The 72,089-nt window shown below is 38.9% G+C and overlaps 1 protein-coding gene and 1 long non-coding RNA gene across 2 annotated transcripts; both read left to right on the plus strand.

Moving 5' to 3' along the window:
* The first annotated feature begins 32,975 nt into the window (after positions 1-32,975).
* On the plus strand, positions 32,976-43,137 carry Hspa13 (heat shock protein family A (Hsp70) member 13). The gene is made up of 5 exons (XM_027412406.2): positions 32,976-33,102; positions 34,560-34,900; positions 37,000-37,213; positions 38,450-38,617; positions 39,904-43,137. Exons 1-5 carry the CDS (start codon positions 33,078-33,080, stop codon positions 40,569-40,571), a joined length of 1,416 nt encoding a protein of 471 aa, XP_027268207.1. The 5' UTR covers positions 32,976-33,077; the 3' UTR covers positions 40,572-43,137.
* A 6,147-nt stretch (positions 43,138-49,284) lies between these two features.
* LOC107978541 lies at positions 49,285-51,731 on the plus strand. Its single transcript, XR_003484787.2, has 2 exons — positions 49,285-51,254; positions 51,382-51,731. It is a non-coding gene; the product is annotated as an uncharacterized LOC107978541 (long non-coding RNA).
* The last annotated feature ends 20,358 nt before the right edge of the window (positions 51,732-72,089 follow it).

A 72,089-nucleotide genomic window follows, 5' to 3' on the forward strand; every position in this document is an offset into this window, starting at 1 on the left:
AAATGCAAAACATTCTACATATGTTATTATTTTCAGATGTCCTTGGAAATTCAATAAGCAATGGGTTTACTCCTCCCACATAGAGAAAGTAATTTAAATTCATGAGGTAAGCAGAGACTTAAACCATCCAAAGTATTCAATGACTTCAGTCCTGATGATGATGATTCTTATCCATTAATTCTCAAATGTTTTCATGGCATAATTCGAATACCTTAAATCAGCCTGAATTTCCATTCATAATACAGCAATATATACAAACAAAACCAGTGATGAAAGAAAAGGAAACAGAATGATAGAAGGCCTCTGTCTAGCACATGTGCACAAAAATCACTCTACTCTCCTCCAAAGAATATGCATAAGTGATTTTTTTGGGAAACCTTGGATAATGATGATAGAGAAGGAGAATATCATTAAAATGGGAAAACTGGAGGACAATTGCAGGCATGTATTTGATGCTACTATGAACTAGAGTGTGGCCCTCTCCTTTACATGGTCTGCAAAATGAAGACTAAATTTGAAAAGGATTGAATATAGTGATACTAGACATTTTCTCTCTCTCTTTCTCTCTCTCTCTCTCTCTCTATATATATATATATATGTATATATACATATACACACATATATGTATACACACATATACACACACACATATATATATGGGTATATATACATATATATGTATATATAAATATAATATTTTGTATACTACAAAAGCATCATTGCCAAGCATGGTAACACAAGTCTGTGATATTAGAATATGGGATATTGAAGCAGAAAGATGCTGAGTTCAAGGACAGCCTGGGCTATACAGTGAGATACTGTCATAAAACAACAGAAAGAAAGTGAGGAAGAGGGAATACTGTAGTTACTTTGCTCTTAGTTAAAGCTTTTAGGAACTCAACTGTTTAAGTTAAAGGGAAAAAACAACTGCCAAGCTTCCTTACTGTTTCTTTACAGTGTGCTAAAATTTTTATTTAATTGCACATGTGTGATCTTGCAATCCTTTTAGTGCTTGGGGCTTCTATATAAAGATCCTGATCTAGTTTCCATTCTAAAAGTTGATATGAGAAAAACAAAGACATTATATATTAAGAAACAATTTTGGGTGCAGCATTTAAAAGAAACAGAGTTTCGATATAAAGTACTTTAGAGTGACAAGGATTCTTTATGAAAGATACAACAAATAGCTGAAAATTGAAAAGGGATTTTATGTGTGAAATAGGGTCAAGTTGGAAAGCCATCTTTGCTGTGTCACAGAGACACCTGCTGGTCACTAAACTGTTCAAGGCGCAAAGCCCCAAATACATTTGATCCTTTGCTCTTACTACCACACTCCCACACAGAGTCTTCAATCTCCTGGAAACCCAAGGCAGAAAAATGAGGAAGAAGCTGCATAAAAAGATAATAATTAAATGAATCTCATGGATTTTTTATTACATCTTGAACAAGATGTGAACTCTGCCAGCTAAATAACTACGGTAACTCCATTTTACTGAAGCTGCTTTTTACAATACAACTTAGAAGACACATGAAAGTGTAGCATACTTCTGTCTGCCATATAGGAAGATAATGGTACATTTCTGACAGTACACTGTAACACTATGGTTGACAAAAATTGCAAAATTATACATCGAACATTTCCAAGTCACTTGTTTAAGATATTTATGCTTGAAAGCAATGCAAACTATGACTATATAGAAGTACTGAAAGTTTATCTTATACTATTTTAAGGGGATTAAACAAACAATCTTGCTTTTCCCAATATAAAACAACACATAGAACTAGTGTGTTATACAACATACCTGACTAGATTCATAGTGTGGACATATTTTAATCAAGGAACTCATCTATTAAAAAGTATTTTTAATACTGCACTTAGACACAGATGCAGAACTATAAGAAAGTCTCTTTTCAAAGAGTACAGGTTTAATTGGATACGTCACTTATTTCACATTAATAATAGTGTGCAATAAAAGTCAGTATCTAATTATCAACTAAAATTAAGTAATGATTAACCAAAGCCATGTAGCGGCTCCTACATGAGAACTGAGCTACTCAGGACAATGGTCCCAGTAGAAATGAGCGCTGAAGGGACATGAGCATTCCAAGCTAGATTTGTGCAGAAGAGCATCTAAGGAACTTTATTTCATGTGCTTTCTAGATTCTCATCTTCACTGGGGAACTGAAGAGGTGTTATGGATAAACACCAGGAGTTACAATAAAAGGGGCAGCTGATAAAACAAAAGCCATGGACAAGGAGTACATACCTTTAAGCAGAGATTGGTTTAAGGGTCAAGAAAAAATGTTTGGCTTGAAAGAGTTGGCCAATAAAAAGAATTCTTGAAAGCCTGACAGGAAAATTTAGATTTGATGCCTTAAAGTATAAGATGAGTTTTGATAAATTCAATGAGAGAAATTTAATAAATTCAGTTCTTAAAGAAGATTAGTTTGGCAGCAACATTCACCATAAGTGGTCTAATATGGATTGGTTCCACTTGAGTTACTTTGCTAATAGTATTTGGATTCAAAATTCATCTACAAAGAAATCATTCATATATCATTATATATTTTACAGGATGGTTATTTACTTGGTATCTCTACTAATAATAAATGAGACAACTAAACCAGAAGTTTAACCAAAGGAAAAAAAAAAAACACCAAACTCTTCTGGCCCACTTTTTTTCACCCTATGATAAAAGAAAACAGAAGAATAATTGCCATTCTGCTTTTATTCATCTATCTATTTAGGAAAAATAGGGATATTGTTATTAACTACATGTTACCATTGTATTTCTCAAGTATAGCACATACACCATTTCACTTCATTCTTACAATACCCTTGGCAGAGAGGCATTATGGTCTTCCGTTCAGTAGATAAGTTCTCTGAGGCTCCCAAGGAGTGAAAGATCCCTCATATTATATACTGGGATGTGAAGCCAAGTCTTTCTGGTACCAAAGGTTATGGTGTCCTGCATGATCCTACTTAGACAATGATTCTTGTTCCTGCTATGTTATCATAGCGTCACACATCAAACTCAAAAGTTACTTTGAGCTACATTGATATTATGCCAACCTGTGGGTGAATTTCTCCAGCACTGATCATGGAAAGCATGAGTACGGATAGCCAAGTCTGGCTAAGGAGTCAAATGGCAGAGTTCCAATTCACAATTACAAAATTCATTCTATGCATTCTAGAGATACGATGGAGCCTGGCATTGAATACTAGATAAGAACATCAGCAACATCTGATACATTTCTAGGTTCACTTCAGTTACTTCCCCATTGTAGAGGTATCACTCACATAACTCTACATTCTGCTTAGTTTTACAGTTCTTCCTATAAACTACTGACTAATTTTTCAAGGCTGTCTTTCATTTTGCATAATTATTACCATTACTGATGAGGATACTTCCACCTGGATATCAAATAATCTCTAATGTATAGCTTCTAAATAAGTTGGAAAAGGTATGAGGTCCTCACTATCCAGGTGCACAACCCTTTATGTTGTCTACAATAATAAGCAATACAGAGAAGACAATCTGCTGACTTTAATAGCAGAACATGAAAACTCTCACTCCTCTTACAGACCCTAACCCATAAATAAGAACTGAAATTTTATATATCATCAATTAGTCTAAATTATAGCATATCTGATTGAGTTTTAAGGCTGTGACATAATACATCTGGAGAACTTATACTTCTAATAAAGCATGTCTTAGATAAAACAAAAAGACTCTTATTGAGAAAATAATCCGAGACATTGAATTCTAAGCTCCTAGGAAGTTAAAGAAAATCTCCAAGGAACTAAAGAAATGGATGTTCTGAAACTCAAGAGGAAAGTAAAAAAGAAGTCACAAAAGCAGGGATGCCCTGGAGGCCAATGTTGAGTTCAACACATCAGATCATGGATCAGGGGCAAGGAAGAGACTCCCAGATCAGGTGGAAACCTTGGGATTTGGGCCTCAAGCTTGTTGCCCTGATCAAGTTGGATCATCTCACACATTCTTTTTTAATTAAAACAAAGAAGAATAAATCCAGACAACACACTTCTTAGGAAGAATAAAGTAAATATATTTGCCCAGAGAAACAGCACACTTTAGTACAAAGCTGAAATAAAAATATTAGATCAGTTGGGTAGTAAAAGAGACTAGAACTAGAAACAAATCTATGTACCCTGCAACTTGGTAGATAATAAAGGCTATTTAAACACTATAGGAATTATATTCAGTAAACAGTCCTAGACTAATATCTGTACAGGAAAAAAAAGAGTAGCATACTAACATACTATCTGTCCAAAGATAATTAAAGACCTAATCTGAAAGTTGAAAGAGGATAACATGGAAGAATATGACTGTGACATTGGTATAGGTTAGTAGTTAATGACATACAAAAGGCAAAACTTAACAAAATCAACTATGTTGCATAATTAATAATTTAGATAATCTTATAAGACATGAAAATATTTGAGATATTTATAACACACATGGTCTATTATAAAATCCTGATAGTTAAGATACAAAGAACCACCACAATTTGGAAAGGAAAATGATTAGAAAATGTGCAAATGCATATGAGCAGACAAGAGAAGAGGAAAATAAACACAAAATACTCATTTTCCCTGAAAGTCAGGAAAAATTCAAATACATATCACAGAGACAAATCATTTTCTTTTCATCAGACAAGACAATCCAGGCAAGCACAATGATGTTGTGCTGAGCCTTCTCCTCTCAGGTGACTCTAGGCTGTGTCAAGTTGACAGTTAGAGCTGTCGATGTCAACTTGACACAAAAACATATCACTTTAAACCGTACACTTTCATTCCTTGTCCTGGAGTCTCATGTTAATATAATAGTGTGAGGTAATACGACTTTAAAAGTGCCGTAGTCTTCACAAGTTCCAATGATTAAAAAGTTCAGTGTCTTTTTAAAGGTCCAAAGTCTTTTAACCTTGGACTGCTATAAAATCAAAAACACGACAAATACTTTTTATTTCATAAGAGAACCAAGGTGTAGAAAAAAAAATCAAACCAACATAAACCCAAAACTCTGGTGCTCATTCACTGGGCACTCTTCTGGCCATCCACAGCAAACACAACTTATAGGCAGAGGCTTGTTTCTCTATACATCTAGAAACATCCCACATTCCTGGCATCTCCAATATCATGTAATCTCCACAGCAACTGTGACAACATCTTCACCATTGGCCTCTCCATGGGGATTTTGACTCTACTACATGGTGACAGGCCTCAACTATTCCCCGTGACCCTTTCATATTTTCAAAACCAGCACCATCTATGTGATCCGTGTATTATTTACCAAGTTCTGCTGTGAGCTTGAAATGCAGCCTAGCAAGTCATCAGCCACAACACACCCACACACACAAGCAAAACAAAACAAAACAAAACAAAACCCAGATAGGTGCTATGACTCTGAGAAAACACTTCACTATTTTCCCAATGACATACCAAAAGTTTCACTTCAGTGGTGCTAATCTCTTAGTAATCATAGCTTATTCTTTAGTCCCAGCTGATCAGCCAAAATACCACACAAAGGAACCCAACCCCTGTGCTGATAGAGTCCTTCCTTGCTTCTGAAACCTTACAAGTCAAGCTTCAATGGGACACATTTCCCTCGGCGTCCTTATCTTTCAAGTTTCTACACAATGCCTATTAAGCTTTGAGCCCTCCATGGCTTTTCTATCTCAAAGTTCCAAGACTCTCCACATCTTCCAAGATAACAGTTCAAATGTTCTGTGGCAGTTTGAAGGGAAAATGACACCATCACCCCAGCCTTTGAAAACACGATCCCTGCCTTGATGCCCTGTTTAGAGGTCATAAGGAGGTGTGTAGTCTTGATGGAGGAAGTACATTAACAGGAAAAGATTGGAGAACTTCCATGTCTTGGCCTCCTTTCAGTTTGTGCTCTCTGCATCTCTGCAAATGAAGATGTACAGTCTCAGTATCCTGGTCTGGAAATTTTCCTGTTGCCTTGCCTCCCCATGATGCTCTCTCCCTGGGAAACAATAAGCCCAAATCTACTTTTCCTTCTCTCAGCCGCCTTTGTTGTGGAGTTTTCTCAGGGCAACAGAAAGTAATTAACACAAGTACAAAAAAGATATGCAGTCAGATCCACCACGGCAATACCCCATTCTTGGTACCAATTTCTGTTCTAGCTGAATACAGCTAGATAAATAACCATTCGATAAATAACCACGACTAAACACAATTTAGAGAGGGGCAGGATTTATCAGGTTAATGCTTCAAAGTCATAGCCCACTACTGAAGGCAGGAACTTGGGCATGAACTTAGAAGCAGGAACCATAGACGAATCCTTCTTGCTGACTCCCTCACAGGCTCATGCTAGTTCTCTTACACGGCTCAGGACCACCATGGAATGGTGCCAGCATGGCTTGGTGCCAGAATGGGCTAGGACCTCCTGAATTAATTAAAATTGAGACACTTCCCATGAACCTGCTCAAGGCTAATATTATGTAGGCAATTCCTCAATGGAAGCTTATTCTTTTAAATGACTCTATGCTATGTCATGGTGGCAGTCAAAGCTATCAGCACTATATATATATATATATATATATATATATATATATATATAATGTTGTATGTATAAAGATTATGTAAGATTAGCATAAAACAAAATGCTAATTCGAGTGGTGGCTCACACCTGTAATTCCATCTTGGGACACAGAGCCAGGACATTTACAGCAAATTTTCAGCCAGTCTGATAGTAAATACAATGCTTTTCAGAGCAGCTGGGACTATAGAGTCAAGACACTGTCTCAACAAAAAACAAAATAAACACAACACATAGCAAAACAAATGTAAGCAATGAGCGAAGGGGAAACAAAACTGAGTCTATGAAAAAAAACAAACAGTATCCAGTGAGTAGAGCAGAAGGCATAGCCATCTTCTGAAGCATCTCTAAAGAAAATCAGCATCTGAAACTGCAAAGGGCAGAAACATGAGCAGACACAGACGGAAGCCGCAGAGTCATCACTATAATTTAGGAGTGGAACACACCCTTACACTCTTGAGTTTGTAATGGAACAGCTTGTCTGTCATATGTGCTGAAGCTACAACTAGGGAAGATGCTGTTTTTGATAACAGTGGTCCTCACAGCCAGCGATGCAATGCATTGGTGTGCTCACCTCCCCCCATTCTATCATAGTACAAAGAAAGGGAAAAATGTATGGAAACATTCACAGCCGCTTCTACTCTTTATTATTTTCTCATGCCAGAAAAGAAACAATTCATACCATTTAGGGGTGACAGGTATTTTGATCAAATTAAGAAAACTAAGTGTATGTATCAGAATTTAATAGTTTAAATATTTCAATTGGCAAAGTAATTAGAACAAACACCATATCACACCATCCCAAATGCTAGAGTGCCTTGGAATCAAAGTAACAAAATGTGCAGTATCTATTTAAAAAGCTCTTTAGAAGTCCTCATTAAAGCAAAAACATACCTGTAGGATTAAGGTCTCTTTATTCCAGAAGACACCAAGGTAAAACACAGGCCAGAGCTAGGTTATAGAACCCAGCCAGCGCGGCCAGAACAAAAGGGGGCAGGGTCCTCACGTGCAGCCCCTTAAGAAGCTCTCTTACGTCACCCAGGCTTTCCTTCACCACGCCCTTATGGGCGAGTCCCGGGTCCACCTGGTACCTGTCCCAGGACTATTGGGCAGGGCTAGGGTGTCTCCCTACAATTCCCCTTTTAGTCTAAAAGAGGATTAAAACTTAATAGTGTAAAATATCTAAAACTAACAATCATAAGGGTGAAATACAAGAAGATACAATAATCTGCTATGGTACATCCTATGTCTATTCTAGCTAAGTCTTAAAGTTATGTGGAAAAAGTGTCTAACTTGAACACCTTCTTCCAATCCCAACTCTAAACAGTAAGAAGGTCATTCTTAACTAGACTTACACTACCCTAATACACAATAATGGGGAACGGGGGCGTAGCATCTTCTAGGTTACTTCCTGCTGAAATGGGACGATGGTAGTCATGTGGGGGCCCTGTGGGAAAAAAAATGCCAGTACAGGGAAAGTCTCTAATGAGTTATGTCTAGTCCATGTTAGATGAGATTTGTTTGATTGAAGATCTACGTTGAAATCCTCAACTTGCTTGAAGTCGTTACTCGAGGTTCTGGTTGGAGTGTCAGTCGAAACGGAGTGAGTTGAATCCAGTGTAGTCGGGGAGGTGTAGTCCAATTCCTTTTCCGGAGCATGTAGGGATTGCTGTCAGGCTGGGTCTTGTTGGCTGTGTGGGACTCAAACATAAGTGTCATCAGAGAAATGTTCGCTTGTTTATGTATGTGTACCGGGAAAGGTACCTTGACGAACCTTGACGAACAACGATTATGAGAGGGTGTGAAAGAAAAAGCCAAGAAAAAACAAAGATAGTCCTCTTATTCTTCATTTATTCTGTATTATAGCAATTGGCTTCTTGATATAACACAGAAACTTTTAAATGTTGTTAAATAACATGTTTGGATTTTAGAGTAGGAAAGCCAAATCCAACTCTAAATCCAGTCTCGATTTAGTTGAATAGGGACTAGGAAATGAATAGACATAGAGTTATTCGAGAGACAGCTGTAAATTTTACCGTATAGCACGTTCCTTTTGTTCGACGGTTATAGCTACGTTCTTTCCTTGAGTATCCATACATGTAGTGTCCTTTGACTTATAGAGGGGGCTTCCTCAGAAAATACCTGTCAGTCATCCTTGTCGAGAGGGTTGTCTCCCTCAACTCGAATCTTGATCAATTTTGATGGTATCTAAAGATTTTCTTCTCCTGTGGAGACAAATGCAAAACCCCTACCCCAATGTAATACATGTCTAGGTTTCCATACCGAGGTCAGTACATCTTTGTAATACACTGGTTGGTTTAGTTCAGTAGTTTTTTCCGTAGTCCAGTGTCTTTCCGCAGCTGTCTGCCCACTGTCATTGGCATTAAGAAAGTTTAGCGTTAATAAAGCATTATGTAATCTATGTTTGGGGGGTTTCGACTTACCAGCTTGCCTATGGAGCATCTCCTTAAGTGTCCTGTTAGACCTTTCGACGACTGCTTGTCCTGTAGGGTTGTGTGGTATACCTGTGACATGCTTAATGTTATAATATTTGAAAAACTGTTTTATTTTTGTGGAGACATATGCTGGAGCATTGTCAGTTTTTATCTGTGCCGGTATGCCCATAACTGCCATCACCTCCAGTAGGTGTGTAATAACGGAATCAGCCTTTTCAGAGTTGAGAGCAGTAGCCCATTGGAAACCTGAGAATGTGTCAATGGTATGATGCACATATTTCAAATTTCCAAATTCTGCAAAGTGAAAGACATCCATTTGCCAGATCTCATTCCTCCAAAGGCCTTTGGGATTGCATCCTGCTGGCAGTGGAGTTTGGTTATAAAAGCAACAAGTAGGACAGTTTCTCACTATCTCCTTGGCTTGTTGCCAAGTGATAGAGAAGCCCTTTTTTTAAACCCTTGCTATTTACATGATGCTTTTTATGAAATTCCGAGGCTTCTAGCACAGTGCCAATCAATAAACGATCGATCTTATCATTGCCTTGTGCCAGTGGGCCTGGCAGACCCGTATGGGATCTGATATTCGTAATGTACAGTGGGTTACTTCTGTTTCTGATTGTTTCCTGTAACTGTAAGAACAACGAGGTTAGTTTAGTATTATCAGGGACAAATTCTGCAGTCTCTATGTGCAAGACGACTCTTTCTGCATATTGGGAATCAGTAACTATATTAAGGGGTTCCGTAAAATCCATAAGCACCATAAGAATTGCATATAATTCTGCTTTCTGAACAGATGTATATGGACTTTGAACTACTTTACTTACCTCACCTGCTTTATAACCAGCCTTACCTGTTTTGTTAGCATCGGTGTAGAATGTAAGAACTCCAGAAATGGGAGTTTGTCTTACAATGCGTGGAAGAATCCAAACTGTCTTTTTTATGAATTTAATTCTGTCGGTTTTGTGATAGTTGTTACTAATTGTTCCCAAAAAGTCGGTGAGAGCTATTTGCCAATATTCATTATCCTTCCATAAGGAGGAAATCTCATCATTAGTATCGGTACTATAATCTCTGCTGGGTCTTTCCCAGTCAACTGACGAAGTCTTAATTTGCCCTTTAAAATCAAATCAGAAATATTTTCTATATACGTCTTTAACTTTTTGTTCTGCTTATGTGACAGGAATATCCATTCCAATATAGTGTCTTCCCTCTGCATCAGAATCCCAGAAGGGTGTTCTCTGGATGGCAAGATGACCAGAATGCAGTCTAGATCAAGGTTTATCCAATCTACATGCGCATCCAATATTCTGTTTTCTACCCATTGTAGCTCTTTTTCTGCCTCAGCCGATAATATTTGTGGACTGTTTAAGTCCTTATCACCTTTTAGTGCCATTTTTAAATGCTTTAAGTCATGTCCTTCCACACCAATAATCGTCTGTAATTGAGATATTTCTCCCAGTAGCTTCTGAAGACTGTTAAGAGTTTGATAACGGTCCCTTCTAATTTGTACCTTTTGAGGTCTGATTCTTTGTAAGTCTATCTTATATCCTAAATAGTTAATAGAATCTCCTCTTTGTATCTTTTCTGGGGCAATTTGTAAACCCCATCTAGGCAGAACCTCCTTCACCATTTTAAACATACGTTCTAAAGTTTCCTCACTAGAATCTGCTAAAAGAATATCATCCATATAATGATAAACAAGAGATTGTGGAAATTGTTTACGAATTATTTCCAAAGGTTGTTGTACAAATTGTTGACACAAGGTAGGGCTATTTAGCATCCCCTGAGGTAAAACCTTCCATTGGTATCTCCGAACTGGTTGTGAGTTATTAAGAGTTGGCACCGTAAATGCAAACTTTTCTCTATCACTTTCTTGTAATGGTATAGTGAAAAAGCAGTCTTTAAGGTCAATTACTATGATCGGCCATCCTTTAGGTATTAAGGAAGGCAATGGCATTCCAGGCTGCAGAGCGCCCATAGGCTGAATTACCTTATTTATGGCTCTCAGGTCTGTCAGCATTCTCCAGTTACCTGACTTCTTCTTGATGACAAATACAGGAGAATTCCAAGGGCTGGTAGATTACTCTATGTGGACAGCCTCTAGCTGTTCCTGTACTAACTTTTCTAGAGCCTCAAGCTTTTCAGAAGTCAAAGGCCATTGCCCTATCCAGACTGGTTCGTCTGTAAGCCATTTTAATGGCAGGGCCTTTGGTTCCTCTGAAGGCCTGTCATTTGTATTTAGTGTCTGTACAGCCCGGATAGTTGGTAACCATTTTCCATGGCATCTTACCCGATCTTTTCTACTATCCCGCGATTGTCTAGAATTCGTATCTGACACTGGAGGGATGTTAATTTGAGTATTCCACTGCTGTAATAAATCACGACCCCATAAATTTATAGCAATATCTGCTACATAAGGTTTTAATATTCCTTTTTGTCCTTCCGGTCCAATACAAACCATCGAGTTAACACTCTGTCGAACTCTAGATAGAGTTCCAATTCCTAAAAATTGTACATTGGCCTCTTTAAGTGGCCAATTCTTTGGCCAACATTTCTGAGTGATAATAGTCACATCAGCTCCAGTGTCCACTAAACCAGAAATAACTTTATTGTTAATTTTAATTTTTAACTGAGGCCTTTTATCATTAATAGAAGCTTGCCAAAATATGCGTTTGTCATTTTCACCAGTCACATGTGATTCTTCATCACTATGTAAACTACCCTCTAGAGCAGTATCATTTTCCGCCATAGGCAAGGAATTATCTATTCGTCCTGCGAGAGATTGTCTTCCACTGTTACTGGGAATGATCGAACTGTTCTCGGGGCAGGGGCCTGCTCGTGGCCCCTTTCCGAGTTTCCCGGCGCCAATAATTTCCCCTGAAAATCCCTAGTTGATCTGCATTCATTAGTCCAGTGTTTGCCCTTACCACATCTCCTACATAACCCAGAGGGCAACGACCTGTTGCGTGGGGAATTGTTAGAATTTCTCTGTCTACAATTTTTCCTTGTATGTCCTATTTTATCACAGCTGAAACATCTATTCTCCTGACGCCTCCATGGACTTCTGGAGCGTGCTCTTCGTATGCGAGGCTCTGGGTCAAGTTGGTGATGAGCACTGGCCTCACGGTACCTGTGTGAGCCCCTGTAAGGTGCTCTTCCTTCCCAAGTCCTTCTGTTACTATCTTTTCTAATCTCCTTTTGTTTGTTGAAACCTCTTGGGACAGCTTCTTCTGCCCAGATTCCAGTATCTTGTATGTTACAGTCAATATGGGCAGTATGCAAAACCCATTCTTCTAGTGGAGCTGATCTGATCTTTAGAGGCAAAAGTATTCTTTTGCACATTGGGTTTGCACTGTGATAAGCTAAACTATACACAATTGGATGTCTTATTGTTGGATCTGTTACCTGTTTGTCTACTGCTCTGGTCAATCTGTCTAAGAAGTCTTTAAATGGTTCTGTTTGTCCCTGTTCTATTTTTGTAAAAGCTTCTAGCTGTTCTCCTGATTCACGAACCTTGTCCCATGCATTTAGTGCTGCTGTTCTGCATAGGGACAGCGTATGGTCGTCATATTCAGCCTGAATCTGTGGGTCAGAATAAATACCTTCTCCTAGGATTTTTTGGAGGGGTGCATCAACCCCGTCCCTGGCGGCTTGCCGTTCTAGGATTCCTCCTTCCTCCCTGAACAATGCTCTCCATTCAATTAAGCAGGAATTATCGAGGACAGCTGAGGCTAATCCTATCCAATCTGCGGGCGTCACCCTGTTAAAGGTGGCCCATGAATGCAATAGCTGTTTTACATATGGGCTATGAAGACCATACAAAACAACCGATTCCTTAATATGCCTAAGATCCTTTAATTGGGTTGGTTGCCATGTATATGCTGCCTGCCCCTGGGAGTGTTTTTTAAATGGTTGCCTGTCCACCACCATGGCCGGGTATACTAAAGGTGTGTGTGTAACCGCTTTAGGGTGATTGAAATACCTTCTCGAATTGTGCATCTCGGATTGGAGTGAGTCAGTGTCTTCTTGTTCAAGATATGTCAGCCGGGTCAGAATTTCCTCATGAGAGGCTTTAATCTCATCCACCATAAGGGATTCAAGGCGTGATGCGGAATCCTCGATTTGCTTCGACAATTCTCCTGTAAGATTTTCTAGACGAGTAATACATTCATCCCTAGCTAGCATTTGGGTGGCCTGGAAATAGCCATCCAGAGATTGAAATTTAGAATCAAGGCCCTAAGCGCACACAGGTAGCTATCTAAAGTGAGTGCCCGGGAGAATTCTCCCAGGTAGCCGGAGGGCCAGACAAAGCCAGGCAGGGTCTCCTGCGGGCGGTCGGCTCTCACGCCGGCGGTGTGGAAATACCGCGGCGGGAGTCAGAAGTCCCAGTGGTGCGATTAGACGCGGGCGCTGCTGTTCGCAGCTGAGCCTCGGCCTGCAACGGCGCCCGCGGGAAGAGGAGGAATCCGGCCCGCAAGCCGGTGTGTGGGCGGGCGGACCCCGCGGGGCCCAGGGAGGAGAAGGCGGGGGAGGGGATGCGCCCCATACGCGTGGGTGAAACTCACTCGATTATCTGGGTGCCCGTTGGCTCTTCAGGGTCGTAAAGTTCTTGGGTGCCACGTGTAGGATTAAGGTCTCTTTATTCCAGAAGACACCAAGGTAAAACACAGGCCAGAGCTAGGTTATAGAACCCTGCCAGCACGGCTAGAACAAAAGGGGGCAGGGTCCCCACGTGCAGCCCCTTAAGAAGCTCTCTTACGTCACCCTGGCTTTCTTTCACCACGCCCTTATGGGCGAGTCCCGGGTCCATCTGGTACCTGTCCCAGGACTATTGGGCGGGGCTCGGGTGTCTCCCTACACATACCTTTTTCCTAGATGGACATTCCACTACAGAAAAGATGTGCTTTTTCCTTCAACCAACACATGAAGTTAAAATTGTAGTCTAAATTTTAAAGGAATTTTAACCATTTTTGGAAGGAAAGGAACTAAGTGATTTGTATGTTATGCAGAAAAATAAATTGATGAAAACAGGAAAATGTTAAAAGGTAAGTACATTTTTGTCCATCCAGATATAAGTACTTATGATAAAGTGCTACTGATTCAAACAGCATGTTACTGACCTACAATTAGTAAAGAAAACAAGTATCAAGAAAGGTCTGTATGCCTAAGGATGCGGTTTTGTGTGTTAGTTTGCTGTCTGCATTAAGAACTGAACTTAGAGGATCCTACATGTGAGGCAGGCAGCTTACCACCATGCTACATCGTTCTATCATTTTTATTTTGAGACAGAATCCTACTAAGTTATGTAGGATGGCTTTGAACTCACTTTGTGTAATTCAACTTTTTCTCAAATTCCTAATCTTACCCCTTAGACCTATAGGACAGGTCTAATCCTATAGACAGGATTACAGGTCTGTACCACCAGGGGGAAATTGTATATATATGTCCTATGTAGCATGAAAACATATGACAAGTAACATTGTGCAGGCTGAACATATTGTTATTTATATATTTAGGGGCACACACATACACACGTATATATACAACAACTATTAATGAAAATATGTCATAAAGTTGAAAGAGAACAAAGAGGAGTTTGTGAGGGAGGAAAAGGAAAAGGGAAATGATGTAATTATAATTTCAAAAATAATTTAAACACAATCAGGAAGGAGCTGGTTGTGGTTGTTCACACCTATGGTAGTTGCTATAGTAGAAGGGTCAATTGAGTAATTGGATGGGAAATACCATTTCAAAACAAAGACCAAAAAAAAATAAACAAAGCAAAAGGAAACACAAACAAAAAGTATTACAAGAAATAAAACTAAAGCTATTAAACTAATAAGGAAGACTAATCAATAAATACTAATATAACTAATTAAATATTGAAAAAGAAATTTGAAAATTTGAAAATAAATCTCACAATATAATATTCTTCTTCTATGTCTGTAATTTGGACATGACACATAACAAATATATAAAAAGTGTGACAAATTACAGGGAAATATGTGTCATATATAATATGAGCACATCTGTTGAAAAAACATGTTGTTATGGAATGATCTTTTTGTACACTGTGAATATGCGTTGCTCTCATTGGTTTAATAAAGAGCTAAATGGCCCATAGCTAGGAAGAAAGAGGTTAGGTGGGACTTCAGGAACAGCAGAGACAGGGGAGAAGTCAGGCAGAAAGTGAAACACACAAGTGGGATAGAGGAAACAAAGCTATGAGGCAGAAAGTAAATTAACAGAAATAGATTAATTAAAGTTATAGGAGCTAGTTAGAACAAGCCTAAGCTATCGTCGATGGTTAATAATTAGTAAGTCTCTTTGTAGTGATTTGGAAACTGGATGGTGGAACAGAAAAGTCCAGCTACAATTTATGTTACATACATTTGTGCCAGAGACAAATAAAGAAAATATAAGATACAGGGAAGCTGCTTAGTTTCAGTTATCTTTATTGTGGTGGCTAGACATCCTACAACAGGATAGAGAAATAAATGTTTTCAGCTGTCTTAATTTAGAAGAAAAAGTGCACATTAATAAAAGAATAAATCTAGGTCATCAGTCTAGTTTTCTAGGTCCTCTGAATTCATCATTTTTATGAATAAAGCAACTTATTGCTAATACTTGAAATTCTTCAATTAGACAGCACTGAAATAAGCTTATAATTTGGAATATTGGTGAGGGTAAGTTCTAGGAAAAGAACAATTAATTTTATTAACATCATATATAATACAGCATATTATATAAATATATTTTGCTTTTTTCCATTTTTTATTTGAATTAGAAACAAGATTGTTTTACATGTCAATCCAGTTCCCACATCCTCCCTTCCTCCAATACCACCCCTCTCCTAACTAAATCCCTACCTATCACATATCCTTTCTGCTCCCCAGGGAGGGTGAGGCCTTCCATAGGGTGTCATCAGCCATCATATCCTTTGGGATAGGGCCTAGGTCCACCCCTGTGTGTCTTGGCTCAGGGAGTATCCCTCTATGTGGAATGGGCTCCCAAAGTCCACACCTATGCTAGGGATAAGTACTGATCTACTACAGGAGGTCACCATAGATTTCCGAGGTCTCCTCACTGAAACCCACTTTCCTGGGGTCTGGATCAGTCCCAGGCTGGCATACCAGCTATTAGTCTGGGAAATAAGAGCTCCCTATTGTTCAGGTCAGCTGTTTCTGTGGGTTTCACCAGCCTGATCTGGACACCTTTGCTCATCACTCGTCCTTCTCTGCAACTGGATCCAGTTCAGTTCAGTAATTAATTGTGTGTGTCTGCTTCTACTTCCACCAGCTGCTGGATGAAGGCTATAAGATGGCATATAAGATGACAATAATCTCGTTGTCAGGGCAGTGCATTTAAGGTAGCCTCTCCTCTATTGCTTAGATTGTTAGTTGGTGTCATCTTTGTAGATCTCCAGACATTTCCCTAGACCTGATTTCTCTGTAAACCTAAAATGTCTCCCTCTATTATGGTATCTCCTTTCTTTTTTCTTCTATTCTTCTCCCAACTTAACCTTTTTGATCCCTCATGACCTTCTTCCCTTCTCATTCTCTTAGCTCCCTCTCCCCTCCTCCCTTGCTCCCAATTTGCTCAGATGTTAACCCTTTCCCCTTCCCAGGGGACCATGCATGTCTCTCTTAGGGTCTTCCTTGTTTACTAGCTTCTCTGGCAGTGTGAATTGTAGGCTGGTAATCCTTTACTCTATGTCTAAAATCCACATATGAGTGAGTACATACCACATTTGTCTTTTTGTGATTGGGTTACCTTGCTCAGAATGGTTTCTTCTAGTTCCATCCATTTTCCTGCAAATTTCAAGATTCCATTGTTTTTTTTTTCTTGTAAGTAGTACTCCATTGTGTAAAGGTACCACATTTTCTCTATCCATTCTTCAGTTGAGGGGCATCTAGGTTGCTTCCAGTTTCTGGCTATTACAAATAATGCTGCTATGAACATCGTTGAACACATGTCCTTGTTCTATGAATGTGCTTCTTTTGGGTATATGCCTAGGAGTGGAATTACTGGCTCTTGTGGTAGACGGATTCCCATTTTCCTCAGGAATCGCCATATTGATTTCCAAAGTGGCTGTACAAGTTGGCACTCCCACCAGCAGTGGAGGAGTGTTCCCCTTTCTCCACATCCTCTCCAGCATAAACTATCATTGTTGTTTTTTATTTTAGCCATTCTAACAGGAGTAAGATGGTATCTCAGAGTTGTTTTGATTTGCATTTCCCTGATGGCTAAGGATGTTGAACACTTTCTTATGTGCCCTACAGCCATTTTAGATTCTACTATTGAGAATTGTCTATTTAGTTCTGTACCCCACTTTTGTTTTTTTCAAGATAGGGTTTCTCTGTGTCACTTTGGAGCCTATCCTGGCACTGACTCTGGAAACCAGGCTGGCCTCAAACTCACAGAGATACGACTGCCTCTGCCTCCCGAGTGCTGGGATTAAAGGCATGAACCACTAATGCCCAGCTGTACCCCACTTTTTAATTGGATTGTTTGGTGTTTTGGAGACTCGCTTCTTGACTTCTTTGTATATTTTGGAGATCAGCCCACTGTCAGATGTAGGGTTGGTGAATATCATTTCCCAGTCTGTGGGCTGCCGTTTTGTCTTGCTGACTGTGTCCTTTGCCTTACAGAAGCTTCTCAGTTTCAGGAGGTCCCATTTATTAATTGTTGATCTCAGTGTCTGTGCTACTGGTGTAATTTTCAGGAAGCAGTCTCCTGTATCAATTAATTCAAGGGTATTTCCCACTTTGTCTTCTAATAGGTTCAGTGTGGCTGGATTTATGTTGAGATCTTTGATCCATTTTGACTTAAGTTTTGTGCAAGGCAATAGACATGGGTCTATCTGCAGTCTTCTACGTTCCAGCATCCAGTTATGCCAGCAACATTTGTTGAAGATGCTTTCTTTATTCCATCGCATAAATTTAGCTTCTTTTTCAAAAATCAAGTGTTCGTAGGTGTGTGGGTTAATATAGGGGTTTTCAACTCTATTCCATTGGTCTACCTGTCTATTTTTGTGCCAATACCAAGCAGTTTTCAGGACAATAGCTCTGTAATAGAGCTTGAAGTCAGGGATGGTGATGCCTCCAGAAGTTCCTTTATTGTATAGGGTTGTTTTGGCTATACTGGGTCTTTTGTTTTTCCATATAAAGTTGAGAATTGTTCTTTTAAGGTCTGGGAATAATTGTGTTGGGATTTGGATGGGGATTGCATTGAATGTGTAGATTGCTTTTGGCAAGATTGCCTTTTTTACTATGTTGATCCTACCTATCCAAGAACATGGGAGATCCTTCCATTTTCTAGTATCTTCTTTAATTTCTTTCGTTAGAGACTCAAAATTATTACAGTACAGGTCTTTCACTATTTTTGTTAACGTTACCTCAAGGTATTTTATGTTGTTTGTGGCAACTGTAAAGGGTGATGTTTCTCTGATTTCTTTCTCCACAATGTACCATCTGTATATAATAGGGCTACAAAATTTTTTGGAGTTAATCTTGTATCCTGTCACTTTGCTGAAGGTGTTTATCAGCTGTCAGGGTTCTCTGGTAGAGTTTTTTGGGTCACTTATGTAGACTATCATATCATCTGCAAATAGTGAAAGTTTGACTTCTTTCTTTACAATTTGTATTCCCTTTATCTCCTTTTGTTGTCTTATTGCTCTAGGTAGAACTTTGGACAATATTGAAGAGGTATGGAGAGGGTGGACAGCCTTGTCTTGTGCCCGATTTTAGAGGAATTGCATTGAGTTTCTCTCCATTTATTTGATGTTGGCTGTTGGCTTGCTGTATATTGCTTTTATTATGTTGAGGTATGTTCCTGTTATCCCTGATCTCTCCAAGACCTTTATCATGAAGGGGTGTTGGATTTTGTCAAAGGCTTTTCTGGCATCTAGTTAGATGATCATCTGGGGTTTTTTTTTCCTCAGTCTGTTTATATGATGGGTTACATTGATGGATTTTCATATGTTGAACCATCCTTGCATCCTTGGGATGAAGCCTACTTGATCATAGTGGATGATTTCTCTGGTATGTTCTTGGATTCAATTTGCCAGTATTTCATTGAGAATTTTTGCATCAATATTCATGAGGGATATTGGTCTGTAGTTCTCTTTCTTAGTTGTGACTTTGTGTGGCTTTGGAATCAAGGTTATTGAAGCCTCATAAAAAGAGTTTGGCAATGACCCTTTTACTTCTATTGTGTGGAATACTTTGAGGAAAATTGGTATTAGCTTTTCCTTGAATTTCTGGTAGAATTCTGCACTGAAGCCATCTTGCCCTGGGCTTTTTTTGGTAGGGAGACTTCTGATGACTGCTTCTATTTCATTAGGAATTATAGGTCTATTTAAGTTGCTTATCTGTTCTTGATTTAATTTTGGTAAGTGAAATCTGTCCAGAAAATTGTCCATTTCCTTTAGGTTTTTGAATTTTGAGGAATATAGGTTTTCCAAGTATGACCTGATAATTCTCTGGATTTCCTCTGTGTCTGTTGTTATGTCCCCCTTTTCATTTCTGATTTTATTAATTTGCATGTTCACTCTCTGCTGTTTGATAAGTTTGGATAAAGGTTTGTCTATCTTGTTGATCTTCTCAAAGAACCATTGATTCATTGGTTCTTTGTATTGTTCTCTTAGTTTCCACTTTATTGATTTCAGCCCTCAATTTAATTATTTCCTGGCATCTACTACTCTGGGGTGTATTGGCTTCTTTGTGTTCTAGAGCTTTCAGTTGTGCTGTTAATTCTCTAGTTAATTCTCTAGGAGAATTCCTGTTGCTTCATGTGGGCACTTAGCGCTATGGACTTTCCTCCTAGCACTGCTTTCTAAGTGTTCCATAAGTTTGGGTATGTTGTGTCCACATTCTCATTTAATTCTAGGAAATCTTTAATTTCTTTTATTTCTTCCTTGATCCAGGAATTGTGCAATTGGGCATTACTTAATTTCCATGAATTTGTAGGTTTTCTGCAATTCGTGTTGTTGTTGAATTCTAACTTTAAAGCATGGTGGTCTGATAAGAAACATGGGGTTATTTAAATTTTTTTGCACCTGTGGAGGTTTGCTATGTTGCCAAGTATGTGGTCGACTTTAGAGAAGGTTCCGTGTGGCACTGAGAAGAAGGTAAATTGTTTTGTATTTGGATGGAATGTTCTATAGATGTCTGTTAAGCCCAATTGGGCCATAACTTCTATTAGTTCCTTTGTTTCTTTATTAAGTTTCTGTCTAGTGTTCCTGTCCAGTGGTGAGAGTGGGGTGTGAAGTCTCCCACTATGAGTGTGTGCCATTTAATGTGTGATTTGAGTTTTAGTAATGTTTCTTTATGAATGTTGATGACTTTGTATTTGGGGCATAAATGAGACTTCATCCTGATGGCTTTCTCCTGTGATGAGTAGGAAGTGACCTCCTTCATCTCTTTTGATTGCTTTTAGTTTAAAGTCCAATTTGTTGGATATTAGGATTGCTACCCCGGATTGTTTCTTGGGTCTGTTTGATTGGAAAATCTTTCCCTAACCTTTAATTATTAGGTACTGTCTGTCTTTGAAGATGAGGTATGTTTCTTGTATGCAGCAGAAGGATGGATTCTGTCTTCTTATCCATTCTTCTGCTAATGTGTGTCTTTTTTTTCCATCCCCTTTTTCTTTTGGCTGTTGGTAAAGTGGGATTATCTATTGCCTATATTTTTCTGGTTGTAGTTAGTTAACTTCCTTGGGTTGCAGCCTTCCAGAACTTTCTGTAGGGCTGGATTTGTGGATATGTATTGTTTGAATCTGGCTTTGTCATGGAATTGTCATCTATATTGATTGAAACCTTTGCTGGGTATAGTAGTCTGGGCTGGCATCCGTGGTCTCTTAGTGTAGGTAGTGTATCTATCCAGGACCTCCTGGCTTTCAGAGTTTCATGGAAAAGTCATGTGTATATTTGCCTTTGTATGTTACTTGACATTCTTCCTTTGCTGCTCTTAATATTTCTCTTTAGTCTGTATGTTTGGGGTTTTGATTATTATGTGGCAAGGAGACCTTTTTTGTGGTCCACTCAATTTGGTGTTCTGTAGGCTTCTTGTGTTTTCATTGGCATGTCTTTCTTTAGGTTGGGAAAGTTTTCTTCTATGATTTTGTTGAATATGTTTTCTGCACCTTTGAGGTAGATTTCTTCACCTTCTTATAATACCTATTATTATAAACCTAATAATACCTATTATTCTTAGGTTTGGTCTTCTCACAGTATTCCATATTTCCTGGATATTTTGTGTTAGGGATTTGTTGGACTTAAGATTTTCTTTGGTTGATGAGTCTCTTTCTTCTAGTGTATCTTCAACTCCTGAGATTCTCTCTTCCATCTCTTGTATTCTGTTGGTTATGCTTACATCTGTAGTTCCTGATTGTTTATCCAGCTTTTCTATTTCCAGCATTCCCTCAGATTGTGCTTTCTTTGTTGTCTTTATTTCAGTTTTTAGGTCTTGAATTGTTTCCTCGAAAGATTTGTTGATATCTTGTAATTTTTGGTTTGTTTTATCTTTCATTTCTTTAAGGGATTTTTTCATATCCTCTTTGAGGCCCTCTATCATTTTTATGAAGATGTCTTTAGGGTCATTCTCTTCTGTTTCATCTGCAATGTGATGTTCTGGTCTTGCTGGTGTATGGTCCCTCATCTCCGGTAGTGTCATATTGGTTTTTCTGTTGTTGGATGTGCTTTTATATTTTCTTCTTCCCATCCTTTCTTCTGGTGGGTATAGCAGGAGTCTCTTCCTCTCCTGGTGGGTATGGGACCAAGGTTCCCTTTTGGTAGATGCAAAGAGTTCCAATACTTTGATGTCTGTCCTCTTCTCGTGATTGGAGGTGGACTGTTACTGGGACCTTGGCAGTCTCTGGGTGTGCTGGAGCCTGCCAATCGAGTTTGGGTCCTGTGAGCAGACCTTTGGTGTCAGGTGTCCCCAAGTAGGGTGGGGGAACCCGAACCGGCAGCAGCCCCTGTCCTACCTGGGCCAGTGGATGGAGGTGGGAATTTTATCGGGGCCTGGGCAGTCTCTGGGTGTGCTGGAGCCTACCCGCCAAGTTCAGATCCTGGGAGCAGACCCCAGGTGTCAGGTGTCCACAAGCAGGGTAGGGGAACCAGAACTGGAAGCTGCATATTATATATTTTAATATAATTATTAAATTTGTTTAAAAAATAATTATATATGTAATGTTAAAGTTAGAATACTTTTATTGAAATCATCCCACTAACAATTATATTTCTTTTTTCTGTTACAGTAAAAATAACTAAAAAAGAATGAAATATTTTCTTTAACAAATGTAGCAGGGCTGAGTAGTTGTAGCTTGGTGCTAGAATATTTATCACAGCACGAATGAGGTCTTCACTTCAACCTCCAATACAATAACACATCCCACGAAATTGTATGTAAATCAAACCTAACATCACATCAAAAAGTATCTTTTCACAAAGTAAATGTTTCTTAAAGCAGTTGTCATACATTACACATAAGAAAAATTTTAGCTCTCTTTATATTATGATCATATTGTTTGCATAAACTTACATAATTTTGATATTGAAGTAAGAATTGTTTTCACTATGTTGTCTGTAAACACAAGTAATTAGAAAAAGCTCATAGAATAGATATAAGAATTCCTTTTAGAAACATTTATGACGGCTTCCACCAACACAGATCTCTTCAATCACTCATTCAAAAGCATCTAATCTACAGGTACGACATGCTGTGGAAATACTCAAATGTGCTAAACCCTGTTGTTATCTATAAGCAGCCATCGCTCAAACACTTATAGATCCCACTTAATATGCTTTAATATGTAAACCTGTAGGGGACGCTGCCCACTTAGGGGTGTGTCTAATTACACCCTCGAGGGCGTGGTCAGGGTGATGTAGAGTGAGAATTTCAGGTGGCTGGGTTTCACTTTTGCTTTTGCTTTTCGGCTTGCTGTACAGACTGCTGCCACGCCGGCTGGCTAGGTCGCTCTGTAAGTTAGGCTTTTCCCTATTAAATACCCTTATATTTCTACTTGGCTCCGTATTGGTAATTTCCCACTTTATCTGGTTGTCAGAAGTGAGATATTGGAAACCATTTGGGACAGGATGTGGGTTCAACTGGGCCTGCAGCCTAGGTCGGGAAAGCTCCCTCTCTCTACAGGTGCTCCTGGCTCCCAGAAGACCCCCTGCACCACACAAGCCATTCCCGCTGCAGTTGAGCTGCTTAGAACCATCCGCCCAGCTTGGAGACAGTTTCTACCTGTCTAGAGTCCTGTAGGCCTTGGCTTTCAGCAGCAGCTTCCCCTGGCCGTAAAGTGGCATGTCTTTCAGTGATTGCGGCCGCAAGGCCGTATACTCTCTAAGATAAGCTCAGCCACTGCTGCCACACTCTCCACTGAGTAGCTGAATGCCTGTGCCACCTGCTGGTCAAAGATAGTTACTGCATCTGGAGTAGAAATCAGGTAAAATTATGGCAGAATATTTATCATTTGCTAAAATTGGTAATATTTTTGCTTATTACGTGAATTCAATGTTTGAGGAGGATGCTAATTTGCCAATTATTGGCCTATATGCCATAATTAGCTTGCTGGTACAAATAATATTACTAGCCAGAGGGCTCAGGAACAGGGACAGAGATAACCTTACCACCTGTTTGCAGGAAATAATAGCTTTACGCAATGAGGTTTTGGAGGACAGATTAGGTCAGACCACTATTGTGCAGCAAGTGGAACAAAAATTGGATCATAAGCTTGGCTCTGTGTCCAATACGCTAAAGACAGAGCTGTCTGTTACCCAAGATAAGATGCAGCATATTTGTGATAAGATAAACACAGAGAGATCCTCCATATCTGAGGCCTTAGAGGCTAGGCAGTCAAAAGACAGTGAAGAGCTAAAGAATATCTGTAGCCAGCTAGAAACTCAGAAAGGCAATGTTACCCAGAAACTAGATGCAAAGGTGCAAAATACCCAGGTAGGGTTGAAGAGTTGGACAATGCCATTCAATCAATTATTGAAGCATCCAAGGTAGCAGATCACAAATTTGAGTCTAGATTCGAATGGTTGGAAGATAATTTGCAGTACAGGGCTGACAGATTACATAGGTCCATACGGTCAATTGCTGAGGACTCAAAATCAGCAACTCATGACCTCGAATCTAGACTCCAGAAGGCAAAGGACACTCCATGGGTAGATACTTAAGAAGAGAGAAGGTAGCTATAACCATCAAACAAAAGGAACGTACCATACGGTAAACTTTACAGGTGTCTCTCATAGAACTCTATTTCTCTTTTTCTAGTCCCTATTCAATTAAATCAACGCTGTATTTAGTGGTGGATTTGGCTTTCCTGCTCTAAAATCCAAGCACGTTATTAAACTTTAGAGTTTCTGTATTGTATCAAGAAGTCAATTGATGTAATACAGAATAAAAGAAGAATTTGGGGACTGTCTTTGTCTTTTCTTGGATCTTTCTTTCAAGGTGTGCACCCTCTCATAATTGTTATGCTCCTTTGGTTGCCTTTCCCAGTATGTGTACATCACAAGCAAACATTTCTCTGCTAGTTTTTTATGTTTGAGTTCCACACAGCCAATGAAGACCTGCCTGATAGCAATCCCTGGATACCCCAGAAAGAAAATGGGCCACACCTCCTCGACTGCACTGGATCCAACTTGTTTCATGCCAACTGACACTCCCACCAGAGCTTCGGGTACTGACTTCAATCAAGTTGAGGATTTCAAGCGAGATCTTCAATCAAGCGAATCCCATCTAACATGGACTGGATACAATCCATTCAAGACTTTTACTATACTAACATTTTTTCCTACAGGACCCCACAAGGCTAGCCGTCCCATTTCAGCAGGAAGTAACTTGGAGGATGCTATGCCCCCTTCCCCATTGTTGTCACTTAGGATAGTGTATATACCTAGTTAGGGATAGCTTCCTGTTGTTTATAGTTGGGATTGAAAGGAGGTGTTCAAGCTTGGACACATCTTTCAGATGACTTTAGGGTTTAGTTAAAATAGATAGTTAGGATGTGACATAAGCAGATTGTTGTATCTTCTTATATTTCACCTTTATGATTGTTAATTTTGGATACTTTACACTGTTAAGTTTTAATCCTCTTTTAGACACAAAGGGGAATTGTAGGTGTGTGCCTAACCACACCTGCGAGGGAGTGGTCAGGATGATGTAGAGTGAGAGTTTCATTTGGCTGGGTTTCGCTTTCGCTTTTGTTTTTCGGCTTGCTGTACAGACTGCTGCCACACTGGCTGGCTAGGTCGCTCTGTAAGTAAGGCTTTTCCCTATTAAATACGCTTATATTTCTACTTGGCTCCGTATTGGTAATTTCCCACTGTATAAACCCTTTTATTTGTATTTACTATTTCTATCCATTCCTTTTGTGACTATATTAAACATTCAAGATGCAGTTAGCAGTAAGAAATAGTGCAGTTAAACACAGGAATAGCATGTATGCTACATTTCATATCCAATCCCATGTCAGCCACTGTTAATTAATTATGGTAGTTACTCTACTATTGATGTGTTCTTAAAAGTCTTTTCAGATAGTAGTCAATAAATTGTAATAAAAAAGAAAGAAGATAAAAAACACTTTAATCTCTAGTAGAATGCAGAATGAAGATTAGAAACTATCACTCTTACTTCAACAAACAGGCAAATGAACAAATACACTATTCATGTTTGTGTAGACATCAATGTTATTTTCCACCTATTTTCCAAGGTCAGAAACTTGTTCTATGTATTTTCTTCATCCATGAGTGAAGAACAATCTCATTTATTCTCGTTATGGCAGTAACTGGAAGCCTATGTCTTTATCTATGAGTCAATATGATCATTTTCCTAAATTCACTTCCCAGAGACCTTAAGTGAACAGCTGCAGACTCTACTCACCAGGACAGGTTATTGTAATTCAAATATCTTCCCTTTAGATCACGCAAAGTTTTCAAGGCTTACAATTTATTTACAATTAATTACAATTAGGTAATTACAATTTATTTGAGTACAATAAAGTACTCAAAAGTATTTGATTTAAAATAGGATGAACTTCCATTGCAGAACTATGAAGATAGAAGTACAAAATCAATGCCACCAGCACCCACCGTGGGGCCTTCTGAAGCCTGTAGAACTATTCTTTCTTCTTCATTTCTGCTGTTATGTTGGCAAGCATGAGCCATTGATTGCTTAATGACATTTGTTACTGTATAAATTCTCTTGTATCTATATCATTAGCCATTTTCTTTTAAAGGGGACAGTAATATTAGTTTAAGAGACCACTGTATTTGAGGGTGACATTAGTTTAAGAGACCTCTGTATTTGAGGGTGACATCATAACATACTTGTGCTATAACCACATTAGCAAATAAATTCACATTCCCAGGTACTTAGTATTAGAAATTCAACTCATATTATCCTTATTAATATAAAATACATAATCCTGGAAAAATCTAATTAGAAAAACCATCCATGTTCAACTATCAATGTTTAGTATATATGTCCCGACACAAGGGACATCAACCTGGGGCAAGAGAGTCAGGGATAGGGAATGGGGACAAGAGATGCAGAGAGAACAACCACAAGACAGGATTCTGATCAAGTGGCAAACTTTATTTTTCTCAGGCTAGCTTATATAGTCAGCAGAGCAGGATATGGGAGGGGTAGAATGGGTTGTTTGTGCATAGGTTTTAGTGTAGGCAGGATATTAGGAAAACACAAAGAGAGGATGTTTGGCAGGGTAGAGAATTTATGAGTAAGAGGTACAGGAAGGGTTGCCTAGGTGATTGAGCCTGCGGGTGGAACATAGGGTGGGGGACTGTGTCAAGTTGTTTCTTTTCTTGAGCTGAGGTTTTATGGAGCCACTATGTAAAGGTTAATATATAACTATGTGGCTGTGGGGAAGTGTGTTAGTTCCTCTTTGGAGGGAACAGCCCAAGACAGTTCATGTTGGGGGGGCAAGGTCATTCTCCTTGAAGGAGAGCTTATGATATTGGACCAGGACAGGCTTAGTGGCAAAGTCCACTTGACAAAAGGCCACAAGTCCATTAAAGGCCCAAGGGCTGAAGGAAAATAATAAGAGGAGCCCTATCAGAGGTCCAAGGACTGAAGGGAGGAGGGTGGTTAACCATGAGGAAGTAGTAGGAATGGGTAGAAGGAAGCAAAAAGAAGTAACAGGAAGTTATTTTTCCATATGTTGGTCATAAATGTAAGCTGAACCACATCCCCAAATGAGGACAGGATCTGGTCCATTCCAGGTACCTGTGAGAGGATCCTTCCATCTCGCCGTGGCATGAGAGGAAGAGATAGTGGGGTGCCAAAAGGGCTCTAAGGCCGAATGGCCATCATGATCAAGTGTCAGGAAATTAAGGACAAAAAGAGTGTGATTGAGGGTAAGTCAGGGAGTGTTGGGTTTTCGAGGTAGAGAGGAGTTTTTTAATTCGAGAAGTGTATTTTTAAGTATTTGATTTGCTCTTTTGATTATACCCTGTCCCTGGGGATTATAAGGGATACCTGTTACATGTGTTGTGTTAAATTGGTTAAACTTGGAGCTGGTGTATGCAGGCCCATTGTCAGTTTTTATTTTAGTGGGCTTGCCTAGGGTGGACAAAGCGGCAAGGAGATGGGCTATGATATCCTTGGTAGCTTCTCCTGTGTAGAGTTGCAAAGATGAAGCCACTGAAGGTGTCAATAGAGACATGTACATATTTTAGTTTAGAAAAGGCATGGACATGGAACATCAATCTGCCAGAGGGCATTGGGGAGAGCCCTCGGGGGTTTACCCCCAGGTGAGGTACAGGCAGAAGAGTAGCACAGCCAGAGCATGCTTTAACAATTTCCAGAGCTTGATCACTGGTAATATTAAAAGTGAGTCGAAGGGTGTGAGTGTTTAAGTGGTGGAGAGCATGGGCAGTGTTAGTGGCTTCAAGCAGAGGGAGATTAGGTAATATTGGGAAAATCATTTTAGTTTCGGTTTGTATGGGTAGGCGAGTCGCAAGGTCTGCTTTGTTATTTCCATGGCTTAGGGATCCTGGATTGTATGAGCACGTAGGTGCCCAATAAAAAATGGGACATCTGTTTGTCTTATTAAAGCTTGAATCTATAGGAATAGGGAGGAGGCATTGGAAGTAGGTTTGATAAAAGGGGCTGTTTCAAGATGAGGGATGGATTTTGTAACATAGGCACTATCCGTATACAACTTGAAGGGGGTATTGCAGAGCATGGGAAAGGCTTGTTTTCTAGCAAAAAGCTCTACCAATTAGACAGAAGTACAGAGCGTGTGGAAGGAATGAGTGTGGTTACTGATCACCAGGCCTGATATCCAGGAGGAGGACCCATCAGAAAAGACTGTAAGTGGTGTAGGGAGGGGTGTGAGGGAAGTTTGTTTTGGGAAAACAACAGGGTGAATTTGAGTAATTGAATGAGGGGATCATCAGGGTAATGATTATCAATCTGTCCCGTGAAGGAGAGGCAGCATATGGCCCAGTCATCGGAGGTGTACAAGAGAGAGTTTACCTGCTCTATGGTGTAAGGAACAACAAGGAGCTTGGGGGCTTTGCCAAAGTATTGTTTGGACTGTTTGCAGCCATTGGTAATGAGGAGGGTGACAAGCTCTGGATAAGGCGAAATTACCTTGCTTGAGGATAGGGGCAGTGTCACCCAAAGTAGGGGGTGCCTTTTTAGGACATTAGTGGGGTCCTTTTGCCAAAAATATTCCTATAGGATTGTTGGAGGTGGCACAGACAACGAGATGGAGAGGCAAGGCAGTGTAAATCTGAAAGGTTGTTTGATGGGAGATGGCCTTGTCAATGGCTGCGACTGCTTGTAGGGCTAAGGGAGTTAAGATATGTGGGGAGAAGGGATGAGGGTCACCTTTAAATAGATCCGTGAGGGGTTTTAGACTATCTGGAAGGACCTGGAGGTAGGGGCGGATGAATTGGAGGTTGTCCAAAAATTGTTGAAGGCCATGAAGGTTCTTAAGGGAGGAAGAGGTGTATTTGTATTTTGGGGGTCAAGATATGTTGGTTTCTAAGTTCATATCCCATGAATGGTAACTGGCTTGTGCTTGAATTTTTTCAGGGGCAAAGACAAGGTTGAACTTAGTGAGGGAGGTTTGTAACAGAGGAGGCTTTCTTCTCTAGAGGGGCAAGCCAAGAGGATATCATCCATATAGTGGAGGATGTAGGCTTGTGGCCATTTGAGCGTACAGGCTGGATGGCCTGTGCAACGAACTTTTGGGCAAGGGTAGGGCTGTTTGCCATACCTTGTGGAAGGACAAACCATTGAAACCGTTGTCATAGGCCCTTGGAAACTAATTTGTGGGAGGCTAAGGGCAAAGTACGCACAGTCATCATTGTGGAGCAGAATGGTAAAGAAGCAATCTTTTAAGTCAATGATGACTTTATGGTAATTGTGTGAAACGGCAGCAAGGTTGAAGAACGCCCATGGGTAACATGACTTTGTTGACAGCATGGAGGTCTTGAAGGAGCCCTATTTTCCCCATTTCTATTTAATTACAAAGATGGGTGTGTTCCAGGGAGAGGTGGAGGGGGTAATCTTGCCGGAGGTTAATAGCTCCTGCACTAGCTGGGTGGCTGAGGCAAGTTTCTCTTGGGTGAGAGGCCACTGGTGGACCCAGACAGGTCCTGATGAGATCCAAGAGATTTTTTTCTGCATGAAGGAGAGGGACCGGGTCCTGGGGTCCAGGGGGAGCAGTGGCCATCATGTAAAATGGTGTCCAAGACTGTGTCTGTTGTTTTTAATTTGGGCCTGGACAGCCTTTTATAAAGCTGCACCAATTGACAAGCCTATCACATGACTAGTGCCTGCTCCTTCGCAAAGGCGCACATATGTGGAAAGGGATTCCTTACAGTGATGTTTAAGAATATCTTGACAAGCGGGATTGGCATTTTTGAAAGCAAGTTGTTTAATAAAAGGATTATCTGGCTCAGGTGTACCAAAACGGCGTTCAATGGTCTCTGAGATACAGCTCATGAAAGAACTATAGGGCTGGTCAGGATCTTGGATGATCTTTGTAAGGGATCCTGTGGTGATGCCCTGGGGGAGGGGTTTGCACCAGACTCCTAAACCTCCCTGTCTGATTTGCTCGAGGAGGCCTGTGGAGAAGGTGATTTGTGCCTCAAGGGTGTCATAACAGGGGTTGCCAAGGATCTCATCAGCTGTCCAAGTACAGGACTCAGCACCAGTAGAATTTTTTCCAGCCATATCTTTAGCCAGCTCGGTGAACTGATTTCCATAAGACAAAGTCGCCTCCATTTAGGATTGCTCTGGCTAGTTGATGTCATCTATTAGGAGTGAGCCATGCCTCTGTAATATTTTCAAGAAGGGCAAGAGTGAAAGTGGGACCGTAATTGGAGACTGCCGATTTAGGTTTTTCAAGAAATTTTAAGTCTAAAGGGGTATATCCAATAGGGGGTTATCAGGGAGTTGTGTTTCTCCTCCTGAGGGGGCAGGAGTGTCAGGGTTATCATCTCCCGAGTCCTACTCCCCGGAGGAGGCATCCGTTGACGGGTGAGGGATTTGATTACTGCTATGAAGTTAAAGCCGAAGCACTAAGAGTGATTTTGAGGGTTTTGCCTTTTGTTTTGTTTTATTAATGGGTTTGCAGGAATCCAAGGAGAGGGAAGTTAGGTTGGAAAGTTGAGTGTCTAGGTCTCTTAGTTTAGTAAGGAGTTTGATTTGTTGCTGTCTGCTTGAAATGAGAGCCTTCCAAGCTAGAAACTTTGGAAGCCTGCTCTCCAGTGATGGACTGCCTCCAAAAAATCTCTGTACCCTAAAACTTCCCTAACCTCCCTAATAACACTACCAACTAGGTACCAAATGTCTAATTACATGAGCCAATTGGAGACATTTCTCTTTCAAATGACTGTGTGGTGAGCAGAGGGAATTGCAATGTCTAGAGTCTGGTGCCAGTGCCCGATCCCTACTGATATTGGTCCCATTGTTTGGGAATCTAATGATCTGCTTCCAAGTTGTTGGTAACTAGGTCACCATTATCTGAACTACTTCCACCTGGCTACTTCTTAATTTCCATCAATTTATATAACTCTCACATTTCCAAAAAAGCTTCTCAAACACTGGAACGTCTCTTCAAGGTAAAATTACATAGGGTCTCTCCAATTCTGTCTCTTCCTACTGATCACACTATCAATACCACACACACACACCACAAAATTAAATATCTAGTGTTTACCTTCACTCTCTCCTTTATTGCTACTAGTGACAACCCATGTGCTAAGCACACTAACTGTTCAATAATACTTGTCAAAATTATCATTTCCCATAGAAATTATCAATTGGATGTCTGAATTATCCTTTCTTCATAACAATTTTGGTGAATAGTACTTATATGTTCATGTGTTTCATATTTCACATAATAAAATTAAAAACACAAAATCTAAGAGATTCATTAGAGTGTATTACAATGGATCTGTAGCCATATTTCAGATTTAAAACCATTATATGTGTGTGATATCTATCTAGATCATACATACATACATACATACATACATGATAGATAGACAGACCAATATATGATAAAGCAGGAAGATAGCTAGACAGACAATAGAGAGATAAACATGAGATTTTACACAAGTGGAAAGCCAACAAAGGTTTATTCCCACAGCTAGTAGAGTTGACCTGTTGTCAAGTGGAACTTCTTGAGTTTCATTTAAGGCAGAGAAGCAGATTTAAGCCTCTAGGACCTTAAGTGTTCATGAACTTTCCCAATATTAACGGCGAAATCATTTTTAGAGATTCATTAGAGTATATGAAATGTTAGGCAGTGAGAAGAAAATCAGGTTTTATACACGAAAACCACAAGTAACCTCAATAGTTGAGGTTGCTCTTTCAACCTCAAACTTATGGATATGTTTGTGAGGGGGTGTCTGACTCGGTTAATTGAGAGAGTAGTTCTAACCTAACTACGGATAGTGCTATTGTATCCAGTGGGTCCAAGGCAGAATAAAAAAAGAGAAAAACGCCTGCATTTCCTCTCTCTGCTTCCTGACCCTGGATGCAATGTGAACAGCTGGCTAAAGATCCTGCTACAGTGACTTCCTCACTATGGTGAACTGTACCCTTGAACTTTCAGCCAAAATAATTCCTTTGATAATGCATTTCATAGCAGCACCGGGAAAGGTAATTAATATGCTAGTCACATATGATAGGACCTGACCAGGAAGACAATTCTGGCCATTTATGACATATTTTAAAAAGTAGGGTTTATTATGTCATAATTGTTTTCAATAGCATATTTGACTGTTGATATTAAATTTTAAAAAATGTGTCCTTGCAGTCTCGGATAAGCCTCATTCCTGAAGACCACTTGAATTAATTTACTGCCAACAACAACAATAAGTGCATTTAAGAGTCACAGGGCTGTGCCAGGAGCAGGTAGGTACACCAGACAGGTCTCCTGGAGGACTGCACCACCACGGAGCCTCTCCTGGGAATGCTAAGAGGACCTTGGAGGCCTCACCAGAACTCTATCTGGAATCTTGATTCCCAGCAAAGGAATGAACCGCAAGCGGAGGCGGAACGGGAAAACAGACGTTTGAATCCCGCGCCAGGCTGGCAAGGCAACCCACCTCAGACCTTTGCTTCTCTTCCCTGCTTGCCAGCTTTGGTCAGTCCAGAACTGCAACTCCCACCATGCAACGCGGCGAGGCGGGGGCTACCGGGACTGTTTTAAAGCCAGTGGGCTCGCCGCCGCAGCGTTTCGGGTTTGATGAAATGACAAACTCTGACCTTTCCCGGAGGCGGCTCCCTCAGCGAAGCCTGGTTTGCTGGGCCTTCGTAAGTGGGGAGGCCGACTGTTTCCTCACGGGCCTGAGAGGCCTCCCACCCCGCGGCCTCATGGTAAATGAAGTCCCTGATGCGGAGAGAGACGCAGTTCCTGCCGCTGCCTCGGAGCCGACGGACTACATTTCCCAGGAGGCCGCGGGAGGGCCGGCGGCTAGGGGGGCGGTGCCTCCCGTCGGTACAGTCATCTCTTAGCTTGTTCGGCGGGACTGATGGCCGGAGAGATGACGATCCTAGGTGGGTAGCCCGGGGTCCCTGGGGCTGTGGCAGTCGACGGGGTGGTTGGAGGAGGTCTGCGTGGGCAGGGGTTGGCTGTCACGCCGCCGAAGGGGACCTGCCGAGGTGGCTGAGGCTGTTTGGAGCTGGTGGGGGCGGGGCGGGGCGCCGGGGCCGGGGTCCGGCTGATGGAGGAGGCCTCCGGGGGGTCCCGTCCGCAGCCGCACGTCTGGGGGACGCGGCCCCAGGCATGGTGAGTCCTGCGCCAAAGCCACGGTCTCGAGTTAGTAGCTGGATTCGGCTGTCCGTGCAGGGGGCGAGAACCCGGTGTGGAGAAAGAGAGGGGGTCTCGAGATGCAGACGCCTGGGATGCCGAATTGGGAGGAGGGCCTTCTGGTCCCCCCTGCGCTGTGTAGCCGGAGTCCCCTTCGAACTCAGCGATTGGGAATTGCATCCCCTTGCTAGTGGTGATGAAAGGCTTTGAAGATTTGTCTGTAGGTTGGAAGAGACAAGTGGGTAGGCTGAGCTACTGTGAGCCAGGCGTTGATTGGAACCCCGCAATTGCCAGCAGCACTACGGACTGGACATGCTGGTTTCTTAGCATCAGTCTGAGTGGGAACAGGTGGATTAACGCAGACATTAATTCTGAATTCAGAGCGGTGTCTTTATTCGCTTTGGGGGTACAGTAGGCATGACGTTTGCATGTGATCTTTTTTTTTTTTTTTTTTTTTTTTCTTGAATTGGTATTTGCTGGGCCTCTCTGCTTCCTGCTGTGGAATACAGTGGCGGACAAACTTGTCTTCAGGAGACATTTCCATGTTGTTGCCATCAGGGTTAGCACTTGCATACTTCTGTAGCTACTACCTCTTTGAGAAGTATGCCCTTAATTCATACTTCAATATGCAAAAACACTCATTGGGCTCTGTTAGGAGGTAACAGTAATACCTAAGCAATTTTAAAACTCGGTGCATCCAAATTATTTCATTCTTTTGAATGGGTAAAGACGATAATCAAAGAGGTTATTAACCTTACAGTAACAAAGCTTTTGCCGTGAGAACTTCATAATGGAATTTCATTTTGGTAACATAGATAAAACTGGTTAGGAATTCAGCTACCAGTCTAAATATCTATAGTTCAAGAAAAGTGGATTGAGCCAGCTTTTGCTTTACATTTGTGATGCTTCCACTGGGCAGCAGCATAATTATTACTGAACTATCTTTATATTTTATTCCTTTATTTTCATATAGCGAATTACAAAAAAAAAAACCACAGTGGCAAGGGCATTTGATTGATTTTCTTGTCTTTATTTTTAATTGTATCCCATTGGAATATGAAATGCTTAGTGTCTAAAAGAATTAGTCATTAATCCTATAAAGTGAAATATTTGTTGCAGTAGTGTTATTAACGATATGTTGCTATGGGAACAGTGTTTAGTGGTGGCTTGGTAAAGATGTGTCTTTTACTTGGTCTGTTTTCAGGTTCAGCTGTTTTGACTCTCCTGCTGGCTGGCTACTTGGCACAACAGTATTTACCATTGCCTACTCCAAAAGTGATTGGCATTGACCTGGGTACCACCTATTGTTCCGTTGGTGTGTTTTTTCCTGGAACAGGGAAAGTAAAGGTGATTCCAGATGAAAACGGGCATCTCAGCATACCCAGCATGGTGTCCTTTACGGATGGTGATGTGTACGTGGGATACGAAAGCCTAGAGCTGGCAGATTCAAACCCTCAAAACACAATATATGATGCTAAAAGATTCATAGGGAAGATTTTCACCCCCGAAGAGCTGGAGGCTGAAATTGGCAGATATCCATTTAAGGTAGGAGATTCATCTAAAGTCTGTGTCAGTTTATTACATGATTTCAATTAATGAATGCTTTGTCTTCACCTGTATATCCTTGTATCTCAACTGGATTTATCTAAGAGGAACTTAGAGTCTCTCACTGAGAAATTTCACAGAAGCTGCAGGGTGAATCAATTCAGTGACTTCCTGGTCAAGGAAATGAGCCTTGCTGTGTGCCTATTCTACCATCCTCCTAATATCCAATTAGTTCTTTCATTGTCTTTAGGAAAGACAATGAAACCTCATATGCTATGAGTAGATATTTTCTATGTTTGTACATATTTGTATACATATAGCATTTTCACACTAGTTTTTGGTGTTTTCTGACATATGTGAAATGAAACAGTATGTCACAGGCATTAAATAGTGTGCCTCACTATCAATAATGACTGGGAAACTACTATTTTCTTATGTAATTGATCTATCTCATCAGTGTCTCTTATATTATCTTACTTTACTTTCCTGGTATGACACTAACTTTGGAAGTTCTATAAGTATTCAAATATACATATAATATATATATATATATATAATATATATATTATTTGTGTGTGTGCGTTTAAGGAATTTTATTCATATTCTATAATTGTACACCAGAAAGGCTACATGGTCTTACCATTATTTTTTATTGAGTATCTGTATCTTCAGTAGATAGTATGATTTGATTTCCTTATTGAGGTAGGTCTTGCTACAGAGCCCAGTTTGTTGCTAAATCTGAAAGCTTCAGCCTCTTATGATCAGAGGCCTGTGCCACCATGCCAGTTTATTTTGTTTGCAAATCCACAAATAAAAAATGGAATTTTTGTATTAAATGCCATACCTTTGCTTTCTAGCAAAGTTATATTGAGTGGTATTTTGTTTGTTTGTTGTGTTGTTGGTTTTTGTTTTTGAAGTAGGGTCTCAATTTGTTACTTGTCTGCCTTAAAACTCCCAGAGATCTGCCTGCCCCTGCCTCCTGTGTTTGTATTTTACTTAGTGATGCATGTCTTCTTTTTTATCCTATTTTGACTTGTTTCACTTTTCCTTAATGACAATAAAATACCTTTGTAATGTGTTTTTATTATTGTTTTCTCTTTATCATCTTTATGATGCAAAATTTCTTGTTTCTTGTCAAAGTATTAGGCATTCATGAAATCTCAGTTTTAGAAGAGTGGCTTTGATTCTTATGGCATCAGTAGGAACTGTCATCTTTTCCATTGGTTCACTAGTTTCATCTTTTTTTATTTATTTTCCATCTTAATGCTTTTATGTATTTATGTTTCAGAGATTTCTCTTAAAACATTTAATTTTGCTTTTTTATCCTATGTGGGAATTTTACCCAAGTTATTAAATGGTTTTGTAAATGGATTAGACTCCCTAAACAGTTTTGTTACCATCACAGCTTGCTGAATAAGTCCTTGCCTCCTTGTGATTTTCTAGTTTTCTTTCCCCTGGTTTTACTTCCCTGTGTGCAGTGACCAGCTAAGAATATGAAGTGCAATATCCCTGAAATAACCAATCTGTAAATGTTTGAGAGGAGCATGATGAAGTCTTTCTCCGCGCTTGCGCTTCTCGTTCTTACCCACATTGTGTGTCATCAGCCATTCATGGCATATTTGTTTGGCCTTTATTCACTAGTGGCCACGGTGGTCATCCGGGGTTCTGGCATTGCAATGCTTTTGTTGGGATTATGTTCCTAAATAGTGGGCCCAAGGTGTAATATTAGTGATAATGGCTGTTTGAATATGTTGATGAGGAGCTGTAAAGTGCTTTGTCTAAGTGAAAAGGTATCCACTGAAGGTCTTGAGACATACAGCTCCCAATAAGTATGGAGTGACAGTCTCCTAGGTTCCTGTTAAATTCTTGACGTTCATTTTGTCATTACTGAAAACCATCACATGGATTAATTTTATAAATTTTAAAGCATCACATTCGGTAAACTCTAATCTGGAAAAATGCACTGGATAAATTAGAGTGGATTGTATTACTTTATAAAGGTTTTTGTTGAATAAATCCAACATGTATGTTTGAAAGCAAATGCATATATGTGTATACATGCATGTCATTACAGTGTTGCTTTTCAAATCTGATCACAGGTTTTACACAAAAATGGAATGGCTGAGTTTTCTGTAACAAGTAATGAAACCATCATCGTTTCTCCGGAATATGTTGGCTCTCGATTGCTGCTAAAACTGAAGAAAATGGCAGAGGAATACCTTGGAATGCCAGTTGCCAATGCTGTCATTTCTGTACCAGCAGAATTTGACCTAAAACAGAGAAATTCAACAATTCAAGCTGCCAACCTTGCCGGTAATAGCACCTTTGACTGATGTGCATTTTTCTCAGGATTTTATTAGGCCAAAAACCTTCTGCAGCAAGAATTGCCATTTTGTAAATCAACTATAGGCATATAAGCCATGACAGATGAATTAGCTGTCTGTTTATATGAATTTGCAAATAATTATGAACTCTGTAGTATAATATTAAATGTTTACTAGGGGAAAACAAGCAGACTGGGGATAGGAATGTAGCTTTCTGGTAGATTACTTCTCTACAGTGGATAAGACTGGGCCTGTGTTTAGTCCTCCAGGGCACACACATCCTCAAAAAATGTAAAAAAGAAAAAAAAAATTAAGCTAATCAGGCATCTGAAAAAGACTGGAAGAGAACATGAGTACTTGTATATTCTGTTGAAAGATATGATCTCTTTGTTGCTAAGGTGAATGTGTTCCCAGACTTTCCAATATGAAAAGAATGTAACACTGTCCACACATCCTGTATTTGTGGTCGTTGTTTCTAACTAGCTAGAAGCATAGAATAGGCATGAAATATAACATTTACTATGGGAACTTCTTATACTTATCCTTACCTCCTCAATAATAGTCTCTGTTCCCGCCACCAGTGGAAGGCAATCAGCAGTGTCCTCGTTCATTCCATTCACTTCATGGGGATAAATCCCTCTTGTTCAAAGCTACTGATGTAAACTTTAAGAGAATGTAACATGCATGGAAGAGCATAGGGGTGCCATGTAGAATGATCCGGTATGCCTCATTGGAAGAGTGACACTTGAGTCTCTGACTATAGGTCCCTGTACATGACCAGAGCAGAGTGGTAGATAGCTAAAGGGAAGGGCAGTATGACCTTTTGTGGAATTCTTCAGAGTTTGAAATGTTGATGTGGCTTCTGAAGTGTAGGGCCATACAGAACCACTTTATATGTGGAGTTAGGTCAAAGCAGAAATGTTAATCAAGGTAATGTGATCTTTGTCACAAGATGAGCTTATCACACTTGCACAACTCTATAGTTCCAGGTATGCTATCAATATTAGAAAAGGCTGGAAGAGATTTTACTAAGCTTGGGCTCTTCTTTTTTGAATGTTGTACTCTTTAAGAATGATTTGAACTACGCCACTGAGATCTTCTGTTTGCATACCACTGGATTTTTCCCGTGGCTTTTGTCACTGCTTGGTGAAGTTGATGTTTAAGAAGAAACAAACATATTGTTATTATGAGTTGAATAGAAAGGTTTCCTCTCCTGGTCTTTCAGGACTGAAGATCTTGAGAGTGATAAACGAACCAACAGCAGCAGCTATGGCCTATGGTCTCCACAAGGTTGACGTCTTCTATGTGTTGGTCATAGACTTGGGTGGAGGAACGCTTGATGTGTCATTACTGAATAAACAAGGAGGGATGTTTCTAACCCGAGCAATGTCTGGTAAGAAAGAAACAGAATCACAGAGGTTCAAGCATGTGTCTCTTAATAAGCCTAGCATGCAGCATGTTGGTTTGGTCTTCAGAATATTTTGTGATTTTCTATATAGTGTTGCTTCAGTCTATGTACAGATCACAGTTAATTGTCAAAATAAAATGGCTAGACTTCCAATAAGTCAGATAAGGAAGTTCCTTCAGGGCTTTCTTGTGATGGTGAAGGGAACAGTAAAAAAGAAAACTTTGAGTTTCAGACAATTTCATCTATTTTATGCTTCATAAAGTAAATGTCCTAATAAATGCAATTTTAAGGTCACTGAAGAAATAAGATCTTTCACTTTAAGTCTCTTTTCAAGATTTTTGCTTTGTGCCTTTTAGGTTAAAAATATTAGGTTGTTTAGATTGAATTGTATAATTGTTCGCACATACATGTTTTTCACTCTTTTTTTATTTTATTTTATTTTTATTAGTTCAAATTAGAAGGAAGCTTGCTTCACATGTCAATCCCTTCTCCCTCTCCCTCCCCTCCACCCATACCTCCACCAACTCCCCACCTCTCCCCCCTCTGCTCCCCAGGGAGGGTAAGGCCCTCCGCCCTCCATGGGGGTTCCCCAAAGTTTATCATATCCTGGGCAGGGCCTAGGCCCTCCCCCCTGTGTCCAGGCTGAGAGAGCATCCCTCCATGTGGGATGGGCTCTCAAAGTTCCTTCTTTCACCAACCAGACTTATTTTAGAGCCAAGGTACATACTTTGAGTTTATAGTATGTTTTTTCTTTCCTATAGAACTATTTCTATTATGCTTTTAATCGTTAACAATTGGTAAAATGTATGGTTATTGGTACCTGTTAATCATAAAATTCCTTTTTTTCTGTTGAGAGTAATGACAATTGGTGTTTCAAATAGATGCACAACAAGGCAGTCTATGACTTTATTCTCCTTGTTGTCAAAAATTATTTGATGTCATTAAGATACTTCCTTTTACATCATTTAGAATTTCTAACCTTCGCTGGCACTATTTATCAATTGTACACAATAAAATAGATACAGTAAGAGTTGAGATAAAAATGTTTTTAGAATAAGTAGAACTAGATAGCCATCTCCCCTTGCCATTTAGGTTAAAATGAATGATTTTGGCATAGTTCTTTTTGGTTGATACTTACTTTAATAAAATTTTAATGTATTTACATGATTTGTTATTCTTAAAATATGTTAACATTGAGAGTGTGTGTGTGTGTGTGTGTGTGTGTGTGTGTGTACATATATGTATAACAAAGTTTTTAATTGTTCTTTTAGGAAACAACAAACTTGGAGGACAAGACTTCAATCAGAGGCTGCTTCAGTATTTATATAAACAGATCTATCAAACCTATGGCTTTCTCCCTTCGAGGAAAGAGGAAATCCATAGATTAAGACAAGCTGTGGAAATGGTCAAATTAAATTTGACGCTTCATCAGTCTGCCCATGTGTCAGTTTTACTCACTGTCGAGGAAAAGAACAGCCAGACACCTCAGAAAGATGACTCTAATCTGCCAAAAGACCAGCTTAGCCCAGGGGATGGTCATCATGTGAACAGGGTGTTTAGACCTGGCCCTTCTAACAGCAAGAGTGGGGAACGGCAGGTGTTATTTGAGACAGAAGTATCACGAAAGCTCTTTGATTCCATCAATGAAGATCTCTTTCAGAAAATACTTGTGCCCATCCAGCAAGTATTAAAAGAAGGCCACCTAGACAAGACGGAAATTGACGAGGTGGTTCTAGTTGGGGGCTCTACTCGGATTCCTCGAATCCGCCAAGTCATTCAAGAGTTCTTTGGAAAGGATCCCAACACATCTGTAGACCCTGACCTGGCAGTGGTGACAGGAGTGGCCATCCAGGCAGGGATTGATGGAGGCTCTTGGCCTCTCCAAGTCAGTGCTTTAGAAATTCCCAATAAGCACTTACAGAAAACCAATTTCAACTGACCTCTGAGGGAGTGCTGCTAACTGTGACCTTGTCTAGTGATTTTGATGCTCTCCATTGTGAAGGCTCCTCCGGAAAAGAAGTACATGAGATTGTTCACACATGAGCCTGAGGACATTTAGACAGGAATCTTTTACATAATGTTTCATTTTAGAATTGAATATGACCAGATGGGTCATGTTTATGTTTGGAGAACTCTCATAGTATTTCTAAAGTCACAGAGTTGAGGTTCGACGCTTCTCTGGATTCTGGAAGTAGGTTACCATTTGCACTTACTATTCTGGAAGCAGTAAATAGTGCCAACAATAAGCCCCCCACTTTTTACTGAATTTTATTGGTAGGGACTGATAATTCTTTACTTGGTTATCACATGTAACTTAATTTGGTTTATACTTGAAGGACTGTTGATGTCAGGTATTTACATTGGCTGGGAGGTAGCAGTATTATTAAACTGCATAGATAGTGTTCATCAACTGCCATATAAATTGTACTTTCAAAAATTCACTTTTAATTGGTTATATTCTCTTAATTTATAGATATTACTGTCTTTAATAGACCAAATTTTCTTCCTAAAATAGCTACAGATTTATTCAGCTCTTTCTTGCCAGCTAGTAGAAATTCCTGGTTTATATTATAGTTCCTTTATATTCAATGTGTCATTCTCTGCTAGTATTTTCCCAGTTCTTCTTGGTAAGAAAGCAGTAGGAAGTTATCAACTGCCTTTTCAACATGTTAGTGTCACAATAAAGCTGCATTACTCCCTCAGATTTTGCTACCCAGGATCTTTGCATGGATCAAACATTGTAGCATTTATTTGTATTTGGTTGTGTTTTGTTTCGTTTTTTTCCCAGAGCCAAACCTAGAAGTGCAAGAATATAATACAATTACTCTGGAAACGGAGGCAATGTGCTCACACCAAGTTCAAGGCCTGGCTGGGCTACCCAGGAAGTTCTAGGCCAGTCTGGGCAACTTACTGAGACCATGTCCCTGTCTCAAGTAAAAAGTGAAAGAGGGAGAGAGAGAGAGAAGAAAGGTAGTGAGGGGAGGAGAGAAAAAGCAAGGCAGATGACCATGGGGACCAGTGAAAAATATACTGTAGTTTGACTTTGTATCGGCCATGTTATTGGAAGATATATATCAATACAGAAGAATTGTATCCTGGCTATCTTATTAATACAAAATATAAACTGTTTATCAGTGTTGTAATAACTAAAGAAGAAAACTAAGAAAATTTCAACAAGGCCAAGCACTTTAGCTTTCTGGAGTGTAATGCTGAAAGGTGTTTTTTTGTTTGTTTGTTTTTGTTTTTGTTTTTTGTTTTTTATTTTCAGCTTTATAAAGAAAAGTATTACTCAGTAGTGAAGTTTCTGTTAAATAACAATCATTTTTTGCACCAAAAGTGTGTATTAGGTACACAGAAAAACATAAAATGCTGTGCTTTACTTTAGAGCTAATAGAGAAAATGCCAAAGACAAGCCCTTAACAGCATTCTGAAAATATTCAAGACTGTGAGTCTGGATTTTAGGTTGAAAGTATCTGTGTGAACATGTTTGAGACTCAAGTGTTCAAGTTATCCTACAGTTTCCACATGCTTTTTCCACTTTCACGTAAGCCACTGAGGGGTATAAACAGTAAACTTGAATGTCTCAGATATTTAATGGAACTCAAGACATGAGCAGGAACAATTTGCAGAATAGAGCAGATAAATAATACTAAAATGGGAAGGTAAATAATTTTTGTGAAAAAAAAATAGGATAGTATTGTTGGGGAAAGTAGTTACCATCCTCTAGTGTAGTTGCAATGTTAAAAAAAATGAAGTAATTTCTCTTCAATCATATGTTATCTAATCTTGACATTGATATAGTTTATTTAAAAGGTACAAGTGCATCCTGACTGGGACCATTTGTTGACATCTGAATTCATTTACTATAAAATGAGCCTTTTAGTTGTACAGTTGGCTACTGTTTTTTTCTTTTTAAATATGTGACTTTAAAAATACTAAATAATAAGTAATTTATTTTGAATCCATGTTTGGTAGTGTGTTTTCACTCAAACCACTAACAACAGATACCACTGTGTATAATATGAACTCAATATGACAGTTACTGTATAGAACAGATTGTGCCTCTTAAATATGTGTGTACAGGTGATTCATATTTTGCTGTAAACACATACCATTTTGCAGTTTTGTTTTTAAATTGTTTATTTTCCACCCACGACTGGGGTGAAGTATATTTTTAATGTATATACATCCAGAAAAAGATAGAGCTGATGCGATGTGTACAGGCTTTTTAACAAGTGGTCTAATTCCAGCAGTGTCACATCTTCCTGCATCCTATATGTCTTCTTATTTTCCACATATTTCTAATTTAGAAGAGCTAGTTCTTCTATGAGCATTTTCTTTGGAACTCTGGTGAATAAGCTGTTGCTTCTAACTAGTGGAGTGGAACGCTGACTTAATCCACACAGCTAATCTGCATACCACCCCCACCCAACTGTAATCTTTCTGTTGACAGTTAATACTTCATAATTTTCTAATAAAGTTTATGTCGATCTTTTGGACAAAAATTTGTTTCTTGTCTTAATTCAGAAATTCATTTCTTTGTGTCTTAAAACCAAGCCCCTGGGACGTGAATGTATAGCTTAGTGACTTAGAACACTTGTTGCTCTTGCAGAAGACCCTCTTTCAATTCCCAGCACTGCCTAGTGGCTCTCAACCTCCTATAGCTTTTGTTTCAGAGACTCAGACACCCTCCTCTGACTTCCTTCTGTAACTCTAGTCCCAAGGGATCTGACACCCTCCAAGGGCACTGTTTATATGAAGTGCTCGGCCATGCATGCAGGCAAAAATAATAAATGGCAAAAAATAACAGAGAAAGAGAAAAAGCAAAAGAGAAAGAATTAAAAGTCTTTGTATAGAGTTACCATTACTGAGGGAAAGAAGCATAGTAAGTTTAATGCTTGCTTGTGCTGAAACCTGGCCCTTTCCATGATATATTTACATAAGCTTTGGCATTTAGATGGTTTCCTTTGTTGAATAAGTTTTGCTTTTCACAAATTGGAAGTTTAGCTGTGTAGGTTCTTGTGTGAGGGTATATCACTCCCTTTATTCCATTTAGCATCAGGCCGTCCATTTAACTTCTGATCTCCTTGAGCACAGGACTTGGCTACACCACTACATTCTCTGGTGCTCTTTGTCTCCTCAAACTACATTTTCTATTTCTCTTTGTCTAGCTTCCTTTTTTCATATATAGATCTGCAGAAGAGTAATCACTAATGACCAAGTGGCACTGTCACTACAAGGCTGTATAGAATTCTCCTCTGCCAATGATTTTAATCTAAACCTCTTCAATTTAGCCTCTGGCAGAAAGCAGCCACATTCTTTGCCAAAATATCACAAGAATCAATTACTAATATTATTGCCCTCTGAGACCACTTGAACTTGTCCTCCATAGTCTACATTGCTCTTGGCACTACTGTCTTCAAAGTTCATACTTGGTCCACTAAGCCCCACTCGTGACATTCACTCACTTCCCTAATCAAAAGCTCCAAGGTCTACATTTTGCCATCAAGCAGCATGGATAGGCCTTTCACAGCACTATGCCACTCCCTGGTACCAATTTCTGTCTTCATGACTGTTGTGTTGCTGTGAAAAGACGCCATGACCAAGTCAGCTTATTTAACAAACAAACAAACAAAAAAAATCAATCGGGGCTTTTTTACAGTTTCAGAGAGAGCATTTGTCTATGATCATTTTGGTGGGGAGTATGGTGGCAGGTAGGTCAGCTTAGTGCTGAGAGCTTATATCTGATCCAGAAGATGGAGGCAGAGAGAAAAATGAAACTGGGCCTGGCATGTGTCGTGTCGTGAAAACAAAGCCTTCTCCTAGTGACACACCTTCAACAAGGTCACACCTCCTAATCCTTCCTAAGCAGTTCCACCAACTTAGAAACAAACATTCAAATACAGAAGCCAATGTATTCTTACTCAAACCACTGCTCCGGGTAATGTTTATAATGATATTTGTTTTAAGTACTAGGGACCATGGATGAGAAAAACAGATTGAAAAATCTTCCCCTTGTATAGCTTGCATGCTAATGGGGAGAGATGGAATGAACCTGGAGCCATGTAAGTAAATAGACAGACTGTTAATAATGGTAAGATTTGGAAGACCAGAAACAGGGAGAGTTAGTGAAAGGAGACTTTCCTTTTCAGTAGGTCGCTTGGCATGGTAAAGGAGTTTACAATGTGGCTTTTAGTATGTAAGCACTCTGTGGAAAGGGAACTAACTACGTGTGCCAGGGACTCAAGACAGGAGCTCTTCCTGGCAGGTCATCAGTGCAGTTCCTGAGCAATAGGCAAAGCATTTCATGGCACAGAGATTGCCAATGTCAAATGACAAGGCAGGTAAAGTGAAGGCTGAATGTGGACCACTTGTAAACTCTAGAAGTCATGATCAATAGAGGGGTAACATCATCAGGCCAGTTAGAAGAGAGAGTTCAATAATGACAGAAGGAAAACTGCAAATGGAAGTATAGCCAACTTTTCTTCAAAATCTCCTAAAAAGTGAACAGGACAACAAGGTTCTAAGTTTTGGCATAATATATATTCCATACTATTGAAAACAATCAAATGTCAGCATACATACATCTTATAAACAAAAACCTCTCTGTATATAATCTGACGTGTATTAAATACTACTGCCAGAGATTAGACAACCAATAGACTGAGCAAGCTGAATCCTGGAGAATATAAAGATGATCCGGTTGTCATGAAATTGATACACATAGGAAAGGCAAGACCAGAGAGAATCTGCAGGGATATGTAAAATCAGTGAGACTATGTGAAGGATATTTTAGCATCTCAACAGGCTGGGAAGAGCAAAGGGTAGAGATGCTTAAATGTAAGAAATGAAACAGGTGTTTAACAGAGTAAGGTCCAAGAGCAGGCAGGGAGAGCTATGTTAAAAAAAATAAACTGGAAAACTGAGGAGGTGGTAAGGGATCGGATAGGCAGGCAGGAGAGAGTAGGGGGCAAAAAGATAACAGTCCTACAGGAAAGAGAATAACACTCCCACTTTCGAAGGAAATAACTTTCCCACACAACACATGGAACAGGCTTAGGAAACAAGGTCATCCATCAGACACACCATCTATCAAAATCAAGACCTTTCTTTGGACAATAACTTGTGGTTTTCTGACTATTTTGGTTGAACAATCCCATCTGTTTGGAGTACTTTCAGTCCAGGAGGAGGAAATGAAACATGGGAAAGATCAAAAAGAAAAGGGCTCTGGGCCCTATAAAAAGGCCAGCTCAGAGACCAGTTGGTAGTCCACAGGCTCTGGAGAAACCACCCCTCTTGACAGTGCGCTCTCTGTTCTTTGCTTTCTGCATCAATCAACACCTGTTTTTCACCTTTTCTGTGTATTACTAGTTTTGTCCCTGGGTGTTCAATTTTCTGCTTTACTGAGAAGAACCAGACACCTGGTTCTCTGGCCCACATGGCAGAATCAAAGCCATTACAGACACATTAGATGGTTTATTTAGCAGTGGCTATCTCCTCCTTAGACTACTGTGCAAAAGAGAAAATTAACAGCATGAATGGCTTGAGGAAGCTACAAAACTCTTAACTCACTAGTTTTCACCTGCCCTATAGTTATTGGAACTTGGAGACAGAATTGACCTATGATCAAAAGATATAGCTAAATGAAATATTCTGATCTGTCAACAGTCTCTCTTCTCTAATTGTGGTTAATTAAAACAATCAAAACATGCTCACTCATATGTTACTGATATACTATGAAGTAGAATATATAAGCTATGTGTGTAATTAAAATTGTACTGATTCTAATAATTGTTAGATGACTGTATTAATTTTTCTCAATGTAATGTCCACACAAAGTTATAACTGTGCTTTATGCTACATCAGAACAGGGCAAGTAATAACTCATTGAAATATAATTTATTATGTGTTCTAATATAATAATTTTTAAGTGATATGTTTGTTTTAGTTATTTTGGCTTTCATGACATTGAAATACTGAATAGTGTATTGGGAAATCAGGAATGTATGTTTTATTTAAAATATACTTTTAACATGTAAATTCAAGGTGTGTGACAATACTTAAACACACAGTCATTTAGTGGTTATGTAGGAATTCCTGGATGTGATGGCACATACTTTCATAACTGTAATCCAACAGTTGGTTACAGATGCAGGAAGATCTGCGAATTCCAGTCCAATCTATACTCTAAAATGATACTACATTCTCAAAGCTTGAAACAAACTACAGAAATGCTTACTTCTTCATACATATCTTCAAGGTCACATACTCTTATAAGAATAGAAATTGCATTTGTTTCAATTTCACATGATGTCATTACCAAAAAATCACATATGCACACCTGTCTTTCTTTAAGTATATCAGGTGTGTTAATAAATTATTCCATGCAAGCAAAATATACAGATAACCTAAATATTATACTGTGTCAGCTTTCTAACTCTTGTGTTCTCTAAATTATAGTTATTAAGAGGAACAAAATAGGTTGATTTGTTCTATGTGTCCTTCCCATTCCTAGATTCTGATGATGTACACATGGAACTGACTGAGAAAGCAACATCACATAATTAACTTAAAAATTGTCAACATTCAATAATTATGACTAAATTAAGACAAAAACCCAATAAAGTTGTTATTGTGCATAGTATATTTACCCCATATTGGTAGGGGACAAATTTTATAACCTCCTCCATCCCTTCCCTCTTATACCACTCTTCTGGGTGCTGAGGACCAAACTGAAGGCGTTGCACATGCTAAGTAAGTGCTCTACCAGGCCGAGATTTTATTTGAGACTATTTTATTTGATGGTTTCATTTGACTTCAACACTATGGATTTGAGGCTCTTTAAAGGTTTTATTTAACCCACCTATGACATTTGTTACCATATTTTATTGGAAGTGTATTTTACTAGGAACATAGAAATTTTATTATAGGTGTTTAATTATAATCTATAGAAGTTTATTATAGGTGTCTGTTACAGAATCTGCATGTACAGTTGTACCATATTCATTTTTCTAGAAGTCTAAATACCCAATTCTGAAACACTAGCCTCAAGGGTTTAGATCAATGGCTAATGGAATTAAACAATGGAGATTGGTGTCTAATTAATTGGGTTATACATATACCATGTACCACAAAATCATTATTGCTTACATTTGGGGTATAGGACATAGACAAAGCAACTATTGCTGAATCTATGGAATTGCAAGCCAGCACAGTTAACCTTGTAGCAAAAAAGACCAGTAGGTTGCCAGAATTCAAGCCCAAAAGATAGCCACCTGCAGTAAATGGAATGAGTTCTGAGTCACAGAGCTGCATAACTTTAGGTGCACTTAGTCCAAACTTTTCTCTGAAAAGTTGAAAAATAAACACGAAGAGCTGCTTTCTGCTCCTTCCACAGTTATTTAGGACTCAATCAGATATAGAATTGTCACAATAATGCCAGCTTAAAGGATTCTTCTGCATAAAAAAGCACTTTACTTTGCAGAATTTGGCTTTAAAAGGCAATCAGAATTAAAAAGTAAAAGAAAAGAACACTTGCTAAAATGATAGATGACACTGAAAAAAAAAAACTACTGGAAAAAATCAATCACTGTTCCAATTATACTTACTATAAAATTAGATGCATTACATATTCATAATAAAATTATTCTCTGTAAACTAAAATGTGCCCAGCTACTGTCTATAACATTTCACACACTCCTTTTATGTGAGATTATAACCTTAAGTGAAAAGTGTTACAGTGTATCCAAACAAAAGTATCTTACAAGTACAAAATTTAAAATAAGAGTCATGGCACTCCTAACAATAGCCAATATATATATTGGTTTTTTGAGACAGGGTTTCTCGGTGTAGCTTTGGAGCCTATCCTAGCACTCGCTCTGGAGACCAGGCTGGCCTCGAACTCACAGAGATCTGCCTGCCTCTGCCTCCGGAGTGCTGGGATTAAAGTTGTGTGCCATCAACGCCGGCTTATGTATATTTTTAAGCTGCTGTACTACTCAGACTTTCTTTGATTTTAAAAAAAGTGATTATATCTAAGATGCTCATCTTGAGTTTTATGTGTTGATGTGACTTATCTGTTCAAAATTAGACTATGTTCTCATTCAGTACCTATTTATTTTGATGGATTAAGTTCTGATGTGAACATGCTATAATAATGGATATTCTGCATAGGTTCTCAGTAAAGTGGGAAGTAATAGGAGAAAGGAATGGTTCCCACAACAGCAGGACTGGTGGAGAACTTGCAGTACAGAATATCGAGTCAGAAGAACAGGAAGAAGAAATTGGACAGATTATCCAGAAATTGCTTTGCTGGTTAAAAACAAAAACAAAACAAAACCCAAAAAACTGGATCACCCTTGTGTAATTAGCTAAAGAGTAAGTGATGGGGGAAACACTTCTGTGTATGTTTATAAATAAAGTACTTGCTTGGCCAATGAGACAGCAGGTTAGGCTGGACTAGGAGTCAAAGAGGATTCTGGGAAATGTAGTAGAGAAGTGGTGTTCCAGACAGGAAGTGACATAGCAAGGAGACTCATATTTAAGAAGAGGAAAAAGGAAATGTCGCTCTCTTTCCCCTCGGCTCCTGCTCCAGTGGCACGATGTGATTCACCAGCAAAGAGGGACGCCAATAAGGCATCCGATAAGATAAGTCCCATAAAATATATAGATGTATGATAATAGAGACTGAGCTAACAAATGAGAATCCTAGTCATTGGCCAAGCAGCTTTGTAACTAATACAAGTCTCTCTGTGTATTCATTTGGGCCTAACTCGGGCTGGTGGCTGGCGTTAAGCTCGCACGTGGCGATGGGGCTCAGGCGGCTTTTGGCAAAAAGATTTATCGTAACAAGTAAGACTCTCAAAAAGTCTAGCATGATTTATTACTTTGTATGAAGAATGGGACCTTGTTTGGAAATAGATTTTGTAGGCATAAGATAGGTTCTCTGGATGAGTTCATTATGGATCTAGGTTTATCCCTAACACTAAGTATTTAATGGATACCAAAAAAAGATTGACACACAGGGAGAAGGCCATGTGAACACAATGACAGAAATCAAAGAGAAGTGTCTCCACATCAAGAAGATGCCAGAGATGGATAACAGCCCATGAAAAGCTGAGAGAATACACAAAGCAGATTCTCCCTCAGCGCCTCCAGCATCTACTTACCTCTCGATTTGGACTTCTGTTCTCCAGAATTGCAAGAGTATGATTCCTGTGGTACTTCATTATGAAAGGATTGGTAAACCAAACACTCCATTATAACACCAAGAAGTCTAAACTCCAGAAAGGAGATCCAGAACATAATGTAATTTGACAAAATTTCAACTTCGTAGTTCTCTCAGATGAAATTATTGAATATCTCCTATGGAAATTATTCTGTGGCATGTGTTGAAAACATGATCAGGAAGTCTACACATCAAATGAAAGATGCTATGAGAAGTACATACAATATTTTCACTTATACATAACTATATATAGAAATATTAATTATATAGTTAATTATATAAATATTCATTTTCCTTTATGAAATATGTATGTCCAACGTGGATGGCAATCAGGCTACTCTCCTTTTGTTCTCAGGCTGAGGACATTTGGGACTATTTAGGACTACGGAGCAAGCTTTTTTTTTTCACTGAGGATAGAAATGAAACCCAGAATGGAACATGAAAAGGCCAGCATGGGGATCAGGAAGGTGACTAGAACTCAGGGCTCCTGAAGAGATATTCGGTGCTCATTTGGCTCATTACTGCCAATGGGGTTGCATGTTTAATCCCTTTTCCACTCCTGGTGGAAAATGTCACCATGATATTACCAAAGAAAATTTTACTTGCAACATATTTTTAAATCATAAAATATTATCCCTTAATATCATTCTTTTATATCTAAGTGGATTTTAAAAATATGAGACATAATATATATCAATAAAATTCTAAAACACAGATTCTAAAACAATGGTTTGTGGTCTTGTAAAATATTGTTTATTAGCAATGCAATATGCCCATAATAAATAGATCGAGTAAGGAGTTAGATCTTTGAGCAATGTTTTGATAAAGAATAAATCACATAAAAATGGAATACAGTCCAGTGTGTGAAGAGTTAAGTAGATTTAGAGAGGAAAATACCCAAGGTTGGAGGAATAATAATAGCATTGTCACAGTAAGGAGATGATTGCCATTCTGTCTTCAGTAGACTAAATTGCGATATAAATTTAAAGACTTAAGATTTTGGAAAATATTCATTTCCAAAAACTGCACCCTTTTGAGAAGTGAGCCTCAGAATACTTTTATATTTAATTCAAAATTCACACTGAGAAATCTTGTTTTCTACTGTAGTTTTGTCATGGTATTATTTGGGAAATCAAATGGACTGGTGACATTTTAATATGAGGACAGAGCATTAAGTATCATGAAAGACATACTTACCACTTCCAGCAAATCTGTAGAGATGACTTAATAATATAAATTCTGCCTCTGTTTTGTGTTGGATAAGCAGGCAAGTGAAACTTCTACTAATACATACCCACCATACACGCTTGTAGTGCAGGAAGCATACGTGATTGACAATGCCAGGGACTGACACTCTGGACCTTCTGAAGCATGTGCATGCAGACCTCTTATTCTGTGAGTTTTTTTTTAAAGACAATGAGCAAGCAAGGTGGGTGGGGCACAAGCAGACTGTATCTAGGGAAAAATGAGACCTTCCAATCAATGACTTTGGTTTGCTTTGAACATTTCCTTTGTTTATTAGCTTACTATATTTGTGGGACTCCTGAGTGTGCAAGTGAGTGGAACTCTGACTCTTCGGCCTGCTCTTGGGAATCTTATCCTCCTGCTGGGTTGCTGTGTCCAACTTTGATATGAAACTTTTTACTCCATCTTTTTGTATTTCATTTTGTCATGTTTTGTTCTTATCTCTTAGAAGCCTGTTCTTTTCTAGTGAGAGGCAGAAAGGGGACAGAAAGATCCAGACTGAGGGGAAATGGGAAGGAACTTGGTGGTGTAGAGGGAGAGGAAACTATAATCAGAATATATTGTATAAGAAAATAATCTATTTTTTCAATAATAAAAAAGAGGTGCTTTGTTCATAGTCTGCATTTATTTCAGCATCATATTCATTTATTTTATGGACACAATATTTTGAAACTTTGAAGATAATAACTAGAACATTTAAATTTCTCTTCTAATTCCACATATTATTGTGTCACTTCTAGGCTCATACACTTCACTTACTAACTTTTATCTTGAATTATTTTGATTGAAATACATGATAGTCCATCATTGTCAGCTGAAACATACGAGGGAAAACAGTTGATTAATGTGGGCAATTCATGTGACTTTCTTGTGCTATTGCACACATTGATTCTCCCAATGTTTCTCTTTATTTAATGGAAGATCTTTCACCAAGCCACATTTAACTTACAAGATAGGACACTGGAAGTCTTGCTTGAGTCACAGATGTAGACTGTCACTTTTTAGAATGTCTTCTACATTTGTCAGATATTTTAGAGACCCAGATGTTTTTCTTTAAACACCTTTATTTTAGTTTTTAGTGGGCAGCCACTAACTGTGGGCACTGTGGGGAAAGAGGAAGGTTTCACAAACATTGCAATGCTCTAGTGAATCCCTTTGATGACCCCCCATGTACTTCATTTCTGCTCCTGAGACCATGAGCTTCAAACTTTTCCATTGCTTGACTAAGCATCTCCCTCTGCAACAGCTTCTCCATATTTATTCCTGGCTACGGATTTTCTAACCTTGATTCTCTAACCATATAATGGCTTACATAGACATTTATCACTCTGAAATGCCCTGGAGCGTTCCCTTTTGTATTTATTCACTGTCATCGCACTAGACTTTGTGGGGTAAGTAAAGTAAATGATCCACTCAGTCATTTTAAACTGGAAGCAAAGTACCCTCCTTAAACACTGAGCTTGGAAAACGCAGTATCAATATTTTACTCGTTGTCCTAGAAAAGGGAAGCTCCTAATGGTGAGGCATAAAGCTCAATCGATTAGGATGTGTTGATAGTCCCCGAGAATCAAAAGCAAATAGGTGAGACCCAGTGGAAAAAATGTTCAGGGCTATTTCTTTTTCAGAAAATGAGGTGAGATCTTTATTGTTGTTATAAAATATAAATGTAAAGTTTTCTGCTTCGGTGGTCCAATTTTGTCGAACGTTAGACTTCTGTGATATTCATGGCAGACCATGACTATTAATAACTAAAAGTGGCACTTGGGCTTTAAAGATTTAGAGAGAGAGAGAGAGAGAGAGAGAGAGAGAGAGAGAGAGAGAGAGAGAGAGAGTACCTCTTTGAGTTTATATGCATCTCATGCATGCAGGCGCCTGAAGAGACCAGAAGAAAGAATAGGATCCTGGAACTGGAATTATAGGCAGCTGTGAGCCTCTTGATGTGGGTCCTGGAAATTGAACCACATCCTTTGCAAGACGAATAAGTTCTTAAGTCCTGAACTACCTCTCCAGCACTTTTTATGTTTAAATTTCTTTTAATTGAGCTAACAGGACATCAAGGAGCCTTTCATTGGATAAGATCAAGTTGTGCTTTGTTGAAAAAAAAAGTCAGAAATCCAATGTTTTCATTTTATGAACACTGTCCTTTGACTGAAATGTAATTTTCATTTGGAGCTAATAAAACAATCTTTATAAAATGTAAAATAGGTAAAATGTAAAAGTTAAAAATGAACAAATAGAAAATGTGTATTTTCCAATGACTGCAAAGCACACTAAACATAAAGCTAGCCAATTGGGACAAGTCTCTATATTCCATTATGTAAGATCAGAATCTATTGCCTTGGTCACAAATGCTTCCTTGAAACTTACTATACTTGAAACTTACTATACTTGAAACTTACTATACTTACTACTGCTTCATGAAACTAAGAGTTTATGTTTTGAGCACTGAGCTTTCATCTCTTCTGTCAAGTAAGGAATGTAAAGAGTATGCCCAAAATGTTCTTCAAAGGAGCGTGAATTTGCATGGCATTCTAAAGTGATTTATGGATTTATGAAGTTGTAGGAGACAGACAGATTTAATTACACAAAGAGAATCCCTGTGCCCATAGACATTGTACACTTTGTTTTTCCACATGGGCTAAAAACCTTGTGGCCAATAAATTTGACTCACTGGTTTAAAATCAAACACATTCTATACATCTTTCCCATTGTAGATAATCCTCATATCATATGCTAATCACCAACAATTAATAACAGCAGAATGACATACCTGTCCCACAGTATCTGCTTATCTTCATATTATATCATTTACCAGTGTTTCCACAGTCACATATTAAAAAAAAAATGAGCACAATGAAGTAAGAATCCTAATGAGTTTTGTGTTATTTGATTTTTAAGTTTTAGTCACTAAACGTAGGTAAAGGAGCAAAGAACACTCCACTCAGTCATACTATTTTAAGTTAAGTTCACTTGCAAACAGAAGGTAGATGAAGGACATTCAGACTGTCCTGTGTTTTCACAGCAGATGAATTCCCGCATGATAGATGCTCTTCCCCTGATGGAAGCACAGTTTGATTCTTATGTTCAACGTCAGGTAGTCAAGTCCTGTCACAACTCACTATCCCTTCTCCAATAGTGTATAAACAACTTGACAGAATCATCTCTTGAGATCTTCATAACTGTATGCAGGCTCCTATTCCACTACAACTTATATTCAATAAAGTGTGTGTGTGTGTGTGTGTGTGTGTGTGTGTGTGTGTGTGTGTGTGTGTGTGTGTGTGTGTGTGTGTGAATCTCTCTTATAGTACCTTAACACTCAAGGACTAGATGAAAAGAAACGATAGCAGGGTGCCCTGGAGAGGTGTCTCACAGTTAAGACCATTGGGTGCTCTTCTAGAGGGTTGGTTTCCAGAACACACAGGGCAGCTGTCAACCATCTGAAACTTCAGTTCTAGGGCAAACAATAATCTCTTTTGACCTCTATTGGCCCTAGGCACACATATAAACTACACAGACATACACTAAGGCAAAATACTCATACACATAAAATAAAAATAAATGAAACATTAACAAATCAAATAGAAATTCTAAGAGTAAAGAGGAAAAATTCTGCTTTACTCTGCTGGATATTGATCTATTTCCTCTGACTGCTTTTAGGTATTACAACACATAGAGATGGTTGTTATTTTATTGGTTTTCTGTTATTTTACCTTCTTACATTCTTGTTCTCACAGCAATGCATGATTGTATCTATCTTTTTCTTTAGTACTATTATACTTTTGAGAGTCCTTTTTGAAGGGCTTTACACAGCCACACGAGCACATCCTGCATACTTTTTCTCTAATCTTTAACTCTCAAACATTTGCATAATTTCCCACAACTCATTTTCTTTCCCCATCCTCACTTGATTATGTTTCCTGGCCTATAGTTGTGGGGCATCCCTCAATTTTCAATGTCCTTCATATATTGCCATATTTCAGAATGGTATTCAACATCAAGAACTTCTTAACCCTAAATTTTCATTTTTAATTCTCATTTGGGTAGTCTTCTAAATAATATTTTTTTCTTATTTTGATGACAGTGTGTCATGGCCTTGAGCTTCCCAATGTATATTTCATGGCATCAAATTCTTGATGTATTTATGGGAAACACACACATACATATGCATCTATGTCTCCATGAATAAATGGGTTTGAAAAGCATTTTGCTAAGCAGAACTAAACAGCTTTGTTTATTGTAAAATACCTAAAGCCTTTAACTAAGATAATACAAATATCAGACTCATGGAAAAACACATGTATCAACTAATCACTGAACTGAACTGGAATCCAGTTGCAGAGAAGGACGAGTGATGAGCAAGCGGGTCCAGACCAGGCTGGTGAAACCCACAGAAACAGCTGACCTGAACAAGGGGGAGCTCTTGGTCCCCAGACTGATAGCTGGGAAACCAGCAAGGGACTGATCCAAACCCCAGGAAAGTGGGTTTCAGTGAGGAGACCTCTGAAATCTATGGGGCCTCCTGTAGTAGATCAGTACTCATCCCTAGCATAGGAATGGACTTTGGGAGCCCATTCCACATAGAGGAATACTCCTTGAGCCTAGGTCCTATCCCAAAGGATATGATAGACTCTGATGACACCCTATAGAAGGCCTCACCCTCCCTGGGAAGCAGAAAGGATATGTGATAGGTAGGGTTTTAGTTGGGGGGGTAGTTAGGAGGGGAGGGAGAGGGAACTGGGATTGACATGTAAAACAATCTAGTTTCTAATTCAAATAAAAAAGAAAAAACACATTTTGTTTCTTAAACTTGTTAAACCACAGAGCCCTATGTTTGTGGAGAAGACATTGTTTCCTCTATAAACCCTTTTGTAAATTTTACCTAGTGGTTAAAGACATAGCTTGGAATTCAAGCAAACAGGATTTCAAATCTTAACTCCAAAGTGTCTTTGGCCATTTTATTTGCTTTATTGTTGCTGATAAATTATAACTACATTCATTACACTCCCATTTTCTACTCAGCACTTTTTTTCATACTCTATTTCAAACCCTGGAACAATGTTGGTGTCGGCAATACCTACCTACATTCTGTAAGTGATGGCACTGAAGGTTTAAGTATAATGCCAAAGCTTATGGAGTGTCTAGTCAGCATCAAGGTCTGGAGAACTAGTTTGTTAGTTTGACTCACATGAAACTGGCATTTTTTTTTTTTTAATTCAGGTGTGTTTATGTGACTGTGTGTCCACGTGTGTAAGCAGGTGGAAGATGTTGGGTTGTCTCCTTAATAATTTTCCATCATATTCCTTTCTGATAGGATTAAACCTGGATGCCCCTATTTTCAAGTAGGCTGTTTGTCCCGCATGTCCCAACAATCAGCCTGTTTCTGCTACCACCCGCAGCACTGCTACTGTAAGCATACATGAACATCCTGAGCTTCTTATGGGGATGGTGGCAATCCAAACTCAGGTCTCCACGCTTGCATAGTAAATGGTTTCTAGAATGAGCCACTTCCCCAGTCCCCAAACTCCCACTTTGGTGAACCAGAGAAGGTCATACACAGGAAATTTACCCGGGCTCTGCCTCTATAGTTGGAATTCCATGCTTTTCTAGGACAGAGCAAGCATTCCATTGTTGTGATTGCTTAAATCTGGCTATTCCCTTGACCAGAAAGGGAGCTCTGCCCAGTTTTTGTAAAGGCAGTCACTCCAGTTCTGTGAACGAGATTAGGATTACCTGTCATTCATACTCATGATCCTTAGTGGTCTGTGGTCTCTTTAGTATGTTCTAAGTGAACCTCAAATCTATAAGATATTAGAACTGCAAGGGAACATAAAAAATTACCTAGCATGAGTTAATTATCCTGCAGATAATGTAAACTACTTATAAAAATTTCAAACATGATTTTTAAAACATTGCCTTCTATAGGAAAATATATGAACAATATATATCTTGATTTGTCTTTCCCACCAGTGTAAACTTGCTCCCTATTTTTGTCATCTTTGTCCTACTAGTTGCTTTACATAAATATATCCATCCCCCGCCCCTTGATTCGTGTATACATGTTTCTGTCTGTATGTGCTCAAATACACAATATTTTTTGAGGTATATTTTTATTTTTAATTACTTATATTTACATGTCCATCCCCCCATTCCCTAGCCCTCCCTTCCTCCCATGTTACCCTCCCACCCCTCCACTCCTCTCCAGGGATAGTGAGGCCCTCTATCAAGGACCTTCAAAGTCTGTCATATTGTTTGGGGGAGGGTCTAGACCCTCTTTCCTGTATCTGGGCTGCAATAGTATCCCTCCATAGGGATACCTTAAGATCCAGCAATCCCTCTCTTGGGCATATACCCAAAGAATGCACACTCATACAATAAGGACATATGTTCAACTATGTTCATAGCAGCATTATTTGTAAGAGCCAGAACCTGGAAACAACCTAGATACCCCTCAACTGAAGAACGGATAGAGAAAATGTGGTATATTTACACAATGGAGTACTACTCAGTGGAAAAGAACAATGGAATCTTGAAATTCACAAGCAAATGGATGGAACTAGAAGAAACCATCCTCAAATACACAATCTTATTGGGGAGTCAAACCACAACAATCTGTCCTTGACAGAATGCTACTGGTTAGATCATAATGAAAAATGGGTTAAGTCCAAGTTCAAAAGTTCCCATAGTCTTTAACAGTCTCAAAATGTTCAAAATCCTAAAGTTTCTTCTAGACTCAAGCTATCTTTTAACTATGACCTGCTAAATTAAAAAACAAAAACAAATTACACACTTCCATCAAACACTGACACAGACTATACATTCCTATTCCAAAGGGGAACAAACACTAGACTGAAGGAAAACCAAAGCCATCAAGGATAACTCCAAATATGTAGCTTCATGGCAAAAGTTTTATTTATTTATTTTAATATTTATTTATTTATTTATTTATTTATTTATTTATTTATTGGTTTTTCAAGACAGGGTTTCTCTGTGGCTTTGGAGGCTGTCCTAGAACTAACTCTTGTAGAATAGGTTAGTCTTGAACTCACAGAGATCTGCCTGCCTCTGCCTCCCGAGTTCTGGGATTAAAGGCTGGTTCTGCTCCCTGTACACTGATGTCCTTGGCTTCTGTCTCACAGGCACACTGCAACCCAGGCTTTTCCTTCACAGCTTCACACAGGGGCTTCACATGGCATTCTTGGCTCCAGCTGTAGCACACAGAGTCTGCCCTCAGTGCTTTCTGAGTGCAAAGAATCCACGCCCCTTCATTCAAATTTTCTATCTTCTCCCAAGTTTTTCTCTGGCTTTACAAAGAGTTCCAGGACATCCTCTGATTCAGTCATAGCCTATTTCTAGACAACCCACAAGACCTTGTCAAGAGCTTCACCTAATTACTCAGAACTACACTATTGGGGACTAACCTGGAAAGGACCACAGGGCATAAAAAAAAAAAAAACATATGGAGAAAAGAGAGGAAAATAGAGAAAGGCAGAAGGGATGAGGGAAAAGACAGGGGAGGAAAAAGAAATGGAAGAGGACACAGATTCAAAATCTACATTTCAGAGACCATGTGTTGTAAAATGCTTTTGAATATTGTCTTCTTTTCTCAATATGTATGTGGCAAATCCAAATATTGTTGTACAGCTTGTATTTAATGTAGTTTCTGAGCTTTTAGACCAGATATTTTCAATTCAAAGGACATTGATATTCTTCCTTAATAAAATTAGATTTTAATATAACATTATATTTCAAAACATAGAAATATTTTGTTATTTTACAATAAAAGTTTTAACAGAGTCTTTATACCAGTTGTAGTTTTTTTTCTGCTTCAATATGACTATGTATTTGGACAAGTTTTAAAAAGGATCTAATGCTTAATCTCTATAAAACTGAAATTATTAAGCTAATTTTTAAGTTGTGAAGGAAGGAACTGGGTCCCTTTTTGTGGATGGCTCTTTGTAGCTGTGTGAGCAGGACACACTCTTTGTGACTGACTAAACTTCCTATCGTGTTATTATTTAGAAAACTGATGGCACTATACATGTCTCAACAAAGTACAAGATGCTCTTGCTTCTTTACTTTCTTATTTTATTACTGTAATGAGATATGCTTTGTTTCCTCTCCTCCTTATGGCACCAACACCAAGAATAAATGTGTGGAAGGCTGTGATACACATAGTGTCTAGGTCACCTTCAGCAACAGAGAGAGAGATACTGTTTGTTTTTTCTCCATTTTTTATTTAAATTAGAAACAAGATTGTTTTACATGTCAATCTCAGTTCCCTCTCCCTCCCCTCCTCCCCTGCCCCCCACTAACATCCCACCTATCCCATACCTTTTCTGCTCCCCAGGGAGGGTGAGGCCTTCCATAGGGGGGGTCTTCAGAGTTTGTCATATCCTTTGGGATAGGGCCTAGGCCCTCCCCTGTGTGTCTAGGATGAGGGAGTATCCCTCTATGTGAAATGGGCTCTCAAAGTACATTCCTATGCTAGGGATAAGTACTGATCTACTACAAGAGACCCCATAGATTTTCGAGGCCTTCTCACTGACACCCACATTCATGGGGTCTGGATAAGTTTCATGCTGGTTTCCCAGTGATCAGTCTAGGAACCAAGAGCTCCCCCTTGTTCAGGTCAGCTGTTTCTGTGGGTTTCTCCAGCCTGGTCTTGATCCCTTTGCTCATCATTCCTTCTATGCAGCTGGTTTCCAGTTCAATTCAGTGGTTAGCTGTGGGTATCTGCTTCTACTGCCATCAGCTCCTGGAAGAAGGCTCTAGAAGGGCATATAAGGTAGTCATCAATCTCATTATCAAGGGAGGGCATTTAAGGTAGCATCTCTACTGTGGCTTAGATGGTTACTTGGTGTCATCCTTGTAATTCTCTGGACATTTCCCTAGTGCCTGATTTCTCTTTAAACCTACACTGGTTCCCTCTCTGATGGTATCTCTTATTTTGCTCTCCTCTATTCTTCCCCCTACACAACCTTCCTGCTCCCTCATGTCCTCCTCACACCTCCTCTTCTCCCCTTCTCATCCTCCTAGCTCCTTCTCCCCTCCCTGCATGCTTCCATGTATGTCTCTTTTAGAGTCTGTTCAACCATGTTCATAGCAGCACTATTTGTAATAGCCAGAACCTGGAAGCAACCTAGATGCCCCTTAACTGAAGAAAGGATACAGAAAATGTGGTACATTTACACAATGGAGTACTACTCAGCAGAAAAAACAATGGAATCTTGAAATTCCCAGGCAAATGGATGGAACTAGAAGAAACCATTCTAAGTGAGGTAAACCAATCACAAAAAGACAAACATGGTATGCACTCAAGATTACCAGCCTACAATACATACAACCAAAGATACTGTTTTATAGACACTTTTTATTTTTGGAATAGCTCCTGCTCTATGATTTGGGTTAATTACTGTCATCATCCTTCAAAACCTTGGCATGGCTTCTGTTTGGATAAGCAAGTTTAGCATTGGTTTCAAGCCAAAAAATTAATTCTTAATGTAGCTGGACATAAAATGCTATGGAATCCAACTGTTAAAAGGGAATTAAGTCTTCCTAATTAGATTTTACTAACAAAAACCAATAATTTATTGGACACTAGACAGAAGCTATCACTTTTCCAAAACAAATGCTTTTTTCCCATAAAAATATTTTGCTTGACTCTGAAATATTTGCTGTATATGGCAAGTTTTATTTGAGGCTTAAAAAAGCAAACTTCTATTTTGGTAAAACATTTTAAAAATTAATCTTCAAAGCCAGGTGGTAGTAGTGCATGCCTTTAATCCCAGCACTCAGGAGACAAAGGCGGGCAGATCTCTGTGAGTTCAAGACCAGCCTGTTCTAGGGGAGCTAGTTCTGGGACAGGTTCCAAAGCCACAGAGAAACCACCCCCCCCAAAAAATGAATCTTGCTTTATTTATCTGAAAACACCAGGAAAATGTGCATAAAACACATCTATGTATTTTTGTATGAAGGGAGTCAGGTTATGAGATCACTATCCCTGCAATAGTCATGTATTGCAAAGGACAGATGATGATGGATGAGTGATGAACAAAGCCTGGCCAGAAGCTCGAAGGGGAGGTAGAGTCTAAGGTGGTATTCTACTTTATTTAAGTTGAAGACATTATGACAGATTTAAGTAAATAATCAATGCATACCTTGTCTATGCAAAAAAAAAAGAGTTAACGCATTGTAACTTTTATTAGGAAATAGACCCAGCATCACCCCATGGAACCAACAGTTCTGTTTTGGGCACATAAGTTGTGGATAATTTTCAGACATTTAAAGAAGGGACTAGGAATGTCAGTGTTATCTGACCCCAGAGATCAGAGAAGAGAGCAATATTAGGGGCATATATTTGGAATAATAATATGTAGAGGACATATAAAAGACCTAGGACTGAATGACAAGACTTAGGACAAACAGCCCATAACAAAGAACAGTCCCAGGTCCTAAAAAACAAGAAATGACTCAATACTGTATTGGGTCAGAGACTTCTATCATATGCATAGAGTTGCACCCTTCCATAATTGTAATATGAACACACCCTTGGCACATCTGACCCTCTCAAAAAGTAGTAAATTGAATGGTTATTACTATATGAAGTTTAAACTTCTACAATTCTGTGCTGTTGGATACTGAAGCACTTGTTGCCCTGTAACCTTTATCAACTTCTCATTTTATCAGTTGTTACTAATGACTATACCTTGTGCTTCTAACCAATTTTTTTGGAGCCCACTTTTTCTTTTTTTCCTTTTGTCATTCAATTTTCTTTTGGAGAAACTGCAGGAGAAAATTGGGGAAAATTATTTAATAATTAGCATGAGTTGTTCTCATTTTAGCTGTTTATTAATGATATATAATAAGAGTCACAATATAGTATATAAAATCCAATTATATATAATATATGCCAATTTTGTACTATTTTCCCTACCTACCTATACTATATACATTGTTTTCTTTCCTTCCCGCCACCCTTTCATCTGAAGCAGGACAAATCAGGAGCAAGAACAAATCCATATTCATATTTCTATGTCACTTAACCCGATCATTGAGGAATTCATAGGTCCCAAGATTATTTTTAAATTCATGTCTGCATAGCAAATAGATACTAGAAAAGGGAATGTTTTGCATAAATCCAATTATATTAGCTTTATGCTACTGGAATTGGCTAAAGGGAGCTGACAATCTAATGAAGATATGTTTTCCAATATAAATCATATCCATCTTACTTAAAAATTAAATGTTTTCATTTAACTTGCAGTTTAGAATTAGAAACCAGCAAGCACATTTTTATGTCCCTTTGAATATTTGTAGCCTTTTTATAGGATGGATTTAAAAAGCTAAAACAAAGTAAATTGAATAGTATTCCTGCAAACCTGGTATTATTTTAATACCCACCTAACATTTTATCTCAAGATTTTGTCTTTCTGTATAGTTCTAGAGTTGACTAACTTGATTTATTTTCATGCATGAGCTTTAGAGGAAGATGGTGAGTGATTTTATGTCTGTATGAGTAAGTGTGTCACAAAATACAACTATGATGAGAGAGTATATGAGTTGGATCTCAGGATATCCCGGGAGCTCATTTGTTCTCCCCATTTCCAATTCACCCAAAATATAATGCAATGATAAAATTGAGATCTAATAATGAAAAACTCCACAGAAATTATTATTGAGACATTAGAATGATGTTCTTTCCTAGAAGGGCTACACACTGGTCAATAAAAAATAGAATATAGTCTTAAAAAGAACAACATTAGGCTAGGATGATGACTCAGTGGGGAAACCAGCTTGCTGAAGAAGCCTGATGACCTATATTTGATTCTGTGAAACTATGACGGAAAAAGAGAACTTTTTAGTTCCCTAAAGTTGTTCTTTCACTACTACATGTATGCCATGGGATATTCATTCTCTCCTTCATATACACACTAAAATCATAATTCTTCCAAGTTTCATGTATATATAGCTATTATTGTGAATATCAAAAAAGCAGAATGGCAAGTCCTCCAAACCTGTTTTGCAGCATATAATTTATCTAGATGCATAAATTAACCCCTAATTCTCAAACCTAGCCTATTAAGAAGTTACTAGTTTTCCTTACTCTACAGCTAAAAGACAGACTTTGAGTGGTTTTAAGGTCACACAAACCAAGGTTACACAGCTAGAACTTGCTGGGATACAGGTTCCAGCATTTGTTAGTAAATTTTCTGGTAAGGCAAATAGCTCATATCTAGGTAAATTCTCTACCTCCATATTATAATGCTCAAATTACTAAAATTTCTGATTTTTTTCATATAAAAGGGACTTAGATTTGGATATCCTCAATAGTCACCTATGAATTCTAGGCAAGTCTATTTTTACTTCTAGGAACAAGCTCTAGCCCACCCTCTCCAGGGAAGAATCTGATAGAACGCCACTAATTTAGTAAAGCATGTTTGGGAGAATGGTTTAGAAAAATGACAATTCAATTTGGAGAAGTTTCAGGCTTTCTGCCCAAGGCTCTAATAATATTTAAATTTAAATATTTGTGATGTATGGTGTACTTTCACATGCATTGTACAAACAGTAGAGCAAAATGAGCTCAGAAGGTAAAGAGAATAGACAAACATACTCATAGTTTGCAGAAGGGAAATTACTGCCCAAAGAGGATAAATGACTTGCCTGAAATCCAGAGTTATCACAGTGAAAGATGGAGTGTGGGTGGGTGAAAGGATTCTTAGAATTTTTTGGGAAAATAACACTTGGACCTCCATATTTGATTACAAAATGAAAGATGCAGAGGACAGTTCTGTTGGTACAATCTCTTGGTCATGTGACTAGAAAGATGGCTAGAGAAAGCCAGAGAGGGAATTTTTTCCCACTAAGGCCTGGAATAAGGGATATATATGGTTAGGTTAGTTCAGGTGTCATGCAGCGGGGGCATCACATTTAATGTCAGTGAGATTTTAGCTATTATTTATTGGAGTGTTTTAGATCACTGAAATTTATGTTTGTCTTATATTGTGAGGTGGCTAAAGGACTCCTATATGCAAATATCCTTTTGTAAGTATCTATTTATCTACCAACCAACTATCTTCTGCCTCTTTCTGTAAGAAAATATTTTAGGGTTGATATTTATAATCTTTTAAGTTCTATCTAACAGCCCCAAACTCAGTCTCAGAAACCTCTGCTTCAAAAATATGCATTAAATTTCTAGAACAAAAAATTTCTCCTTTTTTCCACCTTCTAGCTTGGTAATTTGACAAAAAGTTAAATTACATTCTTACAACTCTACCACATTTCTTATAGTGAAATGATAGCCTGCATCAGCCTATCTTCAAGAATAATGTCTTATTTTTAGTCTGTTACAGTGGAGTACTTCTAGATAGAGGGGAAAAAAATTTCTAAATGCAAGGAAAGCATGGAGCTTGTTTGGGAAAGGTGGATTTAAACAGTAGCAAATCCAACAACTTCAATTTGATATCTTGTTCCTATTTCACTGTAAATTAAGCATGAAACCTAAAATTTGCATTCTCCATGCTTCTACATCTGTCTTTCCAATGCCATGCAACCTATAATTTATGTAGCCTTTAAAACAAATGATAAAGGGGTACACTCACTCATAATATTTATAATTCATATCACCCTGCTGACTCCCAGGAGTACTGCTTCCACTGCAGCTGTGAACAAAGCTTCACAGAAGGCTTGGTCTAGTCAGCATGTGCTAGTAAAGGGGCAAAGATGAAGAAAATGGCTCCTTCATTCCCATGATGCACCAAATGTTATATTAGATCGACAACTGGAATATTTGTAATATGCAAAGGAGTAAAATGGAAGTAAAAATCATAGACAATTAATTTTCACTACATTGTATCTCAAAGAAAAATCTGACAGCTAATAACTGGGGTCAGAAATGAAATAAATCATTCTCATCTTGTTAAAAGCCAGTTTCGGATTCTATGAGCCTTATATCCAGGAAAGCTATAAAGTGAGTTAATAAATACAACTTCATGTAGAAAATGCCGAGACATAGTGTTAACATCCCATGAAACTTGAAACAGTTACTTAGTTGCACATTTTACAATGTTGTTCTAGGAGCCTGATTTACAATAGTGTGGTAGGCTCTAGAAAACTCCCCTAGCTGTACAAGAGATGATGGGACACCCACCTTGCTGAATATTGGACTAATGCTGGATTTCCAACATCCTTGTGTTCTAATTATTAGATGAGGATCCACTCATTTCCTTGATTTTGAAAATTCTATGAATCCAAATTTAAAATTCTAAGATTATAGTTATAAAATTAGTGGATGAGGCCAAATTTATCACTTTGTCCATGTTGGTTCATGCTTTTAAGTTATTAATAAAAATGTAGATATGATAGTTGTTATACTCATTGTGTTCCAGACCTGAGGAGAATCTATACATCATCTAAACTGCTATTTTGTAGATGAAGAAACAGGCAGTGAAGCATTACATCTGCTTTTAAAAAGCAATGAGCTTGTTTTATATATAAGGGGCTTTTCGTTTTGATAAGTAGTATGTAGCAATCTACTACTTTTCAAAACAGAATTCATTGGGAGGCAGAGGCAGGCAGATCTCTGTGAGTTCGAGGCCAGCCTGGTCTCCAGAGTGAGTGCCAGGATAGGCTCCAAAGCTAAAAAGAGAAACCCTGTCTCGAAACTTCCCTCCCCCCCAAAAAAAAAACAGAATTCAAACCTATTATAAATCATTCACTGTGGCACGTGCATTCACTTAGAATATATGGAAAAATAGCAATCACATACGCCTGTTTATCACAAGAGTGAACTGAGGGAAAAAAAGGCTGTTTGTCTATAAATATTCAATGAAGTTTATCTGAGAGAGAGATGCAAGCATCCAATCTTTGTCTAGGTGAAATCTGATTAATCAGACTAAACAGAGAAATTAGAGAACAGGAAGTTTTGGGTCAGTGTTAAGTGGACTCCCATCTCCTGTGGAAACTCCCCTCCCCCAACCCTTCTAAAAAGCTGCAAGTGACACTGTAGGTAACTTATTTTTCAAGAGGCATGGGGACCCGATGGATTTTTCCAAACTCTACTTTCTTACACAAATATCCACAGCAGACAAGGAAGGAGTTATCAGGAGGTGGATGTCTGCCCCACTGTACATAGCCCTGACATTACACAAGATGCCTCTGGCCCCAAGTTATATCCACACCCTTGAAAATGAGCAGGAAAACCCAGAGGAAGAGTGTTTATCTGAAAGCAAATGGGTCCCTGTCTAAATGCTGCTTGAAGGCATGGTCAGATAATAACCTAAAATGAATACTCAAAATGTCCTAGAGATTTCCCAGGCCTAATCCCACCTGATTTTCTAGGTTTGGTAACTTGGGAAAACTAACCTGTGTGCTTACTTTCCTTTAACTACTTACTTTAAAAAGGAATTTGCTAACAAATGAGACAAGGATTTCCAAAAGTCTCTCTTTGACACTTGTGCCTGCAAAATACTAAACAAGAACCTTAGCTGTCTGTACAGATGCAGACACCAGTGATCATTTTTAAATTGACACACAGGAAATTGAGAATAATAGCTAATTACCAAGGCAGTAATCAACATGTCCTATTTTCTCATGTAGAATGATTAGGACAAGTCTTATTGGCAAAAGTGCAACTCTAAGAGGCTAAATTAATGAATATACATCACCAGGTGAGGATTAAATTGCATGTGTATAGCTGTAGATGGCGAATTGTGGGGTGCTGCCCAATACAGCTGATTCAGTTACAGGTCTTGCTTTGAATTCAGTGGCTCAAAGGGCTTAGTCAGTCACCCATACAAATAAAGTGACACCGACTTTGTGTTTTGCGTCCTACCGAACAACAAGTATATCAAGATCACTACATTTTGGGTGATATGCTAGACCTTGAGATTCAAATATAGATGAAGTAGAGTCTCTATCATGAAGAGGTTTTTATTTAGCAATGGAAAAATATGTGAAAAATGTGTAGAAATCAATGTGGCATATGTATGAGATTTGCATTTCTATTTTGTTTCTATGTTGCAGTGATAGTCTCGACTCAAAGATTGAGTTGGGTCAGGGGGAGGTATTGAATAAAGTGGGTAAAAGGTATTTAGCACAAGATTAACACTGGACAAAGTCATCCTTCTCAGTGTCGCCCGAAAAATTCATCTTCTCTCATATTCAACCTCTGCAGTGTCCTCATGTATCCTATACTCATGCCATCATTTTGTCTGCAAACCTTGGATGGCTGTATCTCTCCATTCTTATTCTTCATGTTCCTAAGCATAAATGGAAAACACCTATGTGTCTGTACTCACTTGTCTTCTGAACTGTTCTCTTAATGCTGCCCTCAAGTGACTGATTGACAAACCAGAATCATCTGTCCTTTTGTACTCTCAATGAGGCTGTTCTGCCTGAGAGCCTGGTTCATCCCAAAGGATGGTTATCTAGAAAATACATTTAGCAAGTTGTGTTTCTCCCACTGTTTGAAGTAAAGAGATGTACTCTGTTGTAGTTGGGTTTTTTTTTTTTTTTTGCTGTAAAGAGACACCATGATCATGGAAACTCTTATAAGGAAAGCATTTAATTGAGGGAGCTGGCTTACAGTTTCAAAGGTTCAGCCCATTAGCATCATTATCAGCATGGCTGCATGGAGGCAGACACGGTACTGGAGAAATAGCTGAGAGTCTTACATCTTGCAGGCAGCAGGAATTGGACTGACAGTCACACTGAGGAAAGCTTGAGCAAAAGAGACCTTAAAGCCCACCCAAATAGTGACACACTTCCTCCAACAAGGCCACACCTCCTAATAATGCCACTCCTTTCGGAGGCCATTTTTTTTCAAACCATCACAAATTCCTTTCCTTCATGTCTTGTAATGCTTTGGTTATCTATCCCATTATTAAAATAAAAAAGCTATATGATGTCATTTTCTCTCATGAGGCCGTGAGCACCAATTCAATGGTCTCACTTCCCCTAAGTTTAGTATGCAATATTAAATGATTGATACAGATAACTGACTAAAATCATTGGCAATGATCCAGTAAACAGAAACTCTTTGAATGGCGGCTGGCAGTTCTCTTACCATTATGTACTCACAGAGCAGAATGATGACATAGAATTAGTTAATTAATACACATTTGCAGTTAGTTAAAGAATATCAAAGAGAAGATCAATAGAAGCAAGGGAAACCTCTTCATTCAATGTCTGATTATGGCCTTGTGCTGGCTAATCGAGATTGTCAATTTGATTGTATCTGGTTTCAACTACAAAAGACCCTCTGAGAGGGTCTGTTGGGTATTTCTTGAAAGGACTACCTGAGGATGGGAAGATGCTTCCCTAGAAGGACAGCAATCTGTCCTGGCCTAGGTACAAAATGACTGAAGGAAATGTTGTGGCTGTTTGCCTGCCCACCTGCCTACTGGTGAGTTCTTAAACTCTATGTCAGCTGCAGCTGCTACCATGCCCTTCTGACACCAGAGTCCTATCTTTCTCTCTGATTTATCCTTAAAGCACTGAGTGGAGTAATGACATTCATCAATATAACAAAAACAAAAGGGAAGGAAGAATGGAATTACAGTCGTGAAGATTAAGCATAAACTTTTACAGCAAAGTTGGACACAGGAATCTAACAGGAAAAAGAGTCCTGAGAGCCGGCAAGAGTCAGAGATTCACTCATTCTCACAGTCAGGTGTCCCATTAAAATACTAAGGTAATGGCAAAACTATATACAGAGGACCTGCTGTAGATACATGTAAGTCCTGTGCTCGCTGCTCCAGTCTTTGTGAGCTAATATATGCCTTGTTTAGTTGATTCAGAGGACTGTCTTCTCCTGGCATCCTCTGACTCTTATATCCTTCCCATAACCTCTTCTTCAGGATTCCCTGATCTCTGAGAGGAGGGATTTTATGGAGACCTCCAATTTAGACGCTCTCTCCACAAAATGTCTGGCTGTGGGTCTCTGAATCTGTTCCCATCTGCTGCAGGAGGAATTCTCTCTGATGAGAACCTGACAGGGCACCAACCTGTAACTATAGCAGAATATCACTGGGAATCATTTCATTTATTTTTCTTTTTAGACCAGTTGTGTTTGGCTTTGCCCTATGTCTCTGGGCATCTAGTCTCTCATTCTTGGTTACTCAAGCAGTGTCTGTATGGGTTCCTTCTCTCGGTGTGGGCCTTAAGTCAAATCAGACATTGGTTATCTACTCTCACAAGTTTGGTGCCACCATTACCCTAGAATATGTTGCAGGCAGGACATATTGTAGTTCAAAGATTTTGTGGCTGGGTTGGTGTCTTTGTTTCTCTTTTGGTAGTCTAAAGAGTACCTTCCTGAACCAAAAAGTGAAGGTTCCATGTAGCCAAAAGCTCAACTTCTCTGTGTTCAGTGATTGTGTGGATATTGTCCTTGACAATGGGGCCCCTTGGTCAGTTTGCAGAGAGCAGCCTGCTGTCTTAGGATCTGAGTTGCTTGGGGATTTGTATGGGAGCCCTGACCAAGAAGTCAAATAAATGCAACTCAGTCCTGCCACTGGAAGCCTCTAGTGGTGACAAGAGATGGCCAGTTGAGACTCATATCCCTCATTGCTCAGGGTCCTCATTAGGATCATCTTCATCGAATCCAGGAAGTTTCTGCTGTACTAGGTTTCCATACCAGTCCCCAAATGCCCTCCAATTTCATCCATCTCTCCATGCACTCTGTGCCTCCATCAAATCCTCCTCCACACACATATTTTATCCCTCCTGCTCCTACCACACCCATTTCACCTATAAAATCTATTCTCTTTCTGATGGGGGAAGTAATTCTGTATATGTTTATCTTATTGATTGTTAAATAAAATACTGTTTGGCCAATGAGACAGCAAGTAGACGGGACGAGGAGTCAAAGAGGATTCTGGGAAATGTAGTAGAGAAGTGCTGATCCAGACAGGAAGTGACATAGCAAGGAGACTCATATTTAAGCGAAGGAGAAACAGGAAGGGCTCCTTTTTCCCCATGTGCCTCCTCCAGCAGCAGGATGTGAGCCACCGGCAAGGAGGGACGTCAATAAGGCATCCAATAAGATAAGTCTTATAAAATATATAGATTTATGATAATTGAGACTGAGCTAACAGATGAGAATCCTAGTCATTGGCCAAGCAGCTTTGAACCTAATACAAATTTCTGTGTATTCATTTGGGCCTAACTCAGGCAGGCGGCTGGCATAGAGCTCACATGTGGCGGTGGGGCATTTGGCAGAAAGATTTATCGTAACATAGTTCCCCTTCCCAGGGAGATCCCTGCCTCTCCCCTAGACCTTTCTCTTTACCTAACCTCTCTGAGTGTATAGCTTGTAGCTTAGTTTTCATTTATTTAACATCTAATATCCACTTATAAGTGGATATATACCATATTTGTCTTTCTGGGTCAGGGTTACTTCATCGAGAATGATTTTTTTCTAGTTATGTCCATTTGTTTGAAAATTTTATGATGTTGATTTATTTAAACAGCTGAGTAATACTCTATTGTATAAATGTCTGACATTTTCTTTATTCATTCTTTGGTTGAGGGTCATCGAGGTTGTTTCTAGTTTGTGGATATTATTAATAAATCTTCAAAGAACTTGGTGAGTAATTGTTCTTATGAAAGAATTCAGTGTCCCTTAGATATATGCCCAAGAGTGGTATAGTTGGATCTTATGGTAGATCAGTTCCAAAATTTATGAGGAACTGCCATATTGATTTTCATACTGGCTGTACAAGTTTGTACTCCAACCAGCAATGGAGGAGAGTGTATTCCTTGATCCACAAACTCACCAACATGGCCTATCACTTGTGCTATTGATCTTAGTCCTCTGACAGGTGTAAGATGGAATCTCAAAGCAGTTTTGATTTGAGTTTCCCTGATGTCTAAGGATGTTGAGTTTTCTTTGTTCTTTAGCCATTTTGACATTGAAAAATGTTTAGATCTTTACTCAATGTTTTAATCAGATTATTTTGATTTTGGATACCTAGTTTCTTGTATTCTTTACATATTTTGGATATGTAAAGTCCTTTATTGGATGCATTGGTAAAAATCATTTTCTGTACATTTTGTACAGTCTCTTTGTCCAATTGATGATATCATTTGCATTAACAAAACTTTACCATTTTATGAGGTCCCATTGTTGATCTTATTGTCCAAACTATAAGTGTTCTTTTCAGAAAGTTGTCTCTTGTGTTAATGTATTCAAGGCTATTTGTCACTTTCTCTTCTATCAGGTGTGTCTAGTTTTATTTTGAGATAGTTGATTCACTTGGACTTGAGTTTTGTGTGTGATTATAAAATATGGGTCTACTTGTGTTCTTCCATATTCAAACTTCCAGTTTGACCAGCACCATTTGTTGGAAATGCTTTCTTTTTCTAGTATGTATTTATAATCTGGATTCTTTATTAAAATATTAGGTTTCCCAATATCTTGTGGTGAAATATTATTTATGATTTATTAAAGCTTGCTTTAGGATTCAGAAATCAAAGTCAGACACAAGCCATAGAAGCCAGGAACACACCTTTAATCCCAGCATCCAGAAGCTAGGAGGTGGTGGTACACACCTTTAATCCTAGGACTAAGGATTAAGAGGTAGATAGATCTCTGTGAGTCCAAGGCTAATCAGATCTATGTAAGATTGATCCAGTCCTAAGGAGAAACAGGTCACACAAAAATGATCTCAGAACCTGGGATCACATGCCTTTAATCCTAGCATTAGGGAGTAATAAAGGAGAGGAACTGGGTAGTATCAGGCATTCATTCTCCAGCCACACTGAGGATATGAAGACATTCAGACTCAGGATTCTCCAGATATGTTGAGGAGAGTTTGTGGATCAGTCCTTTCAGCCTGAGCTACAGGTAAGAGCTAGTCGCTGGCTGGTTTGCTTTTCCAATCTTCAGCTTGAAGCTTAAACCCCAATATCAACTCTGAGTCTTTTATTTATTGTGTTACAATGCAAACTATTTAGGTCTTCAGTTTAATTACACTGATTGACATG

This window comes from Cricetulus griseus, chromosome 4, assembly GCF_003668045.3.
Source record: "Cricetulus griseus strain 17A/GY chromosome 4, alternate assembly CriGri-PICRH-1.0, whole genome shotgun sequence".
In the NCBI taxonomy this organism is placed as follows: domain Eukaryota; kingdom Metazoa; phylum Chordata; class Mammalia; order Rodentia; family Cricetidae; genus Cricetulus; species Cricetulus griseus.

What these genes read in the sequence shown, in the direction of transcription:
- Hspa13 (XM_027412406.2), top strand. Translation starts at nt 33,078, where the DNA reads ATGGCCGGAGAGATGACGATCCTAG. An exon ending in CGGAGAGATGACGATCCTAG is followed by an intron (nt 33,103 to 34,559) that starts GTGGGTAGCCCG and finishes GTCTGTTTTCAG; the next exon opens with GTTCAGCTGTTTTGACTCTC. An exon ending in TTGGCAGATATCCATTTAAG is followed by an intron (nt 34,901 to 36,999) that starts GTAGGAGATTCA and finishes ATCTGATCACAG; the next exon opens with GTTTTACACAAAAATGGAAT.